At 33.6% G+C, this 69415-nt stretch overlaps 7 protein-coding genes and 2 pseudogenes across 45 annotated transcripts in view; 8 read left to right on the forward strand and 1 right to left on the reverse strand.

Moving 5' to 3' along the window:
* The first annotated feature begins 5165 nt into the window (after positions 1–5165).
* Positions 5166–9549, forward strand: LOC107925359 (protein LAZ1). Of its 3 annotated transcripts, none has more exons than XR_005926871.1 (8): positions 5166–5595; positions 5700–5756; positions 6339–6447; positions 7395–7579; positions 7673–7761; positions 8100–8361; positions 8499–8784; positions 8875–9089. XR_005926871.1 is itself a non-coding variant. In XM_016856018.2 (8 exons), the coding sequence occupies exons 1-8, from the start codon at positions 5458–5460 to the stop codon at positions 9199–9201; spliced, it is 1419 nt and encodes a 472-aa protein (XP_016711507.2). In that variant the 5' UTR covers positions 5184–5457; the 3' UTR covers positions 9202–9549. The 3 variants fall into 3 exon arrangements, 1 of the variants encoding a protein (XP_016711507.2); XR_001691957.2 differs by having other exon boundaries at positions 5169–5595; positions 8528–8784; XM_016856018.2 differs by having other exon boundaries at positions 5184–5595; positions 8533–8784; positions 8875–9549.
* Positions 9550–10348: 799 nt separating this feature from the next.
* LOC107925417 (ubiquinone biosynthesis O-methyltransferase, mitochondrial) lies at positions 10349–19539 on the forward strand. Of its 3 annotated transcripts, none has more exons than XR_005926877.1 (12): positions 10417–10661; positions 12087–12182; positions 13562–13803; positions 13916–14005; positions 14162–14240; positions 15482–15559; positions 16487–16535; positions 17374–17423; positions 17680–17829; positions 18354–18434; positions 18530–18755; positions 18931–19539. XR_005926877.1 is itself a non-coding variant. In XM_016856081.2 (11 exons), exons 3-11 carry the CDS (start codon positions 13577–13579, stop codon positions 18632–18634), a joined length of 909 nt encoding a protein of 302 aa, XP_016711570.2. In that variant the 5' UTR covers positions 10349–10661; positions 12087–12182; positions 13562–13576; the 3' UTR covers positions 18635–18927. The 3 variants fall into 3 exon arrangements, 1 of the variants encoding a protein (XP_016711570.2); XR_005926878.1 differs by having other exon boundaries at positions 18937–19539; XM_016856081.2 differs by lacking the exon at positions 18931–19539 and having other exon boundaries at positions 10349–10661; positions 18530–18927.
* A 124-nt stretch (positions 19540–19663) lies between these two features.
* LOC107925415 (SEC1 family transport protein SLY1-like) lies at positions 19664–23225 on the forward strand (annotated as a pseudogene).
* A 278-nt stretch (positions 23226–23503) lies between these two features.
* LOC107925416 (G2/mitotic-specific cyclin-2) lies at positions 23504–26587 on the reverse strand. Of its 3 annotated transcripts, none has more exons than XM_016856077.2 (12): positions 26493–26586; positions 26178–26277; positions 25823–25961; positions 25683–25736; positions 25519–25564; positions 25231–25383; positions 25018–25137; positions 24816–24905; positions 24406–24627; positions 24232–24330; positions 23941–24119; positions 23504–23844 (listed from the first exon to the last, which is right to left on the reverse strand). In XM_016856077.2, exons 2-12 carry the CDS (start codon positions 26224–26226, stop codon positions 23706–23708), a joined length of 1290 nt encoding a protein of 429 aa, XP_016711566.2. In that variant the 5' UTR covers positions 26227–26277; positions 26493–26586; the 3' UTR covers positions 23504–23705. The 3 variants fall into 3 exon arrangements, with proteins under 3 accessions (XP_016711566.2, XP_016711567.2, XP_016711569.2); XM_016856078.2 differs by having other exon boundaries at positions 26394–26580; XM_016856080.2 differs by lacking the exon at positions 23941–24119 and having other exon boundaries at positions 26493–26587.
* A 3612-nt stretch (positions 26588–30199) lies between these two features.
* LOC121217589 (photosystem I P700 chlorophyll a apoprotein A2-like) lies at positions 30200–41230 on the forward strand (annotated as a pseudogene).
* A 1487-nt stretch (positions 41231–42717) lies between these two features.
* Positions 42718–45845, forward strand: LOC107925414 (U-box domain-containing protein 15). Its single transcript, XM_016856075.2, has 4 exons — positions 42718–43568; positions 43676–43792; positions 44179–44601; positions 44689–45845. The coding sequence occupies exons 1-4, from the start codon at positions 43278–43280 to the stop codon at positions 45742–45744; spliced, it is 1887 nt and encodes a 628-aa protein (XP_016711564.2). The 5' UTR covers positions 42718–43277; the 3' UTR covers positions 45745–45845.
* A 1706-nt stretch (positions 45846–47551) lies between these two features.
* On the forward strand, positions 47552–54946 carry LOC107925413 (ubiquinone biosynthesis O-methyltransferase, mitochondrial). 27 transcript variants are annotated; one of them, XM_016856074.2, is made up of 8 exons: positions 47552–47787; positions 49612–50905; positions 51673–51750; positions 52634–52719; positions 53561–53610; positions 53871–54020; positions 54541–54621; positions 54717–54946. In XM_016856074.2, the coding sequence occupies exons 3-8, from the start codon at positions 51746–51748 to the stop codon at positions 54819–54821; spliced, it is 477 nt and encodes a 158-aa protein (XP_016711563.1). In that variant the 5' UTR covers positions 47552–47787; positions 49612–50905; positions 51673–51745; the 3' UTR covers positions 54822–54946. The 27 variants fall into 27 exon arrangements, 2 of the variants coding, with proteins under 2 accessions (XP_016711563.1, XP_016711562.1); XR_005926892.1 differs by having other exon boundaries at positions 51673–52161; positions 53890–54020; positions 54541–54946; XR_005926894.1 differs by having other exon boundaries at positions 51673–52161; positions 52672–52719; positions 53528–53610; positions 53890–54020; positions 54541–54946.
* A 3821-nt stretch (positions 54947–58767) lies between these two features.
* LOC107925452 (ubiquitin domain-containing protein DSK2a) lies at positions 58768–63493 on the forward strand. The gene is made up of 8 exons (XM_016856141.2): positions 58768–59285; positions 60191–60955; positions 61598–61809; positions 61890–62003; positions 62229–62287; positions 62666–62694; positions 62880–62969; positions 63059–63493. The coding sequence occupies exons 1-8, from the start codon at positions 59048–59050 to the stop codon at positions 63205–63207; spliced, it is 1656 nt and encodes a 551-aa protein (XP_016711630.2). The 5' UTR covers positions 58768–59047; the 3' UTR covers positions 63208–63493.
* Positions 63494–64003: 510 nt separating this feature from the next.
* LOC107925342 (uncharacterized) overlaps positions 64004–69415 on the forward strand; it is a 5988-nt gene continuing 576 nt past the window's right edge. The window contains exons 1-6 of one of the 7 annotated variants that reach the window (XR_005926910.1): positions 64004–64347; positions 65490–66208; positions 66307–66390; positions 66716–66831; positions 67338–67422; positions 67567–68619. Coding sequence is in view for 2 of the 7 variants with exons in the window: in XM_041112746.1 (XP_040968680.1) it covers positions 65506–66208; positions 66307–66390; positions 66716–66813 (885 nt within the window). In the remaining 5 variants the exon portion in view is untranslated. Of the gene's footprint in view, positions 64348–65489; positions 66209–66306; positions 66391–66715; positions 67061–67337; positions 68620–69415 lie in introns of those variants that run through there. The other 6 variants (XR_005926911.1, XR_005926909.1, XR_005926907.1 and 3 more) reach the window with 6 other exon arrangements.

Here is a 69415-nt window from a genome sequence, read left to right on the forward strand (position 1 = left end):
TTGATTAATGGTTGTACGATTAATGCCATAATTCATTCAAATTGTTTTGAAGATTATGATTTCATCATGTTTAAGTAACGATTTTTAAACAAAATTAAATATATCAAACAATTTAATACTTGTGAATGGTACTTATATAATTAGAGTTTTAGACCCTTTCATGTGATCTTGAGTAGTAAGAATGTTTGAATTTTTTATACCAAATACTCCGCGACAAAATGTTTTAGTGAAAAGTCCTACCTTAATGAGTGTGATTAATTTGATGAATTTTTTTAACATTAATCTCACTAGGCATAATTTTTGAAAATACCTTCAATGTTTATGGGTTTTGGGTTTGACCCCTTAATCTTTTTTTTATTGACACCCTTAACATTACGATTTTTTCAAAAATCAACCCAATTTTAATGGGAAACGTGAGTTAACCGTCAGTCAACTGCAAGTAAATGACGTATCAATGATGCTTGATCAATTTCAAAATGCTTACCCATTCCCTCTCACTCCTCATCGTCCCAACCCCCACCACCGCTCCCTTCCCTCTCACTCCTCACCGTCGATCTCACCACAAATGTTCCAAAACCTTCTCCATCGCTATCTCTATCCTCATCCTCCTTCCTTCATCATCATCAATAGTGTAGTGGTTAGTAGTATTCTAGCTAAAGGTAAAACTCAAAAGGGAGGGAGAACTATTAAAAATTAGATTTCAAATTCCAGCTCTTCATTAAACAAAAAAGAACAGGAAAGTGTCATCACGAGAAAGCAGGAACTCAGCAGAGATTCAATGGTGGATTTGACCAAAAGTCAAGGGACTGAACTGCATGCTGGGTAGATGAGAGAATCGATTTCAATGAATGAAAAGGTTATTCCTTCTGCATTTCAAATCTCACTATCGGTTAACGGACCTTGCTCATCAATAAGGAAGAATGGTCAATAGAGTCATATATTATCAGAGGGGAGCAAAAGTGAGAGTTTTGAGTCAAGACGACTACGATGATCAATATCGGCTAAAGCTAGGTGGTCGAAATCAGCTGAGATACAATTTACGGTCAAGAAAATATGAGGAAGAACTCACCGATAGTGATATTACCAACACTGGTCTTCAACTTTCACAACTACCACTCTCTAGGATACCAAACTAAAAGGCTCCCACTTTGATATCAGGAAGGGAATCGAAGGTGGGTAATGGAAGTCTCAGTAGTAAGTCTCACAGAGAGGATTCCCGAGGTTTAACTAGCAAACACTATAACAGCCTAATTTTTAGTGGTGTCAGAAACAATGGTTACTGGACCACAAATTCGACAAAAAAATAAATTTTGAATTGGTAAATTATACTATTTGAAAGAATAATTAGGTTAAAGTAGTATGACCTTAAAGTCAAGTGGTTTTAAAAAATAAGGTATCGTGACCTCATTTCTATAAACCGAGTCATAAATATTTTAATAAATATTTACGGAGTATTATCAAGGTTTTATTAAATTTTGGTTTAGAAATATTAACGTTTAGATAGTTAATTAAGAGAAAAGGACAAAATTGAAAAATGTGCAAAACTATTAATTAATGCATTTAAGTGATTAAATGGTTTAATTATTGATTGAGGAAGGACTTAAGTGATAATTAAGCCTTAATTAAAATATAGGTACGGCAAATTAAAGGAAAATAATAAAATAATAAGTTTTAATGGCAAATTTGTAATTATAACAAAATTATTAACAAATAGTAAAACAATACCTTTCTTCTTCATTTTCACTTCTTCCATAATTGAAATTGTCTTAAAATGGTGGTTTGAGAACCGGCTAGGCATAGAAACATTGCATGTAAGTGAATTTATTTTTTGTTTCTTGTAATATTTATGTTTTTGATATCGTTGCAACTAGGTCCATCTAGCCCGTACCTTCGTTTTTTATTCTGTTAAAAATTTTGGAAGTTTCCATTGATGAATATTGAATGGTATTGATGAATACCATGTATTTAGAGCTTTGATTATGCTATTTGATGAATTTGTAAAGAGATTTTTGTTAAATTTTGATTTTAGGATTAAATTGTGAAAATGTCAAAAAATTAGGGTTTGATAGTGAATTTGATGTTTATTAGGGAATATTTGAGGGCCTAGTATATTTGGATAAAATATTGACTTGAGAAAATTGGTTAATCTAATGAATTTCGAGTTAATGTACTAAATTGTAAAAATTGTAAAAGTTTGGGGCAATTATGTTATTTTGAAAAATAAAAGGGTATTAATTGTAAAATGGTTTGGAAATGAAATATATGCTGATAAAGGAAGAATTTTACATTTTAGATCAAGATCCTGTAGATCCTCGTGGAAAAGGAAAAATAGCGAAATAGTCCCTGAACTTTTGAAACTACTACAATTCAATCCAGGTAAGTTCGTACGATTTAGAATTTAATATCATTTTGAATTATTGAGTAGATTACCATTGAATAACTCATACATTTATTTTTAATTAAGGATATTGAATAGTAAATTGACATGTATTATTGATTTTGATACTCAGTTTGGATTGAACGCGGGATTAGCGTACATTCGTGTTTTGGTGTATTACAGGAGGTTTGGAGTGGAGATGACATTGGAAGGAGATATCAGTATATTACCCAAGTGAACCGAGGTTCAGCATTTGTTGCGAACTCTCGTGTTATACTTTCTATTTGAGGGGATATGGGTAGATCAGATCTTTTGAGCTTCTATTCAGCTTTTTCAAGCTTCTGTTGACGTGTTCAAGAGGACCAACTCTTATGAGCTTCTATTGACAATATACTCTTACTTGTAAGTCATTCTACGGATGGAAAATCTCGGTAAGGTAATCTGTTTAATGAATTTGAAAGATATGTTATTTATTTCATATTGATCTGAACATGGATGAATTTATCAATTGAAGTTGTGAATGACAGGTAGTTCTCTTAGATGATTATTATTGTTTGAATTAGTATAGTTAGTTCGGTAAGATTTATTGTTTAACTCATCAAACTTACTAAGCTTCATTAAGCTTACTTGTGTTGTTTAATGTCATTGTAGATTCTCGAAAGGTTGGACAATCGGACCGGCACCCAAGTCACACTATCCAACTTATCTTGGTAGTATTTAAAACGTTTAATTCAGATTATATGACATGTATAGGCTCTTGTGCGGTTTTGGTTAATGTTTGGCTTATGTAAATATTATGAATAATATTTTGTGCAAATAACCAACTTACATATTATTCGAGAATGAGGTATAATTGTTATGCTAGTATGTATGGTATGTATATAATTGAATTGTTGTGATTGTGGTACCTTTGATAGGTATTTTGATTATGTATTGCTTGAGTGAATTGAATCAATGTTTTTTTTTGTTGAAAAATTGTATATACTTGTGGTACTAATGAGGGTACATTGGTTAGACACTTATTAGGTTGGTTTTGATGTGTTTTTGGCTCGATTAATGTTATTTTGAAATGGTATTTTGGTTGGTGTTTGAGTTTCTCATGGTCCAAGCAAACTTGAAATGATGAACATGTGATTTAAGGTTCATTTTAAGGCCATACGACATGAGACACAGACGTGTGTCTCAGCCGTGTGTGAACACGACCATACAACACGGTCATCCGTCCCTTGTAGGTTCAAGGTATACAAGTCAGGCAGTTACACAGCCTAGCACACTGTCTGGCACATAGGCGTGTGGCTTGACCGTGTGACCCAAGTCAGTGAGTTACACAGGTATGGACACGGCCTGGGACATGACCGTGTGTCCCTATTTTGAATGTCCATACGACTTGGAACACGGGTGTATGTCTCAGCCATGTGAGTTACACAGCCTGGCCACACGACCGTGTAACCCATGTAGTCCAAATATTTTCAACTTTTTCCAAAAATTTTCAAATGTTTCATATTTAGTCCCGAACTATTTTTATAGTATTTTTAGGGCCTTAAGGCATCGATTAAGGGACATTATGAATATATTTGATTGTAATTAGATTATGTTCGCATTGATGTATGAATTGAATGGTTTACTATTCTATTTGTCTTGTAATGCTATGTATCACTATTCTGATGACGAATACAGGTTAGGGGTGTTACAAATACTATGGCTCCCTTAACTCTTCGAAGGTGGGTAATGGAAGTCCTAGTAGCAAGTCTGACGGAGATGATTCTCAAGGTTCAACTAGCAAACACTATGGCTCCCTTAACTATTCGAGGTGGGTAATAGAAGTCCTAGTAGCAAGTCTGATCGATCGATGGTTGGATACAATGACGACAACAGCTAGAGGGGAAGAGAGAAAGAGGAGAAGAACAAAGATGGAAACAAATTGAACAAAAAAGTAATTTTGTTAATCATTTTTTATAGATGACATCATCTATGACCTCATGCTTATGCGGCACACCACATAGGCTATTTCGTCAACCTGCAGTTTGACTGACGGTTAACTCATGTTTCCTGTTAAAATTGGGTTGATTTCCGGAAAAATAGTAACGTTGAGGGTGTCAATCCAAAAAACAAGGTTAAGGACTCAAACTCAAAACCCATAAACATTGAGGATATTTTCGACAATTATGTCATCTCATTATAGGTTCTTATCATATATGCTCTTTTTTATACAATGCCTAGAACTATACATAATCCCTCCCCAACCCTTAAATAGAAGACTAATACGTTTCAACACATGAACCCACGTACTCCTGTACTGGCAATAAAATTGATGCCAATCGACGTAAAACTCAATTGACTTAATTCAATGATTTTAAATGTAAAATTACTCTATAATTATTGGGCTGAAACATTATTGATGGCATGTTATATCCCTTCAAAAACATGAAGGTCTCCATGCAAGATGCTAAAAAATGGGTGGTATTAAAGTAAAGCAAACTAAACTTTTATTATCTCTCTACGTTACTCCCACAAAATTTTGGGTAAGTGAAATATAATATTTTGGTGGAATCGATTGGATTTAGTATCCATCAATATACTTTTTAAATAATTTTTTATAATAATTTTTAAATTATATGAATTTATATAATTAATCAATTGTTATTGGACCATCTATCCAATCAATCAAATTGAATCGAACACCAGCCCAATTTTTGAAACATAGGTGAAAAGTCGAAATTCTCTAAATTCTAAAGAGGCATTTACGTTTGGCAAAAAAAAGAAAAAAAAAAAGAAAAAGAGAAGAGGCAGAGGCATTAACGTAAAGTAACGGATAACGGTTAGAACATGAACACGTGAGGGGTCCGTGCCAAAGCTTCATCTCTCATTCTGAGTCTCGACTCACTTTTGGCGTTTTTGGACCCCCATGTTCAATCGATCAAAGCTTTTTCTTGTGCTTTCAAATTTCTGTTTCATTTCAATTCAAACCTTCCTTTTTTGAATTAAATGGAAAAGGCGATCGTCCTTGTTTGATTTCTAACATTTTTATTTTGAATGAATTATGCTGATTGTCATCAAATTGAGAGAAAGTGTAGTAACCTATGAAGATTACAGATTATCTATTGGGCTATTCGCCTCCTATTTGGGCAACTTTTGTTGCTGGAGTTTTTTCAATCATAACAATTTCCCTTTCATTGTTTCTTATTTTCGAGCACCTTTCTTCATACAAAAATCCTGAGGTAAGTTTTTGTGTTTTTCTTTTTTTCTAATTGAAATTTTCTTTTTTTTCCTTATTTGGTTTTGCATTTTTTTTAAAAAAAATTATGTGTTCTTGGATTGACAGGAGCAAAAGTTCTTGATCGGAGTTGTTCTTATGGTTCCTTGCTATTCTGTAGAATCGGTGAGTTTATTTGTATTAGTTGAATGGAAGCATTTGAATCTTATAGATACATATTTTATATAATTCAGATCGTGACACTCCCTAGTGTTTTGCATTAATTTCTTCTATTTTGTTTGATTAAAATAAGAGTCTCTAATAATGTAAGGCTAAAATCATTATAAATTAAAATTTTTACAATACTTAAAATTATTGTTTATTATTGCTCCATTTTCTGGACCTGAGTGAATTCACTAGCTAAATGTTTTATAATCAATGCTGGAAACTTTTGCTTCTAAAGATGCTTGTAGTGGGAATTTTTGTTGTTAGACTCCTGTGACTCCTTTTATGACTCTTCAACAGTTTACAGTTTAATTTAATATTGCTAACATGCTTATTTGAAGCTATGAAGTTAATCTACATTGAAAGGTGTGGTTGTTAGTTGGATACGTTTGTTCATAAAAAAATTGACCTATATTCAATTTAGGTTACTATTTAAGCTTTGAGCATAGTTTTGGCATAGCATGCAACATGTTAATTTTGCACCATGCATCTGGTGTACTTATATGTTATTTTCAGTCTTACTAACCTGGATTATTTTAACAGTTTGTATCATTGGTCCATCCATCAATTAGTGTTGATTGTTCGATACTACGTGATTGCTATGAATCATTTGCGATGTATTGCTTTGGAAGATACCTTGTTGCTTGCTTGGGTATGTTCATTTCAAAGACCTTGAACTTCAAATAAAGATTTTATTTCTTATCTCTAGATCAGCCTTGCATGATATTTCATTTAGTTTATAGTTTCTGTGGTGACATTGTCTTTGTTATTTGCTTTGCTTATGCCCTTGAATCTGAATTTTGGACATCCAGATATTATTTTCAATGTCATTGAATAGTCATTTCAACACTTGACTTTTTCATATCTTAACTGTTTAAGAATATATAGGTTCTTTTGATGTCTACATACCATAATCATAATTCCCCTTAATCACTAAAAGGAATATACACTACTTTGTTAGTAAGCAAGGTACAGGATGTGATTTGCAGCTCTTCCCTTTAGTATTGATGACCAGCTCAAGACTCGACATTGCACGTTCTACATGGTGACCATAGGCTGTTTCAATTACTAGCCAACTGGTGACTTTAGTTTTAAAGTTATTTGGTGCTAGTAATGTCTTGCATTGAGTTACTGATGACAAACATTTGAAATAACATGCATTAAGACGCACAGACATTGAGAAAAAGGATATTGTAAATATTTCATTAAAGAGATTTGAAAGAAAAATGAATAGTTCTGTACTTATGTCAAACTTATTTATACATGCTTTTCTTCTCTTCATGTATTTGACATTATGGATCTAAAATTCTAACAAATATTTTACAGAATTCATAAATTAAGGTTAGTCCAAGATACATGAATTTATGGTTTATGGATTTTCCAAAGCTCTATTTTACAGTACACGCGTTAAAGTGCAGTAATAGTTTTTTTGTACTCTGATAGCACAGGATAATTTTAAATATTTCATTTTGCATCGTTCTTCTCCCTTATATTTCCTAATGCTCTTCATTTTTCAGCGTTAATGTTGTTTATAGTTGTGGCTGATGTTGAGAAAATTTATTTTCTTTTTGGAATCTTTCCTTCAATTTCTGCTTTAAGGTGGGGAAGAGAGGACAATTGCTTTCATGAGAAGATTGGGACGTGCAAGTTCTAAAACTCCACTATTGGGACACAGTTGTGAAAAAGGAACTATTAAGCATCCATTTCCTATGAAATATTTCCTAAAACCATGGAAACTTGGTCGATGGTTTTACCAAGTTGTCAAGTTCGGCATTGTTCAATATGTAAGTTCTCTTTAGCTTGAAGAAAATGAAATACTTATTTTTTATTTTGTTGTTGGTTTCCTTTTTTAATAGACTTGTCGGCTTCCTTAACAGATGATAATCAAGATATTGACTGCTCTTTTAGCAGTAATTCTTGAAGCTTTTGGTGTGTATTGTGAAGGAGAATTCAACTGGGAATGTGGGTAAGATGATCTTAATGTAGAATGTTGCTGGTGATATTGAGGATTTTGTGTGATTTATCAGTAGAAAGATCTTTTTTTCTGGTTAGAAGAAAGTAATTCTAAAAGATTGCGATCCACATTGATGCCTCTTTTGGTGCTTCACCCGCTAAGCAACAAGCCACCTAAAACCTAAACTTATGATGTTGTTTCACTTGTGAGCCCCAGTTTGTGTTTAAAATATTCTAGTATTCCATTCTTGCATTTAAAATGGTGAACATTCATTACTGAAACAGAAATATTTGAATGCCCCTCTTAAGAAATTTCTCATTATCTTGGCAATTTGTTTCCTGATTGTGCAGATATCCTTATATGGCAGTGGTTCTCAATTTCAGTCAAACATGGGCTTTTTACTGTTTAGTTCAATTTTATACCGTTACAAAGGACGAACTGGCACCCATAAAACCATTGGCCAAGTTTTTGACTTTTAAATCAATTGTATTTTTGACTTGGTGGCAAGGTGTGGCGATTGCCCTTTTTTATGCTCTTGATCTGTTTAGACATCCAGTTACCGAAGGGTTGCATCTGAAGTCAAGTGTCCAAGACTTCATCATTTGTATAGAGGTAGATGTCTTCAATCACCAATGTATTTCTTCTAGTTCGTACTTCGATTTATGATATGAAATGCAACTATGTAATAAATAAGCAGAAGATTTACCTATCCGTATGTAATCTCAAACAGCTTGCAAATTCTAATACAGAACTTTGACATGTCATGGTATTCCTCCAGCGCAGATGGGCATTGCTTCTGTTGTTCACCTATACGTTTTCCCTTCCAAACCATATGAGCTAATGGGAGATCCCATTCCTGGAAGTGTTTCAGTCCTTGGAGACTATGCATGTGTTGATTGCGCTCCGGATCCTGATGAGATTAGGGAAAGTGAGCGACCCACAAAACTACGCTTACCGCAGCCTGACATAGAGGCTCGAAGTGGAATGACCATAAAAGAAAGTGTGAAGGACGTATTCATTGGTGGTGGTGAATATGTAAGTCTCTGTTTATACTAACAGGCCACTTTGTAAGTGGAGATTAGTGGACATTATTACTATTGTTGAAATTGCTCTTTTGTTGTGCAGATCGTAAATGATGTAAAATTTACTGTAAACCAAGCAGTTGAGCCAGTTGAGAAGGGGATTACCAAGTTCAATGAGAAGCTGCACAAGATCAAAGACCGGAGAAAGACAAAGGATGATAGTTGCATTGCCACTGCCGAACCGAGGGTAATTCGTGGAATAGACGATCCCCTCTTAACTGGGAGCATGAGTGATAGTGCGGTAGCAAGGGGAAAGAAACATTTTAAAAATTCGGGAAGCACTACCAGTGCGGAAAGTGGAGACAGTAGCTGCTATCTAAACTCTGGCGGATATCTTATTAGGGGCCGTAGATGGGTCACAAAGGATTAAAAGCTTATATGAATTATTGTGGTTATATGATGAACTACAAACACACCTTGTGATGGCTTAAAATAGTCATCTCCTACTAGTTTCTGGACTGCTGGCTTGCTTCACATGCCTAACAGCATTCATTATTTTCTGCCTAAGGCGGTAGAAGAACTTTCTTTCTTCTTTCACTTTCCTGAAATTTTAAAATCATTGTTCTATTTATAGTCCGTCTAGACAAGTGTTTTCAGGTCGAATCAAGCTTGAGTAATGTCTGGAAACCATTGCCCAGGAAAAAAGAGAGAGTTATAAACACATTAACAGCTGTTTTGTATTCTGGCTCTGAATATATATGTACGGTATTTGAAATCATTTTCCACATGGATCATCGTTTTCTTCCATATTTCTTGAAACTGTTTTTAATGTATATCTCAAGCTAGGAAAGGCTAAAAAGTGCCCAAATGATCTATAGTTTATACAGTCAAGAAAAGTAAAGGTTGAAACCAAGTTCTTAGAAATTTCAATGCCTCCATTGGGAATACTTTGAATCTTTTAATTCAACCAAGACTTAATATTTAATATTTTTTAAATTATTATAAATATACTTATATTTTTATTATATAATAAATATATTAAATAATTATCGATCAACACTTTGGTATAGCTAACAAAAGTAAAGATTTTTTATCTTAACATCATACACAATTATATGAATTGATGTAGTTTGTTTGTAAACTTTACCAATAAATTCGATTTGAATAATTGACTCGTGGTGATCCATTATCATTTAAAAAATATAAAATTTCCTGAATAAATAAATCATATAAAAAATAAAAAATTCTGGAACAAATTATAAAAAAAATTTAAAACATAATATATTTTTAATCCGTGCAGTTGATTACCATTGCTGTTTTATAGTTTGTTTGTTTTTTTAATCTCTTAATTTGATATTCACAAATTATGCACTAATTTGTACTAATAAATTGTTAAAATTTAATCCTTATATTTTAATTTTAAGAATTTAAATTATTATTTTATTTTTAAATTTAAAAATGTTAATGAAGAGATTTTGATTTAGTTGACAAAAACAGAGGACTTATGTTCTGAGTATCAATGTTAAAAACTTTGCATACATACATATATAAGTATCTTAATAATACACTCATGTTTGGGAATTTTAATCTAGTTCTAATTGTATAAAAAAATAAAACTAAAGAAAAAAGTTATATTCGCCAAATAAACCTATTTTCCTAACTTTTCGATAAAAACGACTTATTATCAGTAATTTAGGCCAAAAATAACGATGGAAAATTATTTTTTATTGAATTTTTAGTTCATTTTATTTTAGGGAAAAAATAGAAGAGGAAAAAAGGGTTTTCTCCCTTCTAAAAAATTCTGTTCTCCCCAAGCTGAAGCAATTCGTGAAGGTTTGTCGAAATCAAAGCTAGCAACTAGTCATAACCCAAAGAAATCGAAGATTGTTGGTAAGATTAGTTTGAGTTCTTTAATTGCTTCCTTTCCTCTATCAGCTTCGGTATTGACTGGATTTTGACTGGATTTTTGAGTACATACTATCAATATCATTCACTCGTGCTTAAAATCAGTTTGGGTTTAGGGTTTTTACTGATATCGTTTGGGATATTTTAAAAGAGGAGATGAGTTTACTGGGTTTTGATTTCGATTTTAATTGGGAATCAGGATGGTTTGAGCCAAAATCAAGACTATTTATTTAGTTTGGTTCTATACTCTTTTTAACATGGACTGCAGGTTGCAGTGTTTATCATGAAGTATAGCTCCCAACTTTGGCTACTTATGGAGTTTTAGCATGTTCAGCTACAAACTCTCCTCACTGTTCACTCTTAAACCTTCTTGTTGATTAGGTTACAGTTGGCTCCACTTTCTGATAATTTTCACTCAAATCATGTCATGTTTTTGAGCTTTGCAATATGCTTGTCAGTGTGTTAATCTGTCACTAATTATTTTCAACTTGTTCTGCTAATATAGTTTCTACTTTGAATGCTGTTTTGGTGTATACATATTCGCAGACACTGAGTAGTTATATGTTTCGAATTAGATGTAAGATAATGTTTTCTTATCAATCTAATTACAGATGTAATTTGTTTCAAAAAAAATGTTATCATGATATTTTTATTTTTTTGTTCTTTTAACTATCACTAGTCTGTAGTCTGTGAAAGAAGATTGCAATTTCTGGTCACTTTCAGTCTAGCCTGGATTTACTTGGTTAGTCGGGACTTGCTTCTTACCATGTAGTGATCAACCAGGCTAGCTTTCCTGTAGTAGAGCGCATAGGGAGTGACCATCAGGGCCTTGAATAGGGTGTGTCCTTTTTTTCTGTAAATTTTTTATGATTAGTACTCTTGAATGTACTATACAGTATGTTATCAATGCCCTAAGATCCCAATCCCAGTTCAAGTTCCAATCGCCAAATTGTTCTCAAGCAAGTGGCTTTTACTCAACCTCAATTCATTCAGTTAAGACCTCCCTTTTAATCACTCAACCAATCAATTCCTACTTTAATTTTGGATCATTTTTACTTTTGAATTATTTTCAACCTTGGAGTGGTAATTTTAATTTTGTATTACTTTTAATGCCTTATTCACTCACTCAGTCAACTCCTATTTTAATTTCAAGTATTTTTAATTTTGAATTATTTTCAACCTTCTTGGCAGTCCTGATTTGACTTGAGGATTCATTCTGAAATTTTCGCTTTCACCATCGTTGAATAAAGTCTCTCTCTAGCTTCCCTGAAATATTAATTGTTTACTTTGTTAGTATTATTATGACTGCAATTTAAAGACCAAAACTTTAATCAATCAGTATCTAATTATGTTTCATATCAGTTTTCCATGGTTGATATATGGAACTAAGATTAAGAAACTTTTTTCCAGATATGTATCAAGATTCAACTTAGTTTGAAATTATAGAGGCAAATCCTTTTGTCAATTGAAGAAGAAGACGGAAGAATAGTGAGCAGAATCTGAAAGGTTGGTTGTTTTAATTTATTTTGGGTTATTTTCTTTTATAGTAAATTTAGTTTTTTTGTGGTTCATGAGCAAAATCAGAGATACGCTTTTTATAAATTTGGCTCCTTTTTAATTGTTTCCTCATTCCAGAATTATATCTAGGTATGCTGTCTTTATTTTTATTTTTTTTGGTTTGTTTGGTTTGCATTATATTTAATAATTTGTTATATTGGATCTATAGGTATTATTTTTGTTCAATAAAGATTTGCCTCCTAAAGGAGGATGCTTTTCCAATTTTTTGTTATTGTTTGTGATTTTGCTCTTTAAATTTAACAAATTTTAAATCTTCCGGTTATGCTTTAATAAAAAAATTGAGGCATGCTGTTTTTATGATGTAATAATGAAAAAATTCTTGTCAGTTTTCAAGATCAAGAAGGTTTGATTTTGTTTTAGGGTCATAGGAAAATATAGGAATGTAGGGAAAAAAATACCATTAAGGTTAAGAAGCGAATTTAATATTGATCCAATCTTATCGGCTACAAATTAGTTTGCCACATCAACTGAAGTAAAAATATGAAGCAAAAAAAAAAAAAAAAGCAAGTAAGACTTGACTGTATATATTTGTATATATTTCTGTTTATCTGTATATACATATATCTAATTACCTAAGTAGATTAAAAATAAGTATCTAATCACCTATCATATCAGCTTCCAGATCTGGTGGAATTTTCTGTAATATTTAGATTTTCCCTGATTTTTGGTTTTAAGTAATTAAAAATTAGTATCTAATCACCTATCATATCAGCTTCCAGATCTGGTGGAATTTTCTGTAATATTTGGATTTTCCCTGATTTTTGGTTTTTATAAAATATTTTTTAATCTGAAAGTGCGTTTATAAAAACAGGAATTTCTAAAATTTTATAATTTTTTTTTATTTACAGAAATTTTCACATTTTTTGAATCTTTTTATAAAAATTATAATTTTTAAATAATTTATTGATGTGGCATATATGATAAAATAGTCCGGTCTGCATTTTAGTGCATGTACATCAGCAAATATCGTTGACCATTAGTCAACTAACTGCCACATCTAATTCTGATTTATTTGATAAAGATTAAAAGATTAAGGTGGCAATAGGGAAAAAAAAAAGAATCAGTGCGAAATTTACAAAAAGTCTAATGTTGAGAGCAAAATTTGCAATTAGGCCTTTTATTTATTATTTTTTAAAGTAGCATAAACAATTTGGACTTTTTTCTTTATTTTTTTCAATATTCTTATTTGGAAATATATATGAAAATAAAAAATTCATGGGCTTGATCCTGGTTGGCTAGCCTACTAATTGAAGTTAAATGTCTAACTTAAACCGTAGAACCTAAGCCTCTCTTCCTGGCTCCTGCAGATACCTATTTTTGTAATGGCTTCTTCAATGTTCCTAGCCCAACGTCGGTGGTTCCATTCCCTTCCAAGAAACCTTTCCAATGCTCGGTTCTTCTCTGCTTTACCTTCTCAACACCCTGTTTCTGTTTCTGGACCTCAAAACAATGTTGGCCCCAAATCTAACAAGTTCGAAAAGGCTTCTTCAGCTCCCTCTTCGTTGAAGGAACCTGAACTCGCCAAGTTCTCTGCAATTGCCGATACTTGGTCAGAAAAAAATTTGGGATTATTTCAGTTCTATTCAACAAAGACTTTGAAATGCTCTAAGATGTTGCTTTGGTTTTTTTTTTTTTTTTTTAAACTTCTTTATTATGTCCAGGTGGGATTCTGAAGGACCATTTAAACCATTGCATAAAATGAATCCTACCAGGCTCGCTTTTTTACGCTCAACTCTTTGTCGACATTTCCGGTATATATCACTTGTGTTTCAAAAAGACAGAATCTTTTACTAGCTGAACTTGTTTTGTAACTGTGTTTTGGAATACTGATTTTGACATTTATCATGTTTTGGAAATTTTCAATTTAATCCCTAATTGCATTCGTTTGTGCATGTTTGTTATTGTAGAAAGGATCCTCTCTCTGCTAGGCCCTTTGAAGGACTAAGGTTTATTGATGTCGGTTGCGGTGGTGGTATTCTGTCAGAGGTATTTACACATGTCTGCCACTGGAATTCATTTTTCTTATAATTAATATTCTTTCATGCTTAACATCATTTAATCTGGAAGAGCATCAATTTCTAGTTAGTCCCTGCCTTGTTCATTGAAAAGTTCCAACCAGCACTCACATAAAATCTTGTTGGCATTCTCATTAAATGACATCTCTATTTGTTACTTCAGATTTCTTGAAAATCTAGTGTTTAGTGCCTTTTTATTGAATGGGCTACTGTAGCAATTAATCCTCTTTAGGCATTTGACTGTTTTACATTACTTCCATTCATTGGTAATCTAGATTTCAGGAAATCTGTGGAAGAATTCGTTAGCATAACCCTATAACAAAATGATATTATGAGGTTCTCTATTGTCTTTTAAATTTGCACTTGGTCAACTATTGAGGATCAAGATGAGCTTGGGCAGAGAGCAGTGGCAATGGTTGATTGGTCAACTAATTTGGGAAAAAGGTTAATACTCAAATAAGCTAGTTATCTTTTACCACGTGGAACTAAGGCAAGTTTTTCTTTTTCCAATGTAATTATACCTATTAAATTTTAAAATGGCTGAATATAAATCAATTACAAAAACTATTAAAACAGCATCTCTATAGTATTTTTCATCCAACTCAACTAAGTTTAGAAACACTTTTTCTATAGATACATAAATCATCCAACAGATATGTAATATTTTGTAATGTCAATGTTCTCATTATAGTCAAATGAAGTCCATGGTCTTTAATTCCATGCAATAAAAGATCAAAAGCATTTTTTTTTTTACTCTTAGTGAAGTTAGGTATTTGGACATTATCCCTAAAGAGGTAACATGGAAACCATAAAGATGACTGGGAAACCTACTATATTTTTCAGGTGTTATCAGAAAAGAATATTCTTTTTGTAGCTAATATATTTGATTTGACTATGTTAAGGTTCAAGAAATATTGATCTAAATGCTTGTTTTCAGTTTCCTTTTAAATTTATATTCCTTTGAGGAGTTTGTGCAGAATTTCAGATAGTTCCATCTACTTACGAAAACATCAAGCATCGGAATAGAAAAATTACCTTTTTAAATTTCATATATTTATTAATGGATGCTATGATGCTTCATTCCACTTTTGCTTGTTTTTTCTCTCTTTCCTTTTTCCCTTTTTTCTTTTTCTCCTAGTAGACATTGGTACAAGCTGCTAAAGTTAGATCTGCTATTTTGTTGGTATCTATAATGTTCCTTTATCTTCTCAGCCGCTGACTCGAATGGGAGCAACTGTCACTGGAATTGATGCAATAGAGAAAAACATCAAGATTGCCCGTCTTCATGCTGTATGTTATTTTCTTTTCAACCATTTCATGATATGTTGGTAGTGCTATTTTTTGTACATGCAAGTGTAGTCTTTCATAATTTTCTTATTACTAGAAATATTCCAGTGTTTGGAGCATTATTTCTTCCATTCATGTTAGCCTGAGCATGTCTACATCTTAGGTTGATTTTAGTTATAACTGCACATGAGGATGTAAGAAAAGATTATTATTTGCTTATTTAATGATAACTCTATTTTAGGTCTATGGTTTTGAAGATATTGTGTTTTCTCAAGGCTTTCTACTTGTCTTTGAAAGAATAAGGTCAAATAAGATTCTGTTACTTTATCAGGCATGACTTACTTTATATGAGAACTTCTTGAAATGGAAAGCTCTTAACTGGTTCTACCATGGCATAACTAGCTATTTAGATAGGTGAGTGGATATATGTTGAGTATTTTTCATGTAAAGAAGTCTTCAAGTTTTAAGCAACGGGTTTATACTCAATAATCAAATCATTCTAGCGTTTCCACAATATCTGAAATATTTTCCAAGTTATTTTCAATTCATAAAATCATCCTAAACAATTTAATGGTTTCCTACCTTGTCTATCTGTGTCTTTCATTCTTTCATTCCAATCATTCATTTATTTTCTTTTGAAATAAATAGCTGGACCCATCATTTGAAAGCCTCCCCCTCCCTCTTAGAAATGTTACTTCTTAAGCAAGCAGAGTGTGACTTGAGTTTTCTTTCCAGCAATAATTTGGCATACGTTATCATTTATATATATTTGCTTCCTGCTACAAATTTTTTAAGATGAATCTTTTGTATCTGAATACTATTGCACCAAATTACAAGTCTAAAAGTTTACAGTTCTGAGTTCCTGTAACTCATTCATGTTATTGTGTTCTAGACTTGAACTTGGATTTTATGATATACCTTCCTCTACAGAATTTGGATCCAACAACTTCAACTATTGAATACTGTTGTACAACAGCAGGTACATTCTAAGCTTAATTCTTCTGTAGGTTAATCTCTCTGCTAATCTAGATCTGTAACTTTCTGTTCTTTTTCAAACTTTTAAACCTTTTGAGATTGTGACGTTCTGGATGAGTGGCATGTGGATGTGGAGGACATCAGGACAAACTACTTGTTGGGCTGCGTCTCTGACACTGAATCGGGTTGAAATGTGAATGAGAACATGCAGCCAAATTTAGTAGTAGTTCTCATGCAAATAAAATCATCATATGATAGAACTGCCATATGTAAAATTCTATCAAAGTAGCCCTCTACTAGGAACTTGATGTTATTGGATGAACTGTCGGAGCAAATAACCTGGAAAATTTACAATTGAAAAAGGGATAAATGCTAGCTGAGTTTTCTGTAGTCGTGGTTTTTTTACTCAAATTTACCAGAACTGTAATAAATTTCTTTGGTTAGTGGTGAACATTAGATTTCTTGGGATCAGTATTCCATCAATGTGATCTCTTCAGCGCTCTCTTCCCCTCTTACTACATATTTTCTGTGTGAAACCCATAAATACAGCTATTGCTGTAGTCTTTGGTAACTTCATTTTCCCCTGTTTTCATCTGAAAGATATTGAAGACAATTGAAATCATAACAATTTTCTTCTTGATGTCTGTGATGGATATATGTTCTTTTGTATCTATAAATGCTTGCCACTATAATTGATTGGTGAACTTTGATAACTGTCACAACATAGACAATTTGGATTGGTTAAACAATCATACGGAACTCTTTGAGTTTTCTGTCCTTTACTGAGTTTTTTTGTTGTTTATTTTTAGTGATAGCTTACGTGGATACATTTTCATGAACAGAAAAGCTGGTTGAAGAGCAGAGAAAGTTTGATGCAGTGATTGCTTTAGAGGTATGCACTCTTTGGACAACAACGTCTCTCTTTCACTCCCTCCATTTGTCTCTATTGGTTGTTTAAAAGACTGCTACATTTTTTTTTTGATGTAATAATGATGCACTCATTACTGCTAAGAGCATTTTTATGGTCTATTCAAGATTCAAGTTATCTAGCGTTTCACATATCTTGGTCATTTGCTAATTCTTTATATACTTTTCGTTGTAAATTTGTTTTTTTTTTTTTTTTGGTAAATTATTAACTTTTACTTAAGGTGATTGAGCACGTAGCAGATGCTGCTGAATTCTGCAAGTCTCTCTCAGCATTAACTGCTCATGAAGGAGCTACTGTTGTTTCAACAATTAACCGCTCTATGAGATCATATGCAACTGCCATTGTTGCAGCAGAGTACCTGCTACAGTGGGTATGATTCTGTCATCTTTTAAGTACAACACTTTATTTATTTTTCTATTTTGATATGTAATTATGTATCTGTTCTATACAAATGCCTTGTAGAGATTTAACCCTTACTTTTAGGATTTCTTTTCGTATTCACATCTTGTTTGAAATTTGATCTAATTGGGATCTTATTTCGATGCTTTTTCATATCTACATTTTTTAATTCATAGGCTAAAATGTTGAACATGGGTTTGATGTTTCGTCTACACAATATTATAAATATAAAATTCCAATGAAATAGTATTGTTCAGAACTTGGATTCAGTGTCCTGCAAATCATGTAAGGGACCTTGTATTGAAACAGATTAGCATTGTAAGGAGAAATTGACATGTGAATACATGTGTAGCTGTTGTCCCTGAAACTAGCGAAGACAAAGCTATTACCTCCAAAAAAAAAAATTAGAAACCATTCCTTTTTTTTTATAATTTTAAAAAACAGTTGGTTCTAAGATATGCTTTGTAACTCATAATGTCTGTTGATTTTATGCAGCTACCTAAAGGTACACATCAATGGTCGAGTTTCCTGACCCCAGAAGAACTCACCATGATTCTAAAACGTGCAGGGGTTGATGTAAGCAAACCAAGCAATCCCTTTGATATCTGAAACTGAACTAACCATTGTGCGTTTTGACTAACCTCTGCGCTGCTGAATTGTTGGGTGAATAGGTGAAAGAGATGGCGGGATTTGTGTACAACCCTTTAACAGGGAGATGGTCACTATCGGATGATATTAGTGTAAACTTTATTGCTTATGGTACTAAAGAAAAGTAATGAATAGGGTTGTTAAGGTGTGCCAGACTGTGGAACAACGTAGCGCCGCAAATTCGTTTTGAGTGAGCCTCATTTGATGAGGCACACTTCTAGTGCGTCCACTCGCCCTTTTTGAATCATGGTATGCGCATAATGAAGTTTTTTTATTTTTTTAATTAAATCACATGGTTGAAGTTCTCTAATGTATCTTTATTTTTTGATTTGTTGTATTGTCAAACTTCCTATTTTGTTTGTAATGTTGGAGTATTTATCAATAAACATGCGACTATAAGGAAATAATCAAATATTCGATATAGGTGCAGATCTTGGTGGATTTCCTTGTGTCAAGCGAATATTTAAAGTCCATGACATTTTAATGATGGGAAACGATATAACTATGTTGTAGACTAGAACGGCTCGATTTTCCATGAAAGATTCGAGGGAAGCAGTCTATGTTCTAGGAATTAAGATTTATAGAGATAGATCAAAAAGGTTGCTTGGACTCTCGCAATTTGTCTTACGTATAGAAGATGCTAAAATGGTTTGACATGGAATCAAATCAAAGAATGTAGATGAAAACATCTTTGGCAATTGTCACTGGTGGATGAAAGCTCACTGCGAATGTTCACGAAATATTTTATGTAGATGAAAACATCTTTGGCAATTGTCACTGGTGGATGAAAGCTCACTGCGAATGTTCACGAAATATTTTATGGATGTCAACTGATGAAATGAGATTTAGTGGAATATATAAAAAAGTTCATCTACTTAAAAGCTTTAGTGGTCTAGTGAAATATCTTAATGTATAGAGTGTAATTCTTATTTTGTAGATAAGTACAAATTTTAACTGTTATGTAAATCAATATGTACCTTTGAATTTAGGGAAATTCAACCATAAAGAGAGACTTTCTCTTCATTTGTAGTCACTTAACTGTAATTTACTCAAAATATTTTTTACGCTGTTGTTTTTTTTGTGACATTTTTTATTCTTTTGCTGCTCTTTTCTCTTTGGGGTTTGTTTTCATGTCAATAAATAGTTTAAATGGCACAACTTACCAGACTAACAATCACATTCCACTGAGGAAGCATAAGGGGATACTAGATTAAATTTCCTAGCAACTGCTCGTCTAAAGCGATGAAGTTGGGATCAGAGGTAACGGTAGTTCTTTCACACAAGTTAATATCCTCATGGAGTTCATATGATCATACCTAAGAATGCTTGTAGTAACAACTGATGGTTCCTTAACATGCTTTGTTACCATCAGTAACAAAAAGAATTTGATGTTTGTGTCGAAACAGTGCTACTTTTTGGATTAGAAATTTTACCATGTTCATTAATTGGAGCGTCACAGTCATGGCTACTAGAAGTGAAAGGTTCTGCACCCCTTCTTCCAAATTTCATACCTCTATGACTGTAAAACAAGCAGTGCATAAACTTGGGCTACATCTCAAGAATGTTTCTTTCATTACTAAAGACAAGAGTAAGCTTCATACGGTTTCGATTAACCCTTTGGCACTTTCCCTTTAATATTTCAACGAATTTACGAACCTTTCAATCGCATAAACAATTAACTTATTATCAACCGACAAATCTTGTAAAAAATATAACAATGAAGCATGACAATCAAAGTGAATCAACGATTAATCAATTCAAATTTTTTAAAAAAATAAAAATAAAAACATATCATTTCTAAAATGTTATAAAAATTCAAAAGATAAAAAAAAAAACAAAATAATTAACCAAAGTGAGACAAAGATTAATCAATGTATCAATGATAAACTATGGATCGATAAACTCCAATCCGCATGAAAGTCATATTGATAAATCTATAATTGGATGCCTAAATTTTATAATGTTGCCGTGTGACGGAATGTAAAAAGGGAAAAAAAAGAGCAACAAAAATATTTAGGTACTAAAATAAAAAAGCTGTTATAGTTTAGGGCCTAAATTATGAATAAAGCCTTTTTCTTTTGATGGATGGATTTCACTTTCAGTCCCTCAAATTTGTAACGAGGAGAAACGGAGACGAGCTCAGTTTTCCAAAGATATCACCAAATGAATGCAACAAATTTGAGACTTGTACTCAAAGACCTCAGTTTTCCAGTCTCCTATGGCTCTCAATCTTCGCCAGAAACAAACAGGTAATTTTCTGTTTTGATCTCTCTTCTTCCGTTTCCCCTAAATTACCAGTACCCCCATTCCATTTCTCTTTCTAGATTTTCATGTAAATGCAGTGGCATCGAACTCTCATTTTGATCCTGTTACAATTTTGTTAAATTTGATATGTTCTTTGAATGTGAATCTATAAAAGTAGCGTTATTCTACCAATTGTTTTGTTAAATTTTATAACCTTTCGGATCTAGTTTTGTCTGATTCTTCCTTTACTGGGCTGTTGAATTTTGATCTTGTCATTTTGGAGCTTTGATCGTATTGGCTGTTTTGGTTTGCTTTTACAGAATGTATAATCCGAATGCTTAATCTGAATCAACCTGTGAATTCTACTGGAACTGCTAATAAAGAGGTTTACAAGATTTTGATTGATGACAAATTGTGTCAGAATATACTGTCCTCTTTGATACATTTCAAGGATCTTCGAAAATACGGTGTTACGCTATACTTCCTTATTGACAAAGATCGGAAACCTGCCCATGATGTACCAGCTGTCTACTTTGTTCAGCGTAATCAATCTAATATCCACAGAATCGTAGCAGATGCTTCGCGTTCTCTCTATGATAGCTTCCATTTGAATTTCTCTGCGTCTATACCAAGGCCGCTTTTGGAGGATCTGGCTTCCGGGACTTTAAATTCAGATTCAATCCATAAGATTTCGAAGGTTCATGATCAGTATTTGGAGTTTGTGTCGTTGGAGGATAATTTGTTCTCATTGTCCCAGAAGTCTACGTATGTGCAATTGAATGATCCATCAGCAGGGGATAAAGAGATCGAGGATATTATAGAGAGGATTGTTAGTGGATTATTTTGTGTTTTGGCTACACTGGCTGCGGTTCCCATAATAAGATGCCCGCGCGGTGGACCGGCAGAGTTGGTTGCTTCGGCATTGGATCAGAAGTTGAGAGATCATTTGTTGTCAAAGAACAAAATGTTTTCTGAAAGTGGGAGTTTTGCGAGCTCATTTCAGTGTCCAATTTTGTGTATGTTTGATAGGAACTTCGAGTTGTCGGCTGCGATACAACATGATTTTAGGTACCGCCCACTTGTACATGATATTCTTGGATTGAAGCTTAATAGGTTGAGTGTGCCAGGAGAGAAGGTGGTATGAAATCATATGAGCTGGATAGGTCAGACCCATTTTGGATGGCAAATGGATCATTGGAATTCCCTGAAGTTGCTGTTGAGATTAAGACCCAGTTGAACACATATAAGAAAGATGTTGATGAGGTGAATAGAAGGACTGGTGGGACTGCAGGAGCATAGTTTGACGGGACAGACTTGATTGGGAACACAAAGCACTTAATGAATGCAGTGAACTCCCTGCCTGAACTGACCGAACGGAAGCAGGTCATTGATAAACACACAAACATTGCAACAGTGCTCTTGGGTGAAATAAAGGAGAGATCTCTTGACTCTTATGTAAAGAAGGAGAATGATATGATGGTGAGAGGTGGCTTTGACCGAAATGAGTTGTTGGCTGTACTTAAGGGGAAAGGTACCAAGATGGATAAGCTGCGTTTTGCTATAATGTATATTATCTCTTCCGAAACCATTAATCCAGCAGAAGCAGAAGCAGTGGAAGCAGCAATAGTAGAATCTGAGGTTGATACGGGTGCATTTCAGTATGTAAAGAAGATCAAGTCATTGAATGTTTCATTGGCGTCAGCAAATTCTGCTAGTAGAAATAACATTGTTGATTGGGCTGAGAAGCTCTATGGCCTGTCAATTAGTGCTGTCACAGCAGGTGTGAAGAACCTATTATCTAGTCATAGGCAGTTGGCTTTGACCAGGACTGTGGAAGCATTGATGGAGGGGAAACCAAACCCTGAAATTGATTCTTACCTTGTATTTGATCCTCGTGCCCCTAAATCGAGCTCTGGAACTAGAAGTAGCCATCTGAAAGGACCCTTTAAAGAAGCTATTGTGTTCATGATTGGTGGTGGAAATTACGGGGAGTATGGCAGCTTGCAAGACCTTGTGCGGCATCAGCAACCTGTCAAGCATATTATATATGGAAATTTTAACCGGAATGGAGTTTGTTGAGCAACTCTCACTGTTGGGGCAGAGGATGGGATTGGGCAATTCTGTTGCTACTTCTTCAGCAAGCCATTAATGCAGCCTGTTGTTTAATTTGCAGAGCCTACTATTCGCTGGTCAAGTGCATAAAGAAGGCAGCATCATGCAAAATGGAGATACCATGCCATGTTACCAAGTAAACGCAGATCCAAAGGTGATTATCTAAGCACCCATGCCTTATTTTTTCTTGCTGGTTTCAATCGTGATTTGAACCTTCAACTAATTAGAAGAACATATATTTTTGTTCCATTACAGTGAGTTTAACATGATTCATTTGTGTAATTTTGTAATTGTATTCTTGGAAAAATGTCAGGACACTTATTGTGCGTTTAAAATGATTCATTTGTGTAATTTCTTTCCTGATTGGTGGTGTGAATGCACATGCTCATGGTTATGGTAATAAATTTTGATTACTTGATTGGATCAACGAAATCATTTGTCTCAATAAAATCCATTTTTGGACACGACAATAATTTATATTCTCAAATAATATATCAGCGCTAGATTAGCAAATCACTGATTATATTTCCCTTCTGACAAGGAGAAGAAATCACAGAATCAATTCACAGTATCCTTTAGATTCTTTTTATGTTTGAATTTATTATGCAAAAATATAAGTCACATATTAAATTTGAAGGCAATTAAGAGTAACACGAATGATTTTCAAAGATCAGTCTGCAATATACAATACCAAAATAACAGAACACAGAGTATGAACATATAATATAAAAAGAACTCATCTTCTGTTTCTAGGTGTTGCTAGATTTTGCAACTGGAAATTCCTTAATCGAGATTAGATACTTAAAAAATAGTCAACCCATGAACCGTCATCAAGCAGTTGCGTCAGGGATCTAGGAGAAATAGTGCTGGTTCAGTTTTTGCTGCATATCCAAACTTGTATGAACTATACTTTCTATGTACTCCCTTGAGTTTTCCGGATCCTGCTTTCTGATGGTAAGTAACCATCAACTTTGAGCATTCCCTGTTGACATGCATGACAAAAGCATCCTTCATTAGTGTTCTACACAAAGGTCAAATAAAGCTAGGCAAGCCTAGCAATCCAAATATAATAACTTACAACAGCTGATCTTCTGTGTATTTAGTATGCCACTCACTGGTCTTTGTCCAGTTCTTGAACCGGAAAAGACTGCACTGTGCTGTGTAAATTGCTGCAGCAGCTAGCAGAGATGGCTGAAACTTGAGCATTTCATATTCAACCATGCTCAACTCAATCAGGAAGAACGAGAGAAATTCAAGCTGGTATGCCACAGGGTAATGTATATATCTTATCAGTTTTTTTTTTTTCTTGGGCGAGGCTTAACTAACAAAAAAGGTTTAACAAACAGTAATCCATTAATGAATTATCTACCTTTTTCTCAGATTGTGCTGCCTTGAGAAATCTCCTCATGAAAACATATGGAGTTGGCACAGACATGTGGAATTGTAAAGTGTTCACCATTAATTTCTCCTAGAAACATAGAGATTACTATTAAATATGCCTAGAGAAATGCAAGGAAAATACAGGACTGCTGTAGGAAATTACCATATCTAGAACATCCTTCCTCGTATATGCTTTATCTGAAATCAGAACAAAGTCCTCCACTATTGGGACAGAAACTTCCTCATACTTGCATGCTAATAACATGGCTGTCATGCCAACCAATTGAAGCTTCTTTCGGATCACAGTGCAACGCTCTAAGAATCTGTCTATGAGATTGATAGTAAGGAACAATGTTTCTTCCATAAGATCAAATTTGTAGTGAACCTGCTCAAAATGATATTGTTAGTAATCTCTAGACATACTTTGAACAACAATTAAGTACAAATTTTTCAAATCAATAGTAGTAGCACATCTTTCTAATGAGACAGTTCTACTGCATGCAAAGTATATTCTTGATAGCTGCACCCTAATTGCCTTGAGGAAAAAGAAAACAAACTAAGGTTAGACCATACCTCAATGAGCCAATCAATGAGGATGGCCCTCATCTTCTCATTGATGTCAAATTGCCTGTCCATGTAATTTGGAGAAACACAGGAAGAAACCTGCACAAATGAACCCTAAATAAGAAACTCAAAAGACCAATAATTCCAAAGAATGTTTCTCCATCCACTCTGCCATAAATTGCCTCATTGGCAAATTTAAATCAAAGCTTACCTCAGTTTTCTTGTAGTAAGCATAGATTTCATCTACGTACTCAACAACTGCAAGAGGATCTTTTGAATCACTGCAGTCAATATCAATGATAGAGTTCTCCATATCTTCCATTTCAATGTCCTGTATATTGTTCAATACAAAGATGATGTAGCAATCATGCTGCTTTGCCTTCCCAAAAAATAACCATTTTCAACAATTAATAAATACACATACCATTTCATTAGTTTCATCTAAGACTGCCTCTGTGTGTTTCACAAACATAGGGAGTGTAACATCATTACCCTCCCCACACTGTTCCACATCAACGATTTCGAAATCGTCTAGACCACCGGGCTTCACTGCCAACTCACTTTGGTTCTTGGTGTCCTTCAATACATTCAATCCAACAATTTCTATTTAGTTTCCTATTGTTTTGGTTTCTACAGTGATTTGAAGTTGCTTAACAAATAGTTTATTGGAAATCATAAAGCTTCCACAATATGTGGTCAGTATAGATAGTACTTCTAGGAAGTGATGCTGGTTGCTAACCCTTTCAACAGCCAAACTCCTAAACATATAAAAAAGAGAATTTAAGTTTTTGAAGAAAATTTACCCAAAAAAAAAAACAAAGAGGTCAAAGCATAAAGGACAGAAAAGCAAAAAACAAAGAGCAAACTAGATAGAACCTAGTGTCTGATCTTTGTTCCAAAGCTGATTTCTTATTGCAAAATTCATCTTTCCTGTGTAAGACACAACTCAAGTCAATCCCAAGAAGTACAAAGAAAACTGTAATAATGGAGCTTGGAATTTTGACAGTTGAAAGTACCCTGGAAGTTCTCTTTTATTAACCACACCAGAGTGGTGGAGTGAAGCTCCTATAATGTTCTGATTAATGCTACTCAGAGCCCTTCTTTGATTTTGTTCCATGTCCTTTACCATCTTGGCACCACCCATTCTCAGCCCATCTTTCAGTTTACAAAAGATTCCAATAAGAACAAAAGGAAAAAAAATATTCATGAAAAATGGAACAAGTGTACAGGTAGTGTAGAGTAGCAAGGAGCTCGATGTCCCTTATGCAAGGTCAAGTTCCAGCATTGAGAGAATTTGAACCTACAAATGGGATCCGACCTGACTCCACTCTGGACTTAGTCAGGACTGATCATATGATAAAAGAGGCTTACCATTTGGTGCTGCAATTGAACCTGGATTGTTCTCCTTTGATCTTCTCATTCTTTTGTTCTTTTGGTTTTCTTTAAGACTAAAAACCCCACTTCCAAGACCCTTCAAGAGAACCAAGAATATCAAACAAACTTTAGATTCATTGGAAAAAAAAACACCCATTTTCTAAAAGAATTAAATGGAAGAAAAAATAAAGAAAACTAAGCTAACTTGATCACCTCTACTTAAACGAAACTGTAAAATCATGAAAATTTCAAACTAAAACAAATCCTTAATTTTGATATTGAAAACAATAAGGAAGGGGAGACGAGACAAACCCCCAGTGATTAAGCCTTGTATCTCTCTCTATCTCTGTTTGATGAAAAGGAAAGGAAAAGAATTAGGAAAGAGCCAACAAGTGGTGTGTGTTTGTGTGTTTTTGCACATTAATCCTTCTTTTTATTTGAAACCTCAACGGCTAGTAAATGGTTACCGTTGGATGTAAATAAAATTGGAAAAAAAAAAGTCACGATGGTTCATTAGACTATTAAAATTAAGCCACGTTGTTAAAAGCCTTTTCGGCTGTGTGGGGTCTGGATCGTACCCAGGAGCTTACTATCGACCCCTGCTTACGCTCTTCTCCACTATAAAAGAGCTGAGAACTCGGTTTTTGTCAAATTGTTACTTCCATCCCTTTAATATGTTCATCTTTGAGATAGGTCCCTATACTTTATGGCAATATCTGGGTTTTGGACTTTTGGTGTACTCGGCCCCTCGTGTCTTCTAAAGTTCGAAAATGTTTTTAATATAACGAATTAGAAAAATTATTGTTTTTATTTTTATATTTTATAAAATTAAAACTAAATAAAACATATTTATTATTTAAGTCCAACTTCACCAAATTTATCAAAAGTCCCATCTGAATCCGATCTAAATTCCGTTGAATGAGATCGATAATTCAATTTAATTGAATCCCTGAATAATTTGATTCTTGGATAAGTTTAATTTCGCATAATTATTTAATTGGCCCTCTAATTTTATTAAAATAATCATTTTAGCCCCCCCATTTAATTTTTCACATCTTTTAGCTTTTGAACTAGCATTTTTTTGTTAAATCATCCCAAAATAGATAGAAAAGTTAACGTTTTTCTTTTTTACTTTGCCGACTTGGTAAAAACGTGGATGACACATCAGCATTTAATTAAATCTTAAAAATTTTAAAAATGCAGAAAAATAAAAATCATTAAATTATTATAAAGTATAAAAAAAATTTTAAAAAATTTAATTAAATGTTGACATGTCATTCGCGTGTATATCATGTTAGCAAAGTTATCGTTAACTTTTTCATCCATTTTGGATGATTTAACAAAAAAAATAAGTTCAAAAATTAAAAGAGACGAAAAATTAAATGAGATATTAAAATAATTTTTTTTTAAAATTAGATTAAGTTATTTTATTGTTGTATTGTTCAACAAATTTATGAGATTAGAATTTAGATGAACAAAAAATGTCTAAAATCTTGTTAGTTAAAATATAATATGCAAGTCTTAAAACACTTGCAAATAATAAAATTTAATTACTAAGAATTATTAAATCATGTAAGAATAATACAGTTATTATTATGTAATTTATGTTCCAAATCTTGTAATAATTTTTTTTTAAAAATAAACATTTTATTTAACTCATAAAGGGAAATTAGCCAATTAAATTACTATACGAGTGATAAAAAAATTAATATTAAACCTTCAAAAGATATTATACAAGGGGTGAATTTAGATAGATGATACGTTTACATGCGGTTAATATAAAAATAATAATAATAGTGATATTAAATATTATAACATAAGACAAAAAGTAAACTAAATGTACCGCTCAATCGCTTATCTAAACTTATCATCTAAACTTACCTTAAATTACGTTACATGAGTGTAGAAATATAAATAAAATATGAAGGTGAAGTTAAACTTCATTGATTGATTCTATATTCTTATATTACGTAAAGGAAGAGGCAAAATGAGCTGGCACCATTATTTGATTCTCAGCTCCAACTTAAGTTTTAATGGCGGCCCCATTCCAACGGAAATGGTGGGGTGAATGAGGAAGAAGCCTTGGATAGGATCCCCCACCCACGCCCCCTGTCCTTTGCTTCATGGACTTAACACTGTGCAGGCAGCCCTTCTTCTTGCGTTCAAACCTACCTAACGCAAATCGCCTCACCCTCCCTTCTTCTTCTCTGCGTCTTGTAGTTCGGGACGCCCACGTTCCTTGTTTTCCTTTTTTTTTATAATTAATTTTTAAATCAGATAAAAAAATAATAATTAGTTGACAAAAAGAAGTCAGAAATTTTAGAATTAAATTATAAATTTTTATGATAATAAAAATATAATTTTATTATTTTAATAGTTTATATCTTTATATTTTTAATAGATTAAATTATTTTTTATTATTTTAATATTATTAATTTTAAATTTCATAAATTAATAAAAAATCTAAATATATATATTATATAAATTGCAAGCCCACATTCAATATTTCTAGCATAAGTTTTAATTTCAATTTCAATTCTACGTAACTTCAAAAGAAATCTTAGATTGACAACCCTCATTTTTATTGTTATTAATATTTCATACACTATAATCATAAATGAGGATATAACATGAATTATAAAAATTCTTTGCAAAAAAGTTAAATAATATTAACAATTAAAGATGTTAAATTTGTAATTGTTTTAGTAATGTTATATAATTATAGTCTAATTTAAAATTCGATTCAAAATTCGACTCGATTTAATAAAAGTCAATAGACATCTCAAAAGGGAGGGCCTTTCTTTTTCTTCTAATTTAACCACTCAACTCTATCTTATTCCACATCTGTTGAACTGGTATACCAATAAGTATGAATAAATTAGAGGATATTAAATTTTAATTTCAATTTTACTTAGGTATTATTATTATTATTATTATTATTATTTTTTTGTTTTTAGGATAAGATAGATAATTCCTAAGATTCAAAGTTTAGCATACGCTGCCGCTTATGATGCAATTAGGAAAGGCGGTACAAGTATGAGCTTTTCATTATCATTGTTAAAAGATATTATAAGATTGCAATCTAAGTATCATGGCACCGAAATTGAGACTCAACCTTTTACTTTATCACAATTTTGTCTGTTCTTTAAAAAAATTTTAATGTCGTACCTCTATTTTTAATTTATCTATTGTGGTACCTAAATTTTTATTTAGACTATCAATGTGGTACTTTTATTTAACTGTATTAATTTTTTATACCATTTAACATGTGTTATTTTCAATGGAATTTTTTTGTCAGAATATGCTAAGAGTCTCTAATTAAATAAATAAAACATTTAAACCTCAAAAATCATTTAACATTTAAACAATAATTAAATAAAAATTCAAATTTTGAAAATCCCCGAATTTCATCTTATTCTACATCTCAACTACAATTTCAACATTTTTATCATTAAATTCAGTTTTTTTTTACTAAATTTACACTTTTTAGTTCATTTTTCATAAATTTTCGATTTAATTTTTACTAAAAATTCACTATCCATTCATTCTTGTCCAATTTAAATTTTTTTACTTTACTATTATTATTCAATCGATAAATTATTATTTTTGAGAAAACTTACTATTTATCTTTCGAAATACTGCTATTAGTGACACTATAATTGTTAAGGTGTTATACTTCTCTTCCAACTCCTTTTCGGGCTTCCCTTAATCCTCAAATAATGACTTTTCTCAAGTAAACCTAGGTCGAGGAAGTGTAACAAAAACTCAATTTCTCAAATCCAATAATCTCATTAATTTGTTAAACAAATTAAAGCAAAAAATGAAAACCTAGAAATCGTTATTCCCTAATCCCAATCGAGTTAAGTAAATTAAAACAAAAAATAAAAACCCAACAATTAAGTTAAACAAAAACCCTCTGATTTTTTTTTCCAACTTGTTAAATACAATAAAAACAAAAAAATCATTGATTCCTTAATCCCAATCGAGTTTCCCAAAATTCTCAAAATTTAGCTATTGGGATGAATCATTCTTATAGCTCAAAGGGAGCTCTTTGCATGGTGAAAGACACTGATTGAGAAAAAACAATAAGCAAAGGATTTAAGAAAAGCGAGAAAAATATGTTAGAGAATAAAGAGGAGAAATTTTGAAGAAACAAATAGAAATAAATCATTCTTTTTACTGGCAAAAAGAACAATTTTTTTTTCTTTTTTACTTTTGGCTTTTAGACAAAAAGGAGAAGTTTTTTTAAAGTCCTCTTTTTTAACCGTTTAAGTTGGGGTTTGATGTGCTTTTATCTTCAATGAATGGCCTACCATTCAATGCGCGTCAAAGCATATGGTTGCCTAGCTGGTTTAATGCTATTAATGAAAATAGTAATTTATTATTTTTAGCAATAGGTTTTGGAGATTTCTTGGTTCATCATGCTATTGCTCTAGGTGTAACGCCCCAATTTTCAAGAATTTTATGAATGTTGGCATAGGTTTAATTATGTTAGTGGGCCTTTAGAAGGCCCGAGCTTAAGATAGAACCCGACAATTTTGGTTAATTTTTGTTCCATAAGAAAAAGGGGGTGAAATTATGAAATACAACCTATGTGAAAATGTTTGAAAATGCTATAGGCTAAATTGAAGTGGCCAAATAAATAGGAGTGCAAAATAGGGGGATTTGCATGACAAACCTCCCATTTTACATGAAGTGGCCAGCCATCATGTTGTTGTAGACAATATGAGCACTTGATATCCATAATTCATGGTACAAATTGATAATGGGTTAGGTAAATGTTCCATGATAATGGATTAGATAAATATTCCATGATAATGGGTTAGATAAATGTTCCATGATAATGGTTTAGGTAAAAGTTCCATGATGGGCATTTCATGTCTTTTGCATGAAAGAATTAAATGGATGAAATATGAAATTTTATTAAAAGAAAAAGGAGTGAAAAGAACAAACTTTTGTCCATCTTTGTTCATCATAGCCTAAAGTTAGAGAAGAGAAAGGAGAGGAGAAAGCTCTTGAATGTTCGGTCACTTGGGGAAGAAAATTGAAGGTAAGTTCATGGTAGTTTGCTTCTATCTTGATGTTCACGAGTTCTTCTTGATTCTACCTTAACTCTTGAAGCATATTTTAGTTTTTGGTTGTGTTGTGAGCATTTGGTCATGAATTAAAATGAAGGAAATGGTTGTTGTTTCATATTCTTTTGATGAAAAATGGAAGCTAGGTGAAGTTGAGCCAAACAAATGAGCATGCATGTGCCTTAGATGCTAAGGGGAAAAATCGGCTAACATGTTGTGCTTTAAAATGATGAAATGGAGACTATACTTAAGTAAACTCATAGATATGTGATGATTGATTGGTGATATACATGTTTAAATAACATGCATGCAAGTTATGTGTGAAAGAGTGATTTGGTAATAAATCTGCTTGGGACAGCAGCAGTAATGTGACTTTGGAAAATCACCATAAATTGTGGGAGATGAGTTAGAAGCTGCATAAATTATGTAATTAAAGCTTAATGAGTCTAGTTTCAAATGGAATAAACGTGAACATATTTTGAATTCTGTACAATGAGAAATTTTATTCGTAATGAAGAGTGGTCAGATTAGCCAAACAGTGAAACATGGGAAACTTTAAGAAAAATCTGGTATTGATTGGCCAAACCAAAAATTCTGCAAATTTTATGGATAGGAGATATATGAGTCTATTTTCAGGGAAAATTAACGGCACTTGATTTGGAGTTTCGTAGCTCCAGTTATAAATGATTCAGTGACTGTTGCTCAGGAAGACAGCTTGCAATGAAATTATGATTATGTGGTAAACATTGACAAAAATTTGTTAATGAGTTGCTTATTGATTTCTTATAAGCTTACTATGATCTGTAGGTGTGGTTGGCCGAATATTGTAAGGGGTTAATACGTAGTTTGTATTTGAATAGTTAGATTAACGTGTTAGCAATCCAATTGTAGACAGTTCGTGTGTGGATTTCGTCAGCATATCGTCGCAAATAGGTGTGTAACTAACACCCTCTTTCTTAGTCTAGATCGGTAAAAGTCGAAAAGCCGAAATGCCAAAAATCGATATTTTGTAGATTTGCGAGTGTGCGAATGCTCGTGAGGTAAATCGATTAATGTTTTTGGTAAGCTGCAATATTTGGACTGCAAAGTGCATGATTTTTGTGCCCTCGATATTTTTGGGCTTAATAGGCCAAAATTGGAATAATGGGCCAACGGGCCCAATTCGGTAAGAACCCTCGGTACGTGATTCTGTTAGTACGTGAAAAGTAGGAATATGCATGAAAAACCCTAAAAGCAACTAAATTACTATAATACCCCTATGTATGGAAAATTACTGTTATACCCCTAGGTGCAAAATTACCGAAATACCCTTAGGGTTAAATTGACCTAAATGCATGTTTGACTGTTGTTATTTACTGCATGCCATGTTGTTATAATCTGATGCATGGGACTGGGATATTGACGGAGGAAGTACTGAAAGTGGCTTGTCCACGTACTGGAGGCTTTGCCTCAATTTACTGTTAACTGAGCAGCAAGGCTGCAACTATGGAGTGTTGGGCTGGGTGGGTTGAGCTATTCCCCACATGGAGTGTAGGGCTGGTACGGGTGGAGTGTAGTGGTTGGTGGGTTGAGTAGTCTTCCCAAATGGGCTTGCATATGTTATTGATGTTGCATGTATTTTGAAACGGGCCTATGGGCCATATTGTTATTTGAATAAGGGGCTAAGGCCAAGTTTATTGTAATCTGAAAAGGGCTCTGACCCAGTACCACTGTTACCTGAATGGGCTTAGGCCCAATAGGCTTGAGCTGACTTGGGCTTTGAATGGGTTTTCCTTACACACTGAGTTTCCCCAAACTCACCCCTTTTATTTTCATCCACGCAGGAAATCCCCAACCATAGTGGGCTTGGAGCTGTGAGGGAATTCGGAGTGGCCACCCGTTCTGAAAGTTTGATTTTTTTCTGGTGAACTGGACATCCTTTTAATTACGTTTGAGGTTTTGGGCTTTTAAATGTAATAAGGCCGCTTATTTATTTTTGATGATTTTTAATATGTATTACTAAGATAGGTAATACTTATTTTAACTGTTGAAATTGGATAGCTTTAGGGCGCGTTTTCAAAAACAACAGTTGATTTCAAAATAACACGACAACAAGCAAAGCTTCCGCAATGAAAGTATTTTCCAAAATTAATCACTTTTCCTAAAAATGACTTAATCGAATCGGTTTCCTAGAAATATCCATGACGTTAAGGTGTGGCAATGGCGGTATGCATGTCTAGGATTGGATCCGAAGGGAGCTTGGTACTTAAGCAGTCCGATGACTCACCACCTCTTTTCCGGTTTCCTACCTGGTGCACAGCTTCCATTCACTTTAACCCTTAATAAATTAATCTTTTGAACATCAAGTACGATTTTCTGGACTTAGAATGGAAAATTTTTTTTTACGTTTTTGATGTGGCATGCCGGATCCGGCCATAACTTCTGGGCCAGCTTTGGGGTGCTACATTTAGTGGTATCAGAGCCTAGGTTGCAACAACTCGGCTGTGGAATGAGTTTACAAAAAAAACAAAGATTTTCAAAAAAAAAATTTATAAAGATTGCGAAGAACGCGATTTTCAAAATTTAGATCTTTAAAAGGTGGCATTCCGAATCTCCGGCCCAAGCCTGTAAGTATTACTCTGAACTCTTCTGAATATTTTTCTAATTTATCTGTCTGTATTGAAATCCTGCTAAGATACTCTAGATAGGATGATACTGAAACCATAGGAAAATCTAATAAGAGACTAAAACTGTAGCTAGACTTCGATTCTGTGAAAACAAACTCTGAACTACTGTCTGATTCATAAAACATCTGTAATAAACACTGAAATATTAATTGATGCATAAAAATTCGTAATCAAGATAATATGATATGAGTACAAGGGGCCGTGGACGGAGCCGAGGAAGTGCTCGAGCGAGATCTTCGTCTTCGAGACATATGCCGGCGGTGGATGCACCGGTACCACTGACAACAGAGGTAGAGTCTCATGATCGCGGTGCTGGGGATGATGCCCTGTCACAGGCAATGCTTCGTGTTCTGGAAAGGGTTGCCGGGGCAAGTGCGGGCAATGGAGTTCGGGGATTTATTTCTGAACGACTTCGGGCTAACGGAGCGGAGATCTTTAAGGGCGTATCTGGTATAGCCCCGAATGTGGCGGAATATTGGTTGGAGGCCACAGAACAGATTATGGACAACTTGGACTACTCTGAGGAGATTGTGAGTGGGGTATCTGTAGTAAGTCCTTTGGGTCATTCGGTTAGGGTAGACAAACGGTATAGGGATGTACCCTTAGAAACTCAAGGTAGGATTTTCCCTGGAGATCTGATGGAGTTACCTTTCGGAGAGTTTGATCTCATTTTGGGAATGGACTGGCTTGTTAAGCATAACCCGACCCTGGATTGTGCTGCTAAACAAATGGTGTTAAGGACCACAATGGATGAGGAGGTTATGGTGATAGGTGAGCGAAGGGATTATTTGTCCAATGTGGTGTCGACATTAAGAGCCGAGAAGTGGATTCGGAAAGGTTGTGAGGCCTATTTGGCATTTGTAAGTCAGTCGAAAGAGGAGGGGCTGATAGTAGATAAGGTTAGGACCGTAAAGGAGTTCCAAGATGTTTTTCTGGAGGAGCTTCCAGGATTGCCTCCGAATCGAGAAGTTGAGTTTGGAATAGACTTGTTGCCTAGAATGGCGCCTGTGTCTATCGCACCGTATAGGATGGCACCGAAGGAGTTAGTAGAGTTAAATGCTCAAATTCAAGAGTTGTTGGATAGGGGCTTTATTAGGCCAAGCGTGTCTCCATGGGGAGCACCAATGTTATTCGTGAAAAAGAAGGATGGTACGATGCGGATGTGCATTGATTATCGCCAGTTGAACAAACTGACGATAAAGAATAAGTATCCACTACCAAGGATTGACGATCTATTCGACCAGCTTGGAGGAGCTTCTGTATTTTCCAAGATCGACCTTCGATCTGGATATCATTAGTTAAGGGTCAAGGAGGCAGATATCCAAAAGACGACATTCAGGACTCGGTATGGTCATTACGAGTTTTTGGTTATGTCATTTGGACTAACGAACGCTCCTGCAGCGTTTATGGACCTGATGAATCGTGTGTTCCAACCATTTTTGGATCAGTTCATAGTCATCTTTATTGACGATATCTTGGTATATTCTAAAACTGAAACGAAATATGATGAGCATCTCCGTATAGTGCTGTAAGTATTAAGGGAGAAGGAACTCTTTGCGAAGTTCAGCAAGTGTGAATTTTGGTTGAGGGAGGTAACCTTCTTAGGACATGTGGTCTCTGCTGAGGGGATTAAGGTGGACCCTCGGAAAATTGAAGCCATTTTGGAGTGGAAGCCGCCTAGGTCAGTGTCAGAAATACGGAGTTTTCTAGGACTGGCAAGATACTACAGAAGGTTTGTGGAAGGTTTTTCTGTGATGGCAGTACCTCTGACAAAACACATAAGGAAAGGAGTACCGTTTGTATGGACTAAGAAACAGCAGGAAGCTTTTGAGAAGTTGAAGAATGTTCTGACTGAAGCACTTGTGTTAATTCAGCCGGAGTTTGGGAATGATTTTACTGTGTACAGTGACGCATCACACGTGGGATTGGGCTGCGTGTTAATGCAAGAGGGTAAGGTGGTTGCATATGCATCACGATAGCTTAAGCCTCATGAGGGAAACTATTTGACTCATGATTTAGAGTTGGCAGCAGTGATATTTGCACTTAAGATTTGGAGACATTACTTGTACGGAGAAGGGTGTATTATATACACTGACCATAAAAGTCTTAAGTATTTGTTGACTCAGAAGGAGCTGAACCTTAGGCAGAGGAGATGGATTGAGTTACTTAAGGATTATGACTATTCGATCGAGTATCATTAGGCAAGACTAATGTGGTAGTCGATGCTCTAAGTCGTAGAACTGTATCTGATCTGAGAGCAATGTTTGCTCGTCTGAGTCTGTATGATGATAGAAGTCTGTTGGCTGAGTTGCAAGTGAGGACAACCTGGGTAGATCAGATTAAGGAAAAGGAGTTGAACGATGAGTCTTTGGTCGCTCGTTTTCAACAAGTTAAGGAATGGGAAACTTCTGAGTTTGGGTTAAATGGCGAAGGAGTTCTGTGTTTCCGAGGAAGAATTTGTGTTCCGAAGGACTCTGATTTGAGGCAGACAATATTGAAGGAAGCTCGTTGAGGACTTTATGCCATGCATCCTGGAGGGAACAAGTTGTATCACGACTTGCGAGAATTGTACTGGTGGCCTGGACTTAAACGAGAAGTAACGGAGTTTGTAGGGAAATGTCTGACATGCCAGCAAGTGAAAGTTGAGTATCAATTACCCTCTGGACTGTTACAGTCAGTGAAGATACCACTTTGGAAGTGGGAGAGGGTAACCATGGACTTTGTGAGTAGGCTGCCCTTGACGCCATCAAAGAAAGACTCGGGGTGGGTGATTGTGGATAGGTTGACCAAATCGACCCATTTCATACCTGTTCGTACTGACTTTTCACTTCAAAAGTTAGCCAAGTTGTATGTGGCGGAGATTGTGCGACTTCATGGAGTCCCAGTTTCAATTATTTCTGATCGGGATCCCAGATTTACATATTGATTTTGGCAAAAGTTGCATGAGGCGTTGGGGACGCGATTGAATTTTAGTACGGCTTTCCATCCCGAGACTGATGGTCAATCAGAAAGGGTTATTCAGATTCTGAAGGACATGTTGAGGGGATGCGTGATTGATTTTTGAGATAGTTGGGAGGATTACTTGCCATTGGCAGAATTTGCGTACAATAACAGTTACCAGGCGAGTATTCGAATGGCACCGTATGAAGCACTATATGGACGAAGGTGTCGTACACCTAGTTGTTGGACTGAACTAGGAGAGCGACAAGTTCTTGGACCAGAGTTGGTAGCTGATACTGAGGATAAGGTCAGAATAATTAGGGACCGGTTAAGAGAAGCATCTGATAGGCAAAAGTCGTATGCAGATTTGAAACGTAAGGAGATTGAGTACTCAGTAGGTGATATGGTTTTCTTAAAGGTTTCTCCTTGGAAGAAAATATTAAGGTTTGGTAAGAAGGGCAAGTTGAGTCCGCGGTTCATTGGGCCTTATCGGGTTTTGAAGCGAGTAGGCCCAATGGCTTATCAATTGGAATTGCCTCCACAGTTAGACAAGATTCACGATGTTTTTCACGTTTCCATGTTAAGGCGTTATCGTTCTGACCCTGCTCATGTCCTGCCAGTTGCAGAAATTGAAGTTCAGACTAATTTGACCTTTGAGGAGGAGCCTGTGCAAATATTGGCTTGAGATGTTAAGGTTCTCAGAAGGAAATCTGTCCCGTTAGTGAAAGTACTTTGGCGTAATCATGGAAGGGAAGAAGCTACTTGGGAATCAGAAGAGACTATGTGTCAACAATACCCTCAACTAGTTAGATCAGGTAAATTTCGAGGAGGAAATTTCTTTAAGGAGGGTAGAGTCGTAACGCCCCAATTTTCAGGAATTCTATGAATGTTAGCATAGGTTTAATTATGTTAGTGGGCCTCTAGAAGGCCCAAGCTTAAGATAGAACCCGACAATTTTGGTTAATTTTTGTTCCATAAGGAAAAGGGGGTGAAATTATGAAATACAACCTATGTGAAAATGTTTGAAAATGCTATAGGCTAAATTGAAGTGGCCAAATAAATAGGAGTGCAAAATAGGAGGATTTGCATGACAAACCTCCCATTTTACATGAAGTGGCCAGCCATCATGTTGTTGTAGACAATATGAGCACTTGATATCCATAATTCATGGTACAAATTGATAATGGGTTAGGTAAATGTTCCATGATAATAGATTAGGTAAATATTCCATGATAATGGCTTAGGTAAATGTTCCATGATAATGGTTTAGGTAAATGTTCCATGATGGGCATTTCATGTCTTTTGTATTAAATAATTAAATGGATGAAATATGAAATTTTATTAAAGAAAAAGGGGTGAAAAGAACAAAGTTTTGTCCATCTTTGTTCATCATAGCCTAAAGTTAGAGAAGAGAAAGGAGAGGAGAAAGCTCTTGAATGTTCGGTCACTTGGGGAAGAAAATTGAAGGTAAGTTCATGGTAGTTTGCTTCTATCTTGATGTTCACGAGTTCTTCTTGATTCTACCTTAACTCTTGAAGCATATTTTAGTTTTTGGTTGTGTTGTGAGCATTTGGTCATGAATTAAAATGAAGGAAATGGTTGTTGTTTCATGTTCTTTTGATGAAAAATGGAAGCTAGGTGAAGTTGAGCCAAACAAATGAGCATGCATGTGCCTTAGATGCTAAGGGGAAAAATCGGCTAACATGTTGTGCTTTAAAATGATGAAATGGAGACTATACTTAAGTAAACTCATAGATATGTGATGATTGATTGGTGATATACATGTTTAAATAACATGCATGCAAGTTATGTGTGAAAGAGTGATTTGGTAATAAATCTGCTTGGGACAGCAGCAGTAATGTGACTTTGGAAAATCACCATAAATTGTGGGAGATGAGTTAGAAGCTGCATAAATTATGTAATTAAAGCTTAATGAGTCTAGTTTCAAATGGAATAAACGTGAACATATTTTGAATTCTGTACAATGAGAAATTTTATTCGTAATGAAGAGTGGTCAGATTAGCCAAACAGTGAAACATGGGAAACTTTAAGAAAAATCTGGTATTGATTGGCCAAACCAAAAATTCTGCAAATTTTATGGATAGAAGATATATGAGTCTATTTTCAGGGAAAATTAACGGCACTTGATTTGGAGTTTCGTAGCTCCAGTTATAAATGATTCAGTGACTATTGCTCAGGAAGACAGCTTGCAATGAAATTATGATTATGTGGTAAACATTGACAAAAATTTGTTAATGAGTTGCTTATTGATTTCTTATAAGCTTACTATGATCTGTAGGTGTGGTTGGCTGAATATTGTAAGGGGTTAATACGTAGTTTGTATTTGAATAGTTAGATTAACGTGTTAGCAATCCAATTGTAGACAGTTCGTGTGTGGATTTCGTCAGCATATCGTCGCAAACAGGTGTGTAACTAACACTCTCTTTCTTAGTCTAGATCGGTAAAAGTCGAAAAGCCGAAATGCCAAAAATCGATATTTTGTAGATTTGCGAGTGTGCGAATGCTCGTGAGGTAAATCGATTAATGTTTTTGGTAAGCTGCAATGTTTGGACTGCAAAGTGCATGATTTTTGTGCCCTCGATATTTTTGGGCTTAATAGGCCAAAATTGGAATAATGGGCCAACGGGCCCAATTCGGTAAGAACCCTCGGTACGTGATTCTGTTAGTACGTGAAAAGTAGGAATATGCATGAAAAACCCTAAAAGCAACTAAATTACTATAATACCCCTATGTATGGAAAATTACTGTTATACCCCTAGGTGCAAAATTACCGAAATACCCTTAGGGTTAAATTGACCTAAATGTATGTTTGACTGTTGTTATTTACTGCATGCCATGTTGTTATAATCTGATGCATGGGACTGGGATATTGACGGAGGAAGTACTGAAAGTGGCTTGTCCACGTACTGGAGGCTTTGCCTCAATTTACTGTTAACTGAGCAGCAAGGCTGCAACTATGGAGTGTTGGGTTGGGTGGGTTGAGCTATTCCCCACATGGAGTGTAGGGCTGGTACGGGGGGAGTGTAGTGGTTGGTGGGTTGAGTAGTCTTCCCAAATGGGCTTGCATATGTTATTGATGTTGCATGTATTTTGAAACGGGCCTATGGGCCATACTGTTATTTGAATAAGGGGCTAAGGCCAAGTTTATTGTAATCTGAAAAGGGCTCTGGCCCAGTACCACTGTTACCTGAATGGGCTTAGGCCCAATAGGCTTGAGTTGACTTGGGCTTTGAATGGGTTTTCCTTACACACTGAGTTTCCCCAAACTCACCCCTTTTATTTTCATCCACGCAGGAAATCCCCAACCATAGTGGGCTTGGAGCTGTGAGGGAATTCGGAGTGGCCACCCGTTCTGAAAGTTTGATTTTCTTCTGGTGAACTGGACATCCTTTTAATTACGTTTGAGGTTTTGAGCTTTTAAATGTAATAAGGCCGCTTATTTATTTTTGATGGTTTTTAATATGTATTACTAAGATAGGTAATACTTATTTTAACTGTTGAAATTGGATAGCTTTAGGGCGCGTTTTCAAAAACAACAGTTGATTTCAAAATAACACGACAACAAGCAAAGCTTCCGCAATGAAAGTATTTTCCAAAATTAATCACTTTTCCTAAAAATGACTTAATCGAATCGGTTTCCTAGAAATATCCATGACGTTAAGGTGTGGCAATGGCGGTATGCATGTCTAGGATTGGATTCGAAGGGAGCTTGGTACTTAAGCAGTCCGATGGACTCACCACCTTTTTTTCGGTTTCCTACCTGGTGCACAGCTTCCATTCACTTTAACCCTTAATGAATTAATCTTTTGAACATCAAGTATGATTTTCTGGACTTAGAATGGAAATTTTTTTTTTACGTTTTTGATGTGGCATGCCGGATCCGGCCATAACTTCTGGGCTGGGTTTGGGGTGCTACACTAGGTTTACATACAACTACATTGATCTTAGTAAAGGGCTCTTTAATTGCTCGCAGTTCCTAGTTAATGCCAGATAAAAGGGATTTCGGTTATAGTTTTTCTTGTGATGGTCCTGGGCGAGGGGGTACTTGTGAAATTTCGGCATGGGACACATTTTATTTGGCAGTTTTTTGGATGTTAAATACCATTGGATGGGTTACTTTTTATTGGCATTGAAAACACATCATATTATGGCAGGGTAACGTCTCATAGTTTAATGAATCTTCCACTTATTTGATGGGATGGTTAAGAAATTATCTATGGTTAAACTCTTCACAACTTATCAATGGACATAACCTAATTAGTATGAATAGTTTAATAGCCTGGGCATGGATGTTCTTATTTGGACATCTTACGGATTTATGTTCTTAATTTATTGGCACAGATATTAGTAAGAATTGATTGAAATTGTAGTTCTTCAAGTTTTTGTGGCTTATTTTCAATTAATAGTTTAGGAAATCTCATATAGATTATCACCTGAATTAGATCTAGTCTTTTTTAATCTCTATACGTGCAATTCCTTCGACACCAGAAAATAGTTTCATTTTTTTTACATAATTCTTGATACAGTCTTTTTTTTTTCTTCTTATAGACCTTCGAAATACATTTTATGCTATGCAAACTAAAGAGAATGGTGAGTTTGGGTTGTACCAAGTCTAAAACCAAGTGGATTTATTTTTTGTCCTATAATTCTCCACTACTATATATATTAAGATATCCCTGACCCAAAGTGTTAGGTATCGTTCTTTTATTGGAACATGTATCATTTTGCATCAGAAATTAACACCGTTAAATGAGAGTACCATATTGATAGACGGAATAAAAGTTGAGAGACAAAGGAATTTTTTGTAATTATCCCATTTATAAAATATGAATAATTAACTTTTCAAATTTATAAAATAGAGAAATTTAATTCATAAGTACTAGATTTTTTTTCCAAGGTTTCCCGTTGACTTTATGAATTGTTTTAATGAAGATGGTAAAAGATTCAACTCTCAATCGAAATTTGGGTGTGAATTTTATTAAACAATAACAAAATCAAGTAAATTTCATATCTAAACCAATCTCAAATATTACTAACTTAGAGTCCCTTTTTTGCCTAAATTAAAGTTTTGCGATTTTGATATGACAATTAGTCAATTTAGATTGATGAAATCCAATCAAATAATGATGTACCACCGAATTCTTGTGCCTTCATGATGATTTTTTTGTACCAAAAATTCATAACTATCCGTGATATGATCAACCCCTCAATTTCAGGTTCAAACTTAAAAGTTATATTGGTGGTAAGTGAGGATAAAAATAAATTTATAACAAATTAATGAAGGTTTTAAGATATATTAATGTTGTCTTTTTAATATTGTCGCACATGTGTGTAAAAATATTATTGATACATAAACTTTGAAGATACAATAAAGTTTAATGATTATTTATATTTTGTATTGGCAAAAATAATGTACTGAGTATTGAGCGGAGCATAGTAAGAATATCAATTCTTATAAAGATTTTTTACTGTAATTTTTATAGAATAATCTAGAAATATAAAATATGGTGAGAAAAACAAAATGAAACTTTATTTCTATAATTTTAAGTGTGTCGTACAAATAAAATTTTACTCTTATAAATAGTGATATAATTATTCAATAGAAATAATAATAAATTTTAATTATTCGTAACTTTTTATTTAAAGTTAGTAGATATAATAAATATATTTAGTATTAAAAAAAAAGTTTATCAATTAGGTATAACAATAAAGAGAAAAGAACTTAAGTTTAAACTTTAAAAAAATAAAATTATTAAAAAAATAATTATGAACTCCAATCATAAACGACAAAAACGGAGAGGATATTAAACATGAGGGGAGTTGATGAAAAGGGAAAGGAAATTCCGAAGGCTTGAATGAGTTGGAGATAGAGATGTAGAGCGTGGGTCAGTTTGTAAAACAGGATTTGCACGTGAATACGCGTCACAATGTCAAAAAACCGCGTGAACTCCATTATTTCCCTTTTCTTTTTGTCTTTGACCTTGGTATCTCAATATTTAGCATTAGATTCATTTGATTTTAGTTAATTTATTTGATATTATTATTATATAAAAATAAGATCTTCAAAATTTGATTAATATTGGTTCATGTTCTAACTCCAAATCTTCAGTAAAAAAACATAATCAAAATTTTAGCATTGGTAATAAGAGCAGTACTGTTTGCTTTCAATTACATCTTTTTTGCTGATTCCAATTTTAGTAAACCGGAAATCCCGCGAACTAACCCTTATTAATCATCCTCATCAATAAAACCGCCAAATTAAAAAAAGAAAATCACCATGTTCATTGTATTAATGCTCACACTATCAGCTGACACACCCCCCTTTTTTTTTCTTTTTACTCAAACATCACAAATTTTCTGAATACCCGTTGGGGATTTAAGCTTGTTGGTTAGAAATGGAGAGGCAAATTGTGATGGATTCGAGTTCATCGAGTGATTTAGTTAGGGAAATGATGGAGGTGATAGAGACGGTTGGATCCTACGCTGGATTCAGGGTAACTCAAAGGAAGGAGTGCTTGAATTTGGTGAGGAGATTGAAGCTTTTGGTGCCACTTTTAGAGGAGATAATGGAGCTTGATTACTCAGTTTCGGGTTTGGGCTTGAATTCTCTGCTTAACTTGAAGAAAGCACTGCTTGGAGCAAAGAAGCTGTTGAAGACTTGTAACTATGGAAGCAAGATATATTTGGTAATCATTTATAATGCCGATTGATTTGCCTACTTTATTTGTATTTTTTTCAATTTTTTCATTTGGCTGATTCAAGATGTTGCATTTTTTCTGTTTGTTAAAATTAGGCAATGGAAAGTGAGGCGGTGATGTGTAGATTTCATGCTGTTTATCACAAAGTAAACCACGCGCTTGATGACATCCCTTTTGATAAACTTGGAGTTTCAATTGAAGTGAAAGAACAAGTAATATTTCATTTATGTGCATCTTAATTTCATCTTTCTAAATAGATTGCTTGAACTCCCATTTTTTCACATTGTTAAATCAATATATACAATGAATCATTGCCTGGTTTGGTTTAGTTCTTAATCATTGTTTCAACCGATGGACAAGATAGATACTCTCGTTTCTCCATGCCGCACCGTATCGTGTCCACAATCGGGACAATACCAGATTACAGGCACGGCATTAAACAGCACAGGGAAATGAGTGTATCCAATTAGCCGCTTGTACTTGTGACACTTCTTATTACATTGGTTGAGTTTGTGAATTAGGCCCTGGAAAAGACCCATTTTTCCTTTTAGCTTGTTCAATAAAGGGGTGGTTATGTTTTTTGATTGAATTCCTTCAGGTTGAGCTAATGCGAATGCAACTTAAAAGAGCAAAGAGGAGGACAGATACACAAGATATGGAGTTAGCAATGGATATGATGGTGATTTTCTCTAAAAAAGATGAAAGGAATGCAGACATTGCTATACTTGAAAGGCTGGCAAACAAGCTAGAATTGCATACCATTGCAGAGTTGAAAGCTGAAAAAACAGCTATCGCAAAACTGGTAAAGCAAAGAGGTGGATATAATGAAACCATGCACCAAATTGTAGATCTCCTGGGAAAGTTCAAGCAAATTGCAGGGATTGATGAAACCATTTCACTTGATGGTCCTATTTCAACTAGAACTCCCCAAACATGTCAATCTCCTTTAGTACCTCATGAATTTCTCTGCCCAATTACGTTGGAAATCATGACAGATCCTGTTATTGTAGCAACTGGACAGGTAATCCTCACATTACTGCATTTATTAATGTTCCACTTCTTTCAAGCAAACTGAGAAAAGGTTTTTTGTTTTTGTTTATGGTTGAAGACTTATGAAAGAGACAGCATTCGGAAGTGGTTAAATTCCAACCATCGAACCTGTCCAAAGACTGGACAAACTTTAGAAAACTTGTCTCTAGCACCAAACTTCGCACTCCGCAACCTTATTCTGCAATGGTGTGAGAAGAACAACCTTGAACTGCCCAAAAAGGATAGTTATGCATCTTCAGTTAATTATTCTGCAGAAATCATGGAAGAAATCTCTTCATTGGTTCTAAACCTATCTTCTAGTCAGCCAAATGTGCGTAGAGATGCCATTGTGAAGATCCGTATGCTCTCGAAAGAGAATCCGGAGAACAGAATTTTCATAGCCAACGATGGAGGAATCCCACGTTTAGTTCAGCTATTATCTTATCCAGATTCCAACATTCAAGAACACACTGTCACTGCCCTCTTGAACTTATCAATTGATGAGACCAACAAAAGGCTTATAGCTAGAGAAGGAGCTATTCCTGCCATTATTGAGATACTGCAAAATGGAACTGATGAAGCTAGAGAGAACTCTGCAGCAGCCTTATTTAGCTTGTCAATGCTTGATGAGAACAAAGTTCTTGTAGGGAACTTCAATGGGATCCCACCATTAGTAGCTCTGTTGAAAAACGGGACTATGAGGGGTAAAAAGGATGCAGCCACTGCACTTTTTAACTTGTCTTTGAACCAAGCCAACAAGTCCAGAGCCATTAAAGCTGGCATTATACCACCATTACTTCATTTACTGGATGACAAAAATCTGGGTATGATTGATGAAGCACTCTCCATCTTGTTACTTCTTGCATCTCATCCCGAGGGCCAGAACGAAATCGGTCGATTGTCATTCATCGAAACTCTGGTAGAAATCATTAGAAACGGGACCCCCAAGAACAAGGAATGTGCGGTTTCAGTTCTGCTAGAGTTGGGGTTAAACAATTCATCCCTTATTTTAGCTGCTCTCCAGTTTGGTGTTTATGAACCCCTAAGAGAAATCTCCATATCTGGAACAAACAGAGCTCAAAGAAAAGCTAATTCGTTATTACAACATATGAGTAAGTGTGAACATATTCCTTGAACTTGCTCAAATGGTTCCAATTGCTAATATATTTTCGCTTGTTTCAGTCTTTGTAAAATTTGCAGCTTCACAACGTATTAGAGATTGTGATTTTTGTGTCAGTTATGTTGTTCAAACAACTTGTTTTTGGTTTTTTTCTAATATTCTTAAAATATATTTTTGTTTTTCTAAAGATAACTCTCTTGAAAAATGATTTCTTAATAAATAGATTGGATAGTGACACATTAAAACTAGAAAAATACTTATGCTATAAAACATGGTTAATTTAGGGACAACAATTTGGATTACAGATCGGATATTCGCAAATATCCAATCCGAATAAGGGTTACAAAATGTTTATCATTTTGCTTCTAGCATGACCTTTCACAAGAGAAGGCTATAAATATGTTTAATCCATAACCCCTTCCTAACCTTTATATAAATATGTTTAATTCGTAACTCTTCCTCAACCTTTAAATAAAAGAATAATGTGCTTTAACGCATTCAAACCCACGTGCTTCTGCACTAGCAATAATGTTGATGTCAATTGAGTTAAGACTCAATCAATAATTTGAGATTATTCTTTTTATTATTTGAATCAATATATTTGGACGGTTTACACAATGCAAGTTTAAAATCTGTAATTACACAAAACCAAGCCGACTTCTATTTTTTATTTCATAAATAAATCATTTTTATTTTTATTATATAAAAATGTTTTATATTTAAAATAGTGAAAATAATTTAAAAGTTCTAGAAAAAAAGTTTAAAAAATTCGAAATAAAAAATAAAACAATGAAAAATCGAGAACCAAACCAACCTGAATTGAATTATGATGGACATTAAAAAAAAACACTAAAAACCTAATCAAAACAAACTGATATCATCCTACATGTAACTAACTTTATCGTAGTTTTATAGTAGCTAACATTATCATATATTGTTGTTATACTTGTATCCTTACCCTATATAGTAATAATGTGTAACCTTATATAGTATATACAACTATGTCACTATAATGTACATTTGTATATTAATGATACGTAATCTTAAACTCTAAATGTGCAGCTAACTTTATCGAATATTATTATACTTATATCTTTACATCAATTTAGACCCAATTGGACTCTCTTTTGGGTCATTCAAGATCCAATGAGTGGCATAATTGGACAAAAACCCTCACTTATCTATAAATACCCCAAGGACTAACATAACAGGGGAACTCTTTTTCGACTCTCGACCTTAGAACAAGTGAACTAACCTTCTTCAACATCACTCCCTCTCCTCCTTTTCCACTTCCATTGACATTATGTATCAACAATTATAATATATACAATTAACATTATATAATTAAAGTAGATTTAGTAATGATATGTAACCCTATACAACTAAGTTATTATAATGCACATTTGTTATTTTCATGATCTTAAACCTTAAGTTCAAATCTTGTTATAGTATTATTTTACTAAAAAATATGAAAAGACAAAAATATCCTTATACTGATATTTGTTAATATGTAAAGTAATATTATTTTAACAATTTCTTAATTAAATTGGTGCTCAGTTGACTTATCATGAACTCAGTCAGAAGTTTAATATAAGAATATAAATATAAATATTAAATAATGGATCCATTGACAATAATATAATAGATAAAACTTGAAATTTAAAATTTAATTTATGATTAATTTTTAATATGAAAATTTAAATACTATTAAATATTATTATAATTTATCCAATTTTTAATGAAAATAAAAATTTTATTAATTCTCTTTAAAGTTGGACATATAAGTATAAGCCCAATATAAAACCACAACAAATTTTAAAGAAAATTCTTCGATGCCCAATTTTATTAAAAGAAAAAATTTTCCCCCAATTGAAGCTTACAGCCATCGACTTCCAAGTCCCGTTTCAAATTTCCCAAAACGTCAAAACCTAAAATTTCCCCCAATTCCCCCAGCCCTCGACTCTCAAGTTGTCCTAACCACTGTCTAGTACCGGTCAAGCACCGTCAACTGTTTACCGTCGATTACCGACCACCGGCCTCCAATTTCTCGTTTAACTGGTTAGTTTTTTTTCCTCATTTGACGATTTATGTCCGTTCTTGTAACCATTTACCAATCAATTATTTTGCTAATTTCATTTATAAATTTTCTCAAGAAGAGGAATAAGCAATGACTTGAAGGATGGAATGAAAAGGACATAAAATGTGATTGTAGAATTTGGTGAGAAAAATGAAGTTAGGCGTCAAAACAAAATTCAGAAATAAAAATAATGTTGAAGAAGACGTAAGAGAGCAAAGTAATGACATTAATTGCATTGATTATTGCAATATGTCACTGTTCAGTTTTATTCTTTCCCCTGCAACCCTAATCCATTTCAGTTTTCTTCAAACATTTCAATGAGTTTTCTTTAATATTTGGATTTTCCCTGATTTTTGGTTTTTATAAAATATTTTTTAATCTGAAAGTATGTTTATAAAATATAGGAATTTCTAAAATTTTATATAGTTTTTTTAATTTACAGAAATTTTCACATTTTTTGAAAATTTTTAAAAAAAATTATAATTTCTAAATAATTTTTTGATGTGATATATATGATAAAATAGTCCAGTCTACAATTAAGTACATGTACATCAGCAAATATAGTTGACCATTAGTCAACTAACTGCCACATCTAATTCTGATTTATTTGATAAAGATTAAAAGATTAAGGTGGCAATAGGGAAAAAAAAGAATCAGTACTAATTTACATAACAGTCAAATGTTAAGAGCAAAATTTGCAATTAGGCCTTTTATTTATTATTTTGTAAAGTAGCATAAAAGATTTGGACTTTTTGTTTTTATTTTTTTCAATATTCTTATTTGGAAATATATATAAAAAAAAATTCATGGGCTTGATCCTGGTTGGCTAGCCTACTAATTGAAGTTAAATGTCTAACTTATACCCTAGACCCTAAGCCTCTCTTCCTGGCTCCAACAGATACCTATTTCTATAATGGCTCCTTCAATGTTCCTAGCCCAACGTCAGGTGGTTCTATTCCCTTCCAATAAACCTTTCCAATGCTCAGTTCTTCTCTGTTTTACGTTCTCAACACCCTATTTTTGTTTTTGAACCTCAAAACAATGTTGCTCCCAAATTTAACAAATTCAAAAATGTAACACTGCTAACCCTTATCCGTCACCGGAATAGGGTTATGAAGTATTATCAGACTTTTCATATCAAATACGAATATTTTATATCAATTAACATACATATTAGAAACTAATCATAGTCATTCATATTGTCTCATATATAAGCCCTCGAGGCTCAAATTACGCACTTAAAATGAATCGGAACTAAACCGGTAACTCAAAAAAGTTTTCACAAAATTTTAAAATTTTTCCTAGGTGTAGGGAAAACTCGCCCGTTTGGCCAGGCCGTGTGGCTCACATGGTCAAGAGACACACTCGTGTTTTAGGCTGTGTGGACATTCGAAGTGGGGCACATAGCTTGACCACACAGGTGTGTGCCCCCTGCACCTAGGAAAAATTTTGAAGTTTTGTAAAAAATTCTCTAAATTCCTGGTTTAGTTCCGATTCATTTTAAGTGCGTATTTTGAGTCTCGATGGCTCATATAAGGGACAATATGAGTGACTATAATTAGTTTCTGATATGTATGTTAATTGATATGAAATGTTTGTATTTGATTTGAAAAGTCCGGTAATGTTTCGTAACCTTGTTTCGGTGACAGATAAGGGTTAGTGGTGTTACATTTAGTGGTATCAGAGCTACGGTTTTGTCGATTCTCGAACTCAATATAGCGTGTGAAATGTCTAGAAATACATTCCATATAAATCTATGATGTGTATGATCTTATCTAACCTTTGTTTTTTTATATATTGTAAAGATGTCAGACGGATCTGAACGTGCTAACCATGATGAGGTCAATAGTAGAGCACCGGCTTCTGAATATGGGACGAGTAGTAATGTCCCAATCCCTCCGGCTCTGAAACAAGAACTTAAAAATATGTTCTTTGAGTATATGAACCAGTGGTTCAGTAAATTTATGCAAGAAAGGAATCTGGCTCAACAACCTCCATCCCCTATTGTACCGCCTATAGTGCCTCCGGTTGCACCTCCACCAGTGAATGAATCTAGTAAACGTACTCCGATTGGGAAACTTCGGAAGTATGGGGCTGAAGAATTTCGAGGTAGGTTAGAAGATGATTCAGTTAAAGCCGAGTATTGGCTTCAAAATACAATAAAAGTCTTTGAAGAAATGGCTTGTTCCCCTAATGATTATCTTAGATGTGCTGTTTTTTTACTGAAAGAGGAAGCATATAACTGGTGGTCGACAATAGTGGCTGTAGTGCCAAAGGAGAAAATTTCCTGGGAATTTTTCCAAACTGAATTTAAGAAGAAATATATTGGTAAAAGATATTTAGATAAGAAGAAGAGAGAATTTCTTGAGTTGCGCCAAGAAAATAGATCAGTAGCCGAGTATGGAAGTGAATTTCTATGCCTCAGTAAATATGCTCGAGAAATTGTGCCAACCGAAGAAGAAATGTGCTTTCGATTTAAAGAAGGGTTGAATGATGAAATCCAAATAATGATTGGAGGCAATGAAATTCGAGAATTTGTTGTTTTGTTAGATCGTGCACAGAAAATGGAAGAGTTGTATAATCGAAAAATGCAAAGGGATAGACAGAATCGAGAATCTTATAAAAGAGGTTCTTCTAAAACATTTTCGGCATCGCCGGCTAAAAAGTCTAAAGATGATTTCAGTCGAGCTACCTCAATGTCTGAACAATCAAATAAAAACAAGATGATTCAACCTGATTACGGGGTATCTACTAGACCCACTGTTAGTGTGGGTAGTGTGCAAAATACTCCTAAGCCTAAATGCAGATATTGTGAGAAATACCACCTTGGCGAGTGTAGAAGTAAAGTAGGGGCTTGTTATAAGTGCGGAGCAACTGATCATTTTATCCGAAATTGTCCTCAATTGTAAAAAGTAAAGGAAGAGCAGAAAAAAAAGCAATTTCCTACTTCTCAGAGAAGTAGACGTTCGGGCTAAAATAGTGCTACTGGGACTACTCGTTCGGGTATGAAAGATATTGCTGATCGGTCAGAGGCTAGAGCACCTGCGCGTACCTATGCCATTCAAATAAGAGAAGCACAACACTTGGGAAAAATAGAAGGTTAGTACCCAAATAAGCTAGTGATCTTTTACTACTTGGAACTAAGACAAGTTTTTTTTTTTTTCAAATGTAATTATTCCTATTAAATTTAAAAATGGCTGAATATAATCCAATTACAAAAACTATGAAAACAGCATCTCTATAGTATTTGTCTTCCAACTCAACTAAGTTTAAAAACGCTTTTTCTATGGATATATAAATCATCCAACAGATGTGTAATATTTTGAAATGTCAAGATTCTCATTATAGTCAAATGAAGTCCATGGTTGTTAATTCCATGCAATAAAAGATCAAGAGCATATTTTTTTTACTCTTAGTGAAGTTTGTTATTTGGATATTAACCCCAAAGAGGTGATGACTTGGAAACCGACTATATATTTTCAGGTGTTATCAGAAAAGACTATTCTGTTTGTAGCTATTATATTTGATTTGACTATGTTAAGGTTGAAGAAAGATTGATCTAAATGCTTTTTTTTTTTTTCATTTTCCTTTTAAATTTATCATTCTTTTGAGGAGTTTGTGCAGAATTTAAGATAGTTACATCTACTTACGAAACATCAAGCATCTGAATAGGAAAATAACCTTTTTAAATTTCATATATTTATTAATGGATGCTATGATGCTTCATTCCAATTTTGTTTGTTTTTTCTTTCTTTCCTTTTTCCCTTTTCCCTTTTTGCTTTTTTCTCCTAGTAGACATTGATACAAACTGCTAAAGTTAGATCTTCTATTTTGTTGGTATCTATAATGTTCCTTTATCCTCTCAGCCGCTGGCTCGAATGGGAGCAACTGTCACTGGAATTGATGCAGTAGAGAAAAACATCAAGATTGCCCGTCTTCATGCTGTATGTTATTTTCTTTTCAACCATTTCATGATATGTTGGTAGTGTTATTTTTTGTACATGCAAGTGTAGTCTTTCATAATTTTCTTATTACTAGAAATATTCCAGTTTTTGCAGCATTATTTGTTCCATTAATGTTAGCCTGAGCATGTCTAAATCTTAGGTTGATTTTAGTTATAACTGCACATGGGGTTGAAAGAAAAGATTATTATTTGCTTATTTAATGATAACTCTATTTTAGGTCTATGGTTTTGAAGATATTGTGTTGTCTCAAGGCTTTCTACTTGTCTTTGAAAGAATAAGGTCAAACAAGATTCTGCTATTTAATCAGGCATGACTTACATTATATGAAAACTTCTTGAAATGGAAAGCTCTTACCTGGTTCTACCGTGGCAGAACTAGCTGGTTAGGTAGGTGAGTGGATATATGTTGAGTATTTTTCATGTAAAGAAGTCTTCAAGTTTTAAGCAACAGGTTTATACTCAATAATCAAATCATTCTAGCTTTTCCACAATATCTGAAACAGTTTCCAAGTTATTTTCAATTTATAAAATCATCCTAAACACATTAATGGTTTCCTACCTTGTCCATCTGTGTCTTTCATCCATTCATTCCTATCATTCATTTATTTTCTTTTGAAATAAATATCTGGACCCATCATTTGAAAGGCTCCCTCTTCGAAATGTTACTTCTTAAGCAAGCAGAGTGTGACTTGAGTTTTCCTTCCAGCAATAATTTGGCATATGCTATCATTTATATATATTTGCTTCCTGCTACAAATTTTTTAAGATGAATCGTTTGTATCTGAATACTATTGCACCAAATTACAAGTCTAAAAGTTTACAGTCCTGAGTGCCTGTAACTCATTCATGTTATTGTGTTCTAGACTTGAACTTGGATTTTATGATATACCTTCCTCTACAGAATTTGGATCAACAACTTCAACTATTGAATACTGTTGTACAACAGCAGGTACATTTCTTCTGTAGGTTAATCTCTCTGCTAATCTAGATCTATAATTAGTTAAATGAGCGTTGCTTTCTGTTCTTTTTCAAACTTCTAAACCTTTTGAGATGGTGATGTTTCTGGATGAGTGGAATGTGGATGTGGAGGACATCAGGACAAAGTACTTGTTGGCTGTGTCTCTGACACTGAATCGGGTTGAAATGTGAATGAGAACATGCAGCCAAATTTAGTAGTTCTCATGCAAATAAAATCATCATGATAGAACTGCCATATGTAAAATTCTCTCAAAGTAGCCCTCTACTAGGAACTTGATTTTGGTGGGTGAACTGTCAGAGCAAATAACCTGGAAAATTTACAATTGAAAAAAGGATAAATGCTAGCTGAGTTTTCTGTAGCTGGGTTTTTTTACTCAAATTTACCAGAACTGTAATAAATTTCTTTGGTTGGTGGTGAACATTAGATTTCTTGGGATCAGTATTCCATCAATGTGATCTCTTTAGCGCTCTCTTCCCCTCTTACTACATATTTTTTGTGTGAAACCTATAAATACAGCTATTGCTGTAGTCTTTGGTAACTTCATTTTTCCCCTGTTGTCATCTGAAAGATATTGAAGACAATTGAAATCATAACCATTTTTGTTCTTGATGTCTGTGATGGATATTTGTTCTTTCGTATCTATAGATGCTTGCCACTATAATTGATTGGTGAACTTTGAGAACTGTCACAACATAGACAATTTGGATTGGTTAAACAATCATACGGAACTCTTTGAGTTTTCTGTCCTTTCCTGAGTTTTTTTGTTGTTTATTTTTAGTGATAGCTTACGTGGATACACTTTCATGAACAGAAAAGCTGGTTGAAGAGCAGAGAAAGTTTGATACATTGATTGCTTTAGAGGTATGCACTCTCTGGACAACTACGTCTCTCTCACTCCCTCCATTTGTCTCTATTGATTGTTTAAAGACTGCTACATTTTTTATTTTGGTGTAATAATGATGCACTCATTACTGCTACGAGCATTTTTATGGTCTGTTCAAGATTTCAATTTATCTAGCGTTTCACAGACCTTGGTCATTCGCTAATTCTTTATATACTTTTCGTTGTAAAGTTGTGTTGTTTTTTTTTTTTTTTGGGTAAATTATTAACTTTTACTTAAGGTGATTGAGCACGTAGCAGATGCTGCTGAATTCTGCAAGTCTCTCTCGGCATTAACTGCTCATGAAGGAGCTACTGTTGTTTCAACAATTAATCGCTCTATGAGATCATATGCAACTGCCATTGTTGCAGCAGAGTACCTGCTACAATGGGTATGATTCTGTCATCTTTTAAGTACAACACTTTTTTTTTTCTTTTTCTATTTCGATATGTAATTATGTATCTGTTCTATACAAATGCCTTGTAGAGATTTAACCCTTACTTTTAGGATTTCTTTTCGTATTCACATCTTGTTTGAAATTTGATCTAATTGGGATCTTATTTCGATGCTTTTTCATATCTACATTTTTTAATTCATAGGCTAAAATGTTGAACATGGGTTTGAAGTTTTATCCACACAATATTACAAATATAAAATTCCAATGAAATAGTGTTGTTCAGAACTTGGATTCAGTGTCCTGCAAATCATTAGGGGACCTTGTATTGAAACAGATTAGCATTGTAAGGAGAAATTGACATATGAATACATGTGTAGCTATTGTCCCTGAAACTAGCAAAGACAAAGCTATTATCTCCAAAAATAATGGAAACCATACCTTTTTTTATATTTTTAAAAAACTGTTGGTTCTAAGATATGCTTTGTAACTCATATCGTCTGTTGATTTTATGCAGCTACCTAAAGGTACTCATCAATGGTCGAGTTTCCTGACCCCAGAAGAACTCACCAAGATTTTAAAATGTGCAGGGGTTGATGTAAGCAAACCAAGCAATCCCGTTGATATCTGAAACTGAACTAACCACTGTGCGTTATGACTAACCTCTGCGCTGCTGAATTGTTGGGTGAATAGGTGAAAGAGATGGCGGGATTTGTGTACAACCCTTTAACAGGGAGTTGGTCACTATTGGATGATATTAGTGTAAATTTTATTGCTTATGGTACTAAAGAAAAGTAATGAAGAATAGGGTTGTTAAGGTGTGCCAGACTGTGGAACAACGTAGCGCTGCAAATTCGATTTCTTGAAATAAGTTTTCTTGAAACATTTCAATGAATATACCTATGGGTTTGGTTGGGCCCAAATTAAAATTTTGGCCAATTTGTTAGGACCATCTCAAAAAATAGGCTTAAAATATTGCTAAGTCTAGACAGGATAAAAATGTTAAAATTTGAAATTGGCTTAATTCTCTCATATTAAAATCCTTTATATAAATATATATATTTATAAAATATATAATGCATCAAAAATTCTAAAAATTTTAAAATAAATATTTTCCAACAACTTATAAATAAATTAAAAATTATGTATACTTAAATAACGTGCAACTTAACAAGTAAATGTTTTTAAAATAGTAATAAAATTAACAATAAAATAAAAGTTAAGTAATATCTAAATTAATAATAATAAAATAGTAACAATATAAAAGTGAAATGATAGTAAAATTGTGAAAAAACAAAAAAAAAAGACAGGAAACAGCAAAAAATTGTAAGAAAACATAAAAAGGTTAATAGTTTTATGTTTTTTTGCAAATTTGGCTAGGATTGGGCTCTAGTCAAAAAATCCTTACAAAACATAAAAAGGTTAATAGTTTTTTGTTTTATTGCAAATTTGGCTAGGATTGGGTTCTAGTCAAAAAATCCTTACTTGAGGCTTGGTCTATTTTTTAAATGAATCTTATTTTTTGTGTAAGTCTATTTTTTGGGCTTATAATTTTACCTAATTTTTTCACTTTTTGTGCGGGTCTGATGGCCAGACTCATGGAGAGGTCTCTATCTAGTTATTTGAATTTTATATTTTATAATTTTTTTATAATTCTTATAACTTTTTAATAATTAGTAAATAATTCTTTGTATTTAATTTTATGCTTTTTAATCATTTTTAATTTTTTTATAATTTTCTTGGAATTTTTAATAAATTTTATATTTTTTAATAACAACTTCCAAAATGAATTTAAATAAATGAGGGTCATGAATGTATATTTGTCTAAATTCATTCTTAACCTACATTTTAAAAAAAATTAAATATTCTTTATTTTTTAAAATATATGCCACACCATTGTACATCCACGCGGCATGCCATGTATAAGTTTTTCATTGCTTTTGTTGATCATGTTAACATCCACGTCAATGACAATTACTATTATTGAAAGTGCCTAGTTATTTTTTTTCATTACAAAAAACTCATTTGGATATATTTTTTATACGAGCTTAATTAATTAAATTTTTTTTCTTGCTAAAAACTTTTTTAACCCTTTAACATTTAAAAACAATTGAATATGTTATCAAAATAATTAAAATTAATTCATTAGTATATGAATCAAAAATAAATTTCTAAAAATTCAAAATTTAGAAAAATTAGCTTTCATTTAGTTTTGATTCAATTTCACTTTAACACTAATTATTATTGTCATATGTGTTGGATGTGATCTAATTCTTAATTAATTTTTTAAATATTGTACTGTTAATTAATGCAATTATTGTAAAATTAATTTTATTCAAATTGTTAAATATAATAAAATATAATAATTTATTTAACATTTAAATATTATAATAATAAAAATAAAATCATAATTAAAGCATTTTTAATATATTCAATGTACAATTCAATTTTACTTCATGTAATTAATGTAAAGTAACATTATTCAAAATAAAAATTAATTAACATAATTAATATATATCTATTTGTAATTCAAACACTAATACAATTCTTACAATAAAAATATACAAAAAAGAAATATACAGTTGTAAAGTAAAGCTCTCGAGACAATGTAAACAATAGAGTTTTCATCAAAATAATTCTCAAGGAAATCTTCCCACAAGATAACATATGAAAAATTCTAAATTTAAAGAATTATAAAATGAATATTGTATAACTAAAACTAAAAAATTATATAAATTAAAATTAAAAAAATCAAATGTATAAAGTAAAAAAGATTAATTACCTGTCATTAACAATGATAAATTCTCTTTTTAATATTTTTTTATATATTATTCATAGAATTCTATTCAATATAAAACTCAATTGAGCTAACATTTTGACTTTTTTACCCTAATAATATAAATTAATTAATTAATTATTGAAATAGAATAGGTAAAAAATTATTTATCGAAATAGACAAATGCAATAGTATTCATTGGTGCCGCCTAACACACCAATGACACCACTCCACTTTCCCCAATCATTCAGCACTGATAATATTTTTAATAAATTTTTAGTTGGAAAAAAAACAATTTGATTCTTTTGGTAAGATGGTTAAAAATATTAGCGATGCCACCTGTCATAGTGGCAAAACATTAAAAAAAAAAAACTAATGATGGCTGAATGATTGGTGGGAAAGTGGGATGGTGCCGCCGGTGTGCTAGGTGACACTGAAAGGTACTATTGCATTTGCCTATTTCAGTAACTAATTATTTATTTAATATTAGTAGAGTAAAAAAAACCTAACATTTTACTTTACATTTAATAAATTAAATTATAAAAATATGAATTATTATTTAAATTAAGTTAACGTGATAAAAAAACTTGAAATAGCCTATATTTTTCAAGAATTTGAAATACACTGTTTGATATAAAAAATAGGATAGATTCAATCAAATCCTAATTACTGTGTTTTAGCAATAAATTAAATTTTAATTCAATTTATGTTAAATAATTTTCTGGTTTTCAGCTTTTATTTGGTGTTGTGATTTTTCAAACATATGGCCCCAATTTATCAGATTGGCCCAACAATTGAACTTATCATTACAATTTTTTCGGAGCATATATTAATAAAAAATTATGAATTACGTGAAAGGGAGAAAAATTTTATCAATTATTTTAAAAAATAAACTAATTTATTAAATTATAATTATAATTATATTTTAGTCTCAATTACATGATAAAAAAAAATCTTCTCATTGGTTTAAATATTAAATTTTATTTTCTTCATTGAACAAAGAAAGTAGACAACAAATATAGATTATAATTGTGACACATCCTAATTAGAATTAATCATGTGCTCGAAGGTCTGCTTGAAAAATGAGAATATTTGAACAAAAAATATAGACTCAATAAATGAGTTTAGACAAAAAATAATACTAATTGGGTCTCGGGTAGGATGTTTTGGCCCAACATTAGCTTGAATAATCCTAAGATTTCTTTCTGCTGCAATTTTATTATTGTTTTGTTGTCATTTTACTATTATATTGTTACTATTTTGTTGTTATTATTTAGATATTATATAATTTTTATTTTATTGTTAATTTTGCTACTATTTTAGAGACATTTACTTGTTAATTATAACTTAATGTTATTTAACTATAAAATTTTCTTAATATATTTTTAATTTGTTGAAAAATATTTATTTTAATATTTTTAGTATATATAATATATTATTATTTATATAAAAATAATAATACAAGCGGGTGGAGTTTAGATTTAACATTTTCAATCTAAATTAAACTTGAACAGAATTTTAAGAATATTTTTCAAGTCAAAAGTAAAAATTTCACATCAATCATCATGTCTAATCCCGACAATAATAAAAAAAAGGGCTTTACATACTATGGTAAAACAGGAAACAATAAATAGAGGGGAAAATAGACACATTTTGGCCTACCAAGGTACCATCAAAACAGACACCTAACAAGCCAAGCATTAATATTAACAAAGTAAAGTGAGCAGTACAAAAGAAAATACATGATGTATATATGTATGTATTTATTATATTTAATATGTGGAAATCAATTCATTGTAAATTTATTAATTTTTTGATTTTAATAAAATAAAATAAAATAATAAAATAAAATATCTTTTATTAAAGATCAAACCTTGAAGTTTTATCATGTTAATAAATTTAAAATCTATTTTAAAAATTAAATTAAATTGTTGTTTGTAATATATAAAGATAAGATAAAAAAAGATAATGGGAGTATAACCCCAAACATAACGTTGTTGGTGCGAAACTTGCAAATTGGAATCCCATTTTTCTTCAAGCCTAAAATTAAAAATCTCTTTTTTCTTTTTTCATCTTATTTTTATAAAATAAACCAAATACTTTGATATCTCATTTATTTTTTAAATATACTTTTAATTCTCTAAATAAGGGAAATACAAAGTTATACAGAAGGAAAGCGAAAGGAATTTCTTTTTTTTTTTCGTATTTATCCAAATTTCTAGGGTTGTCGATCTGAGAAAGGGAGGCTATGGGTGGGGAAGGCGATTCGAGTGAGTCACGACTCGGTACCAGTGGAGAAGATGAGGGAGTGCTGGTTAACATCCGCTGCTCAAATGGTACAAAATTTACGGTGAGGACCAGCCTCGAATCAACCGTTGGAGTTTTCAAATCTCTTTTGGCTCAGAATTGCGATGTCCCAGCTGATCAGCAACGTTTGATTTATAAAGGCCGAGTCTTGAAGGACGACCAAACCCTTCAAAGTTATGGTAAGTTCTAACCGCCTTTAGATTTTTTCCCCCTTTTTTATAATATAGGTTGGTTTTTTATTTTTCGGTATTTCTTATATCGATAGAAATATAATAGAAATAATTCAAAATGGTGAAACTTGTAAGAAGTACTGAATTGTAAGTTTTGAAAGTATCAGTAAAAATGAAATGCTTATTTTACGAAATTATTACTCTGAGAAAATGCAAATTTTGATGGGTTGGCATTGTTTTGTTGAGCTGTTTTTGATCTGATTTAGATGGCCATGTATTTCATTTTCTATTCAGGAGTCACTGAAGATTGTGACATGATCACAGATGTTTTCTGTTGGATCACTATATCCATGTAATCCGAAGAATTAGAATTTGTAAGCTTAAGCAATTAATACTACCTTTGATTTGCGAGTCATCTGAGAACTGATGATATAGTTTTTTTTGGTTGATGAGTTATGCTGGTTTTGCTTCCTAGCTGAAGGAGGTTGGGAAACTATCAAGTAATTTTAGCATTTGACATAAGAAGCTCTTTAAACAGGGGACGAGAATTATGCTGTGCATGTGCTTGCTAAGCCCTTGTTTCTTTTATCCAAGCACATAAACTCTAGGTTACATTGAATATTCCCTTGCTTTATACATAAAATTTTTATGAGGTCTGAACCCAAAAATGATTAGTTGAAATAGCTGTATTTGATAACTTAATAATACATTGTTATATATTTGATGGCTCATTAATCTATATCATGATGCCTTAACACCTGAAAATAATAAATTATGCCTATGTAATGATTACTTTAGAAGATAAATCTATTTCATATGAGGGTTGGAAGTAACTTTGTAACTTGTACACCCAGATATTGCACATAATCCTTAATGATTGCTCGACCATTTCACTCTTTTCACCCTTATTGAAGGTTTGCAAGCTGATCATACCGTCCACATGGTTCGTAGTTTTGCCCCATCTTCATCTATACCTCCTCCTGCAGCTACCACAAATACTGCAACTCCTAATTCTACTCCAGGGGTCACACGGGGTGTTGGTTCTAATGAGGGTGCTGGTCTGGGAGCATCATCTTTCCCTGGACTTAATGCACTTGGTGGCAATGGAGGTTTGGGTCTGTTTGGGTCTGGACTTCCTGAATTTGAGCAAGTACAGCAACAACTAACTCAAAATCCAAACATGATGAGCGAACTAATGAATACACCTGCTATTCAAAGTTTGATGAATAACCCAGAGTTAATGCGTAGTTTGATTGCGAGCAATCCCCAAATGCGTGAGATTATTGATCAAAACCCGGAGCTTGGGCATATACTTAATGATCCTAGTATTCTTCGGCAGACGTTAGAAGCTGCAAGGAACCCTGAGCTCATGCGTGAAATGATGCGGAACACTGACAGGGCTATGAGTAATATTGAATCCTCTCCCGAGGGTTTTAACATGCTTAGGCGTATGTATGAAAATGTTCAGGAACCATTTATGAATGCTACAACTATGGCTGGAAATAATGGAAATAGTCCGAGCTCAAACCCATTTGCTGCTCTATTGGGCAATCTAGGTGATTCTCAAGCTAGGGGTTCACCTAACAACACTTCTACAAATGGTTCTGAAACCACTCATGGACAAACTTCCCCAAACACAAATCCTCTTCCTAATCCTTGGGGAAACACTGTTGGTGGTGGTAAGTTTCGGCATTCTTTACTTCATTAAAGCATCTTTTCTGAATAGCCATACTCTGTGGTCCAATGTGCACATTTTTTTTATTATATGCACATACAATCCTATGGTAGAGAGAAAAGGCTGAGTAGAAATAAAAATGCTACTGGCCGGCTAGAAAAAGAATATGTAAAGAAGCATAATCCTGAAAGCTAATGGTTTGGAAAATTTTGAACAGTTAGCTAAAGTGATGTATCCTATAATATTTTACCACAGATGGTGCATGAAACTAATACATCTGACTGAACTAGAATATATGAATCGTTTAAAATGGATGTTATACTAAGTTTATTTGGTTGTGGGATTTATGATTTGTTTGAAACTCGTCTAATATTTATGTTGCTGTCCATATTTGCTTGACTTTGAATTACTTTAATCTTTTGTTTTGAAGTTTTCCAATATTAATGGGATTCCGTTATACTTAGGAAGAAGAAAAAATTTTTATTGTAATTTCAGTTGATTTATCCGTCACTGTTTTACAACAATTGCAGCATGGATAATGTATGGTGAAGCAGAAATCTAAATCTTTGTCTTCTTTAAATGCATTTTACTACTGTTGAAAATATGTACTAAAAATACTGAAAATTTTTATGTTACAAATTCTCAGGGGGCACCCAGACCAATGCTACTGCAAGGTCAAATCCTGCTGGAGATGCTAGGGCACCAGGTCTTGTTGGTCTGGGAGGCCTTGGACTTCCGGATGTACCACCCATGATGAATGGAATGCCAGATGCTTCTCAGTTGACTCAATTGTTGCAAAATCCAGCTCTATCACAGATGATGCAGAGCATAGTGTCTAATCCCCAATATATGAATCAGGTACTTTCAAGAATCACTTAGGTTAAGAGATTCTCATTTTGGTTTGGTCCATCTTGTTAAGAGTCTGTTTTTACTTTTAGATTATGAATCTCAACCCGCAACTACGCGGAATGTTTGATTTGAATCCTCAATTGAGAGAAATGATGCAAAACCCAGAAGTACTTCATCAGATGTTTTCACCCGAGACAATGCAGGTATATTCTATGCTGTTAGGCATTTCTGAGCTCTCTCGTAATAAATGCTTAGTTCTTACATGACTTAATGGTTTTGAATCTTTCTTTTCTATAAGGTCATCTAGCTCACATGGTCTTCTAGGCATGTTAAGGCTGCCATACTGGATAGTATCAGATTTTTGTTTACAAGCACTATTTTGACATTAAGTCTCCTACCTTTCCCTTGTTTTCTTTTATTTCTTGCAGCAAATGCTAGGTTTACAGCAATCACTTCTATCCCAGCTCAATCAACAACAAACTACCCGGTAAGTGATAGTACACCTCCATCTATTCCATTGGTAACAAAAGCATCAATTGCCTTTTTGCATTTTGAGGTTGTCCTAAGTACAATACATGCATATCAGACTTGTGTTCTTAAGTGATTTATATGTCTGTTTTTTAGATAACTGTAGATATCTTGTACCCTATTCAACAGTATTAGATAATTATTTCTGAAATATTGTTTTAAATTGGGCCCTTTGAGGGATTTCAAAATAGAATGAAGCTCTCTAAGCTCTCTCTGTTTTTTATATGGTAATTTGGCCCTAAGATGATTAATCTTGGCATATTTTTAGCTTCATAGGTTTTAATGTGCCTTTTATGATTCACGCTTCAATGATTACAACTTCTTGGCTTTCTTGCAGGGATTCATCAGAGACTGGTGGTACTACAGGTACGAAAAAAAAAAAAAAAAAGTCTCCAAACTGTAGTTATAAATTTTCTATACAAAGGGCACAAAGAGTACTTCCTTGAACCATCAAGGGCTCTCTCTAGTTTCCTTTGCCACGTTCCGTTACCAGCTCTTCTTTCATATATCTTTATGTTTTACACATTCATTCGGTTTAATTGCATTTTCAGGAGCTCCAGGTACTGCTGGTCTGGAGTCGTTAATGAATATGTTTGGTGGTCTAGGTGCTGGTAGCCTGAGTGTTCCCAACCAACCTGATGGTTAGCATTCTTATATGTTTCTGCGTCTTTATGAATCAGAGTTGCTACACTTATGAGCCGCTACTAATTTTATCTTCATTCTTTTCCAGTTCCCCCAGAAGAACTCTACGCTACACAATTATCACAATTACAAGAAATGGGTTTTTACGATACGGTAGAGAATATCAGAGCACTACGTGCTACTGCTGGAAATGTCCATGCGGCGGTTGAGAGACTTCTAGGTAACCCGGGGCAGTAATTCCTCAAGATAATGCTTTTAAATTTGAACAAGAACTGTGATGTAAGATTAGTTGATTCGGCCTGCTGACTTAGCAAAACCACAGATTATGCTGATTCCTTTTTTGGGCACACGTTTACTGTTTAATGACGTGGTAAACAGGATGATGTACCCAGAGAACTTGATATATAGGCTTATGCGTATTCTTGGATCATTCCATCTTTTGCCCACGCACTTGGCTGTGTACATACACACATTGGATTAATTTTGAGAACTTTAAAAGGATGGTTCCAGCATCTTCAATTCATGCACTCTGTTGCTGTTCGATTCTACGGAGTCGATGAACTGTGAGTTGCATGTATGTTAGTGTGTCATGTCCTGTGTATATAAAGGGACGTGGATTGATAAGTGGCACTTACATGGACATAATAATTAAAATTTTTACCTTTGACTAATTAATAGATTGATGGTAAAGTTTTTCTTTTTAGAGTTTTAATGGTGAAATATTTTTGATAAGTGCGATTTTTAAGATTCTTGATAAGAAGCAATAATTATATAATATTGTTAGAATTGGACTGGGTTGAATTAGAAGTCGGTAAAAATCAAAAGTTGAAAACCAAAAAAGCCAGAAATTATTTTATTTTTAACAAAAAAAAATTGAAATTTTTTTGGTTGTTTTTGTCTTTAATTTTTGTAAATATAATTATTCTTAAATTTTAAATATATTTTGAATTTTTAATTAAAGTGATTAAGCTATCGAATTTAAACTAGGAAACGTTTATTTGACGATTTAAACTTTTAGCTTGAACTTATTGAAGTTGCATTTAAGTCCATAAAAATGCGCGCCAATCCGTCCACTCCTATTGAAGAAATGTAGTGTTTGCTTTTGAGAAACAAATCCAATAATTTTGTAGTATTGATTTGAGATTAAGAGTGATATAAACAATTGCTATAAAGTTTTGGGGAACTTTCAGAAATACTCCAAAGATTAGGGCGTCACATTGGAAATTTCCCAAGACTCGTTAGATAAACTAGAAAATAAAGAAAAGTGAAGAGGACTAAACGGTAAATTGAACTACCCAGTTTAGAGGCAAAGTTCCTTACTTTTGAAACCTATCTTTCATTCTCACTTTCGCTCCTCCGTGTTTTCGATGAGCTAAGGTAACTGTCTTTCCGACTTTGTTTTATTTCTAGATTTTCTTCATATCTCTCTTGTTTTAATTTTGTTTGGTAATTTTGAGTTTGTAGAATTTGATCAACCTTCTTAGTTGTATAAATATTTCGATTTTTGTTCAAATTTCCGCATTTTGATTCAATGGGTAGTATTCTTTCAAATTTCAATGCATTTTACAAATCCTATGTGCCAACATTTTTTATTTATTTGTGTTGAATGTAATTCCTAGGTTACTGGGGCTTTAGAATTTTGCAGTCTGTAATGTGTTTCTGTTTATAGAATCAAAGAGAAATTGAAAGAATGGTGTTGTTAGTCTGCATATGTTTGTCTCCACCTTTGATTCTTTCTGTTTTTTCCAGTTAGTTTCTGCTTTTGGTTGATGTAATCCACAATTCTACAATTTATTATTCAAAATATTCTTCGTTCAATGTCACTGGCAATAAATTAATTGTACCACTGTCACATCTTGGTATGCGAAGTCTGTTTCTTATTGCTGTGAAAAGAAAGTTAAACCTAAATGCGTGGAGGATGCAATGGAGCTCCTTGGGAACCTACAGTCATGCTTTGTTTGGAATTGAAAAAAATATTGATCTTAAACATGAGGATTCAATTTCAAATGCATTTTAGTATAAACTTTATTCTCAAATGATACAAGTTCCATTTTTAATTTGGTTTCAAGTTACAGCCCAAGTACCGATACGTTCGTTGTCTATGGTTGTTGTTAATAGTTAGAAGATGTACTGGTAATTAAGTTCAGATTTTCATAATCAGATAAAACATCCATTTAGTTTCATACTGTCTACTGTATTGCCTTTCTTGTCCAAGTTATGATGCCACGGCCTGCTTGATTTTCTTCTATGTGCATGGTCAATTTTCTGATCTGTTACTGGGGACTGATCATAGCTTTGGAATTTGCTTCGTTTGACTTAATTGTTTTTTCCACTTTAAGCCCAATCTGAGCTCTACTGGTTATTTATGGTAAGCATATGTAATAGATTGCATAAAAGGTATATTTAGTCATTCAGGTTGCAGACGTTATGTCTCCAAAAAGCTGTTTTTCTTTCTTTAGTTCAAGAACTGAGTGGTTAGTTTTAAATTGGGTCTTTTATGATGACCATGGTCTCACCAGAATCAAACATCATCAGATGGTTCAACAAACGGTAGACCCTAAATTCAGTGAATATGGAATGCTGAACCCAGAGAATAACTCACCCATCTGTGATAAGCAACCTCCAGCTGGTGCAAAGAAGACACCATTGAGAGACCTCCAGAACGAAAATAGAATTGTGCCGAACTCTGCAGGGAGCTCTCCATTTCCTAAAGATAGAGGTCCTGGTATTGATCCTATCAAGGTTTCTGGAACTAAGAGACCATCCCCTGAATGTCCTGTGAGCCCCTCGCAATGCCAATCTCCAAGCAGTTGTGCTGCAAATGGGCACCTTGTCTATGTCCGGAGAAAATGCGAAGCAGAATTAGGCAAAAGCAGTGTTTTTGACTATACCAGCACAAGTAATTGCCAACAAATGAGGCAAGTTAGACAACTGGAGGAAAGTAACAAACTAAAATCCCAAATAAAGGAGTTGAGAGTTCCTTGTTTTCCAGCTCTTGCACCACTACCAATGGCATCACTGACAAGTTCATCTTCCAAACCTTCCGTACCTTTACCTCCTGGAAAGTCTGCTATGAAATTAACACACTCAGAATCCAGTCAACATCCAGTTGTTACTGCTTCTCCTTTGTTGGATAGCCTGAAAGGAATTAGGAAACTTCACTGGGAAGAGCGATATTATCAATTGCAGATGCTACTGAAAAAGTTGGACCAATCCGATCAAGAGGATTATATCCAGAGTATGTCCATGTGATGAATCAGTCTTCCGATAAACTGCTTTTCCAGTTATAAAATTCTTACAATACTGATTTACAATTTATTCATGTTATCTTGTCAGTGCTTCGATGTCTTTCTGCAGTTGAACTCAGCAGACATGCTATTGAGCTGGAAAAAAGATCAATTCAGCTCTCACTGGAGGAAGGTAATTTATCTGTCTTTCTTTTTTGGTTTGTAGTTTGGGCTTTGGGCGGAAAGGTGGCATTTAAGTATGTATAGACGGATGTATAGATATAAAAAGATTCAGTTTTTAGGAGGTCAAATGTATACCATATTTATAACATACCACCTTTGCAATTAATTGGTTATTTCCAAGACAGCATATTGTAACTGGACGTGGTTTGATGTCCACAATCTTTGTTATTAGTGGCATTCTTATGGTGCCATCTGTTTCCTTTGGTTGATCCTTTAGCACCTATGACTGCATCTGTGCATCGTGGATCTGATATAATCTGATCTTCTTTTCCCAGCAAAAGAGTTGCAGCGTGTCAGCATTTTAAATGTCATGGGAAGAACTATGAAGATGGTTAAAGCACCCTCCACTCAACCAGATCAGTCATACAAATGAAAAGGCATCAAGTGCAAGGTAGTCAGTGTAGTAAGTTGTAACCGGTCCATAGAAAGTGGCTGCACTCGTGATTGGTTCTTCGTTCATCCTAGTTTTTTTCCTGCAGTGGTCACTCTGGGGTGACTATGTTAATCTGTGGGTTTCACCTTGGATTATCCATCTGTGTATTTTTCTTAGAAAAAATGCTGGAAAGTATCAAATTCAAACTGTACTGTCATATTGTAGTGAAATGATCCTTTTTTTCTCATATTTGTCCTAGTCAGCCCTTCCTGCTAAATTGGCTTCTTTTCTATTTACTTCTGAGATTTAACTATATGGGGTTTGGCTAAATACAAAGTGGATATATGTTTTTCGAAAATTATTTTTCAGGAAACAGAATAAACTTCTTGTTAAATGTTTTCATAGAACCTTGACCGTTAGTTATACCATTTTTTACTTAGGGCCCCTTTGGATGCAACTGGATCTCAGTATGTTATCTTTTTTAGGCTAAAAAAAATTGCAACTGAAATGCTAGCAAACGCCAGGTTGTTTGGAAAGCACTCTTCAGTGCGTTGAAAATGTATTTCACCTCACTGGAGCCTTAATTTCAGACTGGAGCCTTTTGTTCCAGTAAAAATTTCTCAACTTCAATTGCTTTTTCTTTTCCTCTTTTACTCATTCTTCAGTTGCATTCTTCAAGCTTTTCTGATGTTTGGTTACCCTTCTTCTCCCCTTTCCCCTTCCCTTTCCCCTTCCCCTTGGGTTGCAAATCAGTTTGGTCAAAGACCTCTTCCGGTTCCTCCTTCATCCAGGTAAGGCTTCTTCTCCTTCATCCGTTCTTCATTCCTTTTTCTTCTTCCGTTCTTCATCTTCTCTTCTCAGCATATTCTGTCTTCAGCTATAAATAAAGAAGCACGCAATTTACCAAATTTGTCAACGAAGACAAAGTCCGATTCACCGAAAGAAACAATGGCAGAGCCTTACGTTGAACAAGTAGAGTATCTCGACGTTCTCACTAAAATTGGTAAAAAAATCGGTAAAAAAATTGGCGGTTCCAAGCCCAGGCACGTCCCTTCATTCTTGTCAATTTCTGGATTATCTGTTTTTGATCTTTCAACATAAAGGATTACTTTACAACCGGCTCTTTTATTTATTTTCTATACTGCCTGTTGCTTACTCTTAGCAGAAAACATGTTTTTGCAGTTATCAAATTGGAAAATTATAGGACAATTTAATTTAAGCTATACTTGTTATTTGCAGCTTCTGTAAATTGGGTTTGATAGAACCTTTGAGATTAGTTAAGCTGGTTCCTTGAAATTGGTAGTAATAGCTTCATTTGTTGATTTGGTTTGTAATTTCTTTCAATGAACCCTTAATTTTTTTGCTAAATTTTTTTGGTACTCAATCTGGATTATAGAACTGAAAGTTTTCAAGTGTGTGTGTGAGTTGGGGGGAGGCTGCTTATGGTCCTTGAAATTGGAACTGGGAATGGAAAACTTGCAAGCTAGAGCTAGGGAGGCATACATTTGATATAAAATATTTCATTTTGAGTATTATTGTGTGTTAGAGGTTGCTTATGATTTCTGTACTGGCATTTCTCTATAATGGTAGTTTCTTGGTATGTAACTCATTGTGATCTCTTTGCAGGGGAGATGTCCATCGAGATGGGGATTACCATAAAGCAGTCCATGTCTGGATTTTTACTGAGAGCACACAAGAATTACTTCTCCAAAAACGTGCAGACTGCAAGGACTCGTGGCCAGGGTTGTGGGATATCTCCAGTGCTGGCCATATATCTGCTGGTGACTCATCGCTAATAACAGCACAGTAAGTGAATCCAATTTCACAAGTCTTCAGTGCTGCTTCTTTCATAGGGCATTTGAAAAACTGTTCGGTCTTTAATCTTTCTATGTGTGCCGTGCACATATATTCTCCCCATGTTCTTGTTTATCATTGCTACTTTTTGTTGTTTTATATACTTGCTAGATTTGGTTAATACATTTCTTTTAAATATCTAATTGATAGTTTCCTAACTGATGGTAAACCTAGTGGTTTCTAGATGGCCAAGAAACCTTTTAAATATGCAAAATTCTATATTTGTTTTCCATATCAAAGTACTTTTTTGTCCAAAAATTGTTGAGATGAACAATAGCCAATAACAGTCGGAATTATCATTCAAAATTTCATGGATTTTGTTTTCTACTGGTTTTCTGGTGGAGTATGGATTACTTTTCTTGATATTCCAAACCTGTCTACAGTAGTGACAAAGTTGACTACAGTGAAACATCTGGTGTAGGTATGGTTTATCATCTCAAGTTTAAACATTGCTTGTACTGAATGAACAAGTGGAATTCAACTCTAGATCTTAAGCCCTTCCACTCTTGGTTGTATTTCAGTCTGTTTTCATGTTGTAAGCTTTTTACTCTTATTTGATTGGAAGTTCCCTTTTTGATCTAAATCGAGCACTGAAAGAAAAATGTCACTGTCAGTGATGAATTTATGGAAACAAGTTGAACAAGTCTGTCTCTTTCTCTCTCTAAAATTTTCCAAAAAATATTGGACTGCCAAAGAGTAAGTGCAATTCAACTTTTGGTGCCTCTTTTAAGGGGTTTTTTTGAAAGAG

The sequence above is a fragment of the Gossypium hirsutum genome, chromosome A01 (assembly GCF_007990345.1).
Source record: "Gossypium hirsutum isolate 1008001.06 chromosome A01, Gossypium_hirsutum_v2.1, whole genome shotgun sequence".
NCBI classification, from domain to species: domain Eukaryota; kingdom Viridiplantae; phylum Streptophyta; class Magnoliopsida; order Malvales; family Malvaceae; genus Gossypium; species Gossypium hirsutum.

Excerpts from the sequence above, each read along its gene's own strand:
- LOC107925417 (XM_016856081.2), top strand. The coding sequence starts at position 13,577 with ATGGCTTCTTCAATGTTCCTAGCCCAACGTCGGTGGTTCCATTCCCTT. Across the intron at positions 17,424-17,679 it reads ATGCAGTGATTGCTTTAGAG|GTGATTGAGCACGTAGCAGA; the intron begins GTATGCACTCTT and ends CTTTTACTTAAG. Across the intron at positions 17,830-18,353 it reads CAGAGTACCTGCTACAGTGG|CTACCTAAAGGTACACATCA; the intron begins GTATGATTCTGT and ends GATTTTATGCAG.
- LOC107925414 (XM_016856075.2), top strand. The coding sequence starts at position 43,278 with ATGGAGAGGCAAATTGTGATGGATTCGAGTTCATCGAGTGATTTAGTT. Across the intron at positions 43,569-43,675 it reads ATGGAAGCAAGATATATTTG|GCAATGGAAAGTGAGGCGGT; the intron begins GTAATCATTTAT and ends TGTTAAAATTAG. Across the intron at positions 43,793-44,178 it reads CAATTGAAGTGAAAGAACAA|GTTGAGCTAATGCGAATGCA; the intron begins GTAATATTTCAT and ends GAATTCCTTCAG.
- LOC107925416 (XM_016856077.2), bottom strand. The coding sequence starts at position 26,226 with ATGAGAAGATCAAAGGAGAACAATCCAGGTTCAATTGCAGCACCAAAT. Across the intron at positions 25,962-26,177 it reads TTCAATTGCAGCACCAAATG|ATGGGCTGAGAATGGGTGGT; the intron begins GTAAGCCTCTTT and ends GTAAACTGAAAG. Across the intron at positions 25,138-25,230 it reads TAGATGAAACTAATGAAATG|GACATTGAAATGGAAGATAT; the intron begins GTATGTGTATTT and ends AACAATATACAG.
- LOC107925452 (XM_016856141.2), top strand. The coding sequence starts at position 59,048 with ATGGGTGGGGAAGGCGATTCGAGTGAGTCACGACTCGGTACCAGTGGA. Across the intron at positions 62,004-62,228 it reads TTTCACCCGAGACAATGCAG|CAAATGCTAGGTTTACAGCA; the intron begins GTATATTCTATG and ends TATTTCTTGCAG. Across the intron at positions 62,288-62,665 it reads AATCAACAACAAACTACCCG|GGATTCATCAGAGACTGGTG; the intron begins GTAAGTGATAGT and ends GCTTTCTTGCAG.
- LOC107925413 (XM_016856073.2), top strand. The coding sequence starts at position 52,617 with ATGTTATTGTGTTCTAGACTTGAACTTGGATTTTATGATATACCTTCC. Across the intron at positions 53,611-53,870 it reads ATACATTGATTGCTTTAGAG|GTGATTGAGCACGTAGCAGA; the intron begins GTATGCACTCTC and ends CTTTTACTTAAG. Across the intron at positions 54,622-54,716 it reads TAAAATGTGCAGGGGTTGAT|GTGAAAGAGATGGCGGGATT; the intron begins GTAAGCAAACCA and ends TTGGGTGAATAG.
- LOC107925359 (XM_016856018.2), top strand. The coding sequence starts at position 5,458 with ATGAAGATTACAGATTATCTATTGGGCTATTCGCCTCCTATTTGGGCA. Across the intron at positions 7,762-8,099 it reads GAATTCAACTGGGAATGTGG|ATATCCTTATATGGCAGTGG; the intron begins GTAAGATGATCT and ends CTGATTGTGCAG. Across the intron at positions 8,785-8,874 it reads TCATTGGTGGTGGTGAATAT|ATCGTAAATGATGTAAAATT; the intron begins GTAAGTCTCTGT and ends TTTGTTGTGCAG.